We start from the raw sequence: 54,211 nt of genomic DNA, 5'->3' as shown, positions 1-54,211 counted from the left end.
GCTTGCATCTTTAATTTAAATTTATGTTTGCAACTTTCAAATAATTGAACACAATCACAAGGCATGGTCTGAATGTCCAAGCTGCGTTGCTAGGAGACAGCAAAGTTTACTTCCTGTCAGCTACTGAAACATGGCAACAGGACATAAGTTAGGACCCATTTCATTTTTAAAATATATGTCATACAAAAAGTGCTCTGTTTGGTGTGTTGTGATACAACTGACAATGTGGTATTTAAAATAATTCATGGTAATAAAATAAAGTTTCCCATGTGAAATAAAGCATCAAATAAACTTGACTCACACTGACTTTGAGAACTTCTTCATTTATTAAAGGTAGGGCGGTGCTGCTCTCAAAGAATAAAAAATCTTTTGGTCATGTTTTAAAACATTAAAAAAAAAAAAAAAAAAAGAAGATACTGATTATCTGAAAATAAAAGTCATCACATAAACCACCAAATTGACAAGGACTGTACATTTGTACATAGAAGGTAGCCAAACAGGCGTCCCTATGAAAAACGGCTAGTTACTGAATGACTAATCCAAAACTGAGAATTTCAGCTGGCTTCAGTAAAACAACTTAAGGTTTACACAAGAGGTTTGGTGACATATATCAACATTTATAGAGTGCCAAATAGAAAACATTGACCAGGGACCACCTACTCATCATTATGTCCTCACATATCCATCCCAAACTGGTGTTCAGAATCAATCAATATTCATGGCAGGAGTGTCAGAAATAAATGCAATGACATGAGAACATTATAACTGATTTATATAGAAACGACTGGAATGTAATATTTTAATGGCACAGCTGATTTTACAACACATCACGGGCACTAATCTATTGCACCAAAAATTTAGTTTAAAATAAAAGAGTATTCATTTCACAAGCTTCTCACACATAAATACTCACTCAATTCATAAACCCCACTTTGACATCCAGGATAAATGTAGGCCACCCATTGTTTGCATTTTGATTTGTAATCAGAGTCTTTATTGCCACAGGCTGATGTAGAGTTTGTTGGTTTAGTGTAATTAACACTGTAATTTCAGCAGTTGGTCTGGTGGTCAAACAGGAAGTAAGTAGATCAGCTTTGTGCTGGTTAAAGCCGTCAGACAGACAGTCAGGGGAATTAATATTTTAATTCCAGACACTTTCAGAGCAGGACACCTGGTATTAACATGCAATCTGTTACTGAATATCTCAGCTAGATAAGGGTAAATGCAGGTTGTAATAGGAGCTCTATCAAACTAGCCAGTTCAGATCTGGAGTTGTTCCAGCTTGCATTGTGATTGGACCTCAGCCACATGGACCAGTGTGTAAGATTTAGGGGGATCTATTGTGGATTCTGTGGCAACGTTCAGTTGAAATCCAGAATGTAATGTGTTGTTCATAGAGGTGTAAAGTCAAGCTGGAATTATGCTTCTCCAAAGATGTCTCTGATGTGAACACTTTCCATGTCCACAACACATCATATTATAAAACAATAAGCCATGAAAACGTCTCCAAGTGACTCTCTAGAGAGGAATAATTCCAGTTTAAGGCTGTGGAGGTTGAAAAGTTGAATGGTTATCTGGGTTCATATCTTGTTTTTACTTGCAGTAAACCATCTTCTTTCCTTAACCTTAACCACATGGTTTTAGTTTCCTTACAAGGGATCTCTTAATGGCCAGTATGAACAGGAGGAATGATTACAGCAAGCAAAACCTGTTTCAATGTAAACTGACATTTGTGAACTTATCCTCTTTACCATAGCTGAAACCCATTTTGTGTAGATAACAAAATGTCTTTTTTTGGCACCATCTAGTGGTGACATAAAAAAAGACACTGTTGCAATGTATTCATTTTACTACAAAGAAAAACCCTCAGAATATTTCAAAAGATGTTATAATCACATGAATCACAAGAGGAGGTGTTCTGCTGTATGTAAATAATGAAGGAGGTGGAGGTGAAGAGTAACATGATATGAAGTGGAGCATCAGGGCTGTCTGTAAACACCTAAGCATCATTTCAAGCCAATTATTTACCAATTTTGATACAAATTGTGAATTAGAGTAACTTTTAAACCGTATGTCTTGTCAGCTGCTACACAAAGAAGCTGACTTACATTTTTGTTGTTGAGTGACGTACCTTCAGTTTGCATCAGTAATATGTGGACTCAAAGATTTGTGGTTGTAAAATATATTCTGTCTAGATTTTCTGACTGGAACACAGCTGATCTAATGGCTAATCAATGCTGATACTTTGTGCATCTTCAAGTCTTTTCTGTGTTTGATGTTTGCTCACTGGGTGTTAGGAGAGAAGAGGAGTATGAACACGAGCCAGGAACACGGAGATCATGGCGCTGACGCTCAGCAGAAGAACCACAGGTGTAAGGCTGCAGCTCGAGCTCACAGCTGGGAAAAGAGGAAATAATTACTGAGGATGCTGTTTTTCTTGTGTTACAAAATGTAATACTACTTAGCTTGTAGGCTGCAACTAAGGATTTTTTAAACTATCAATCAATCTGCCGATTATTTTCTTGATTAATTGTTTGGTCTAAAAAATATTGGGGAATAGTGAAAAGTGATCGTTATAATTCCCCAGAGTCAAAGTTGACTTCTTCAAATGTCTTGTCCAACCAACAATCTAAAACCCAAAGATATTCAGTTTACTATCATGTATGACAAAGAAAAGCATTAATTCATCCCATCTGAGAAGCTGAAACCAGTAATTATTTGGCACTTCTGCTTCAAAAAATGACTAAAACGCTTATTCAGTTATCAAAATAGCTGCCAATCAATTCTCTGACCATTGACGACATATTAGCATCTTTACTGGATACTGAGAACTGTGCAGAACTTTGGAGAAAACGCTGTGTGTTCGGTCTGGACAGTTGTAACACTAGTTAAACCCGATGTGCTACATACAGACCCTTAAAATCCCTTGTCTGTACACCTGTGTGTGTTATATGTGTATGCGTGAACTCACTCCGGCAGCTTTTCCTGTCTCGTTGCAACATCCCAGTCACACAGCTGCAGACTGGACCAGTCCCCTTACTGGTGCAGATCTGCTCACAGCCTCCATTGTCCTCCGCACACCAGTCCGCTTCTGAGGACACATCAGAGTGGCGAGTCATGAAAATGAATAGCTTTGAAGGGTGCGGGAAAAAGATTTTGGATTTAATAATTTCTATGAAGTTTACAGTGAACATGGACAGCATCGTATCTGTCTTCCAAATGTCGGTCTCTTTCTGGGATGAATCAGCTGGGGGGAGATTATTTTTTACACATTTCTAATGAGAATGAGTTGTAATATGAGAAATTAAATTATGACTTTCTGATATGATATAATATATGTGCTGCAGATGTCAAAGGAAAACCCCTATGTGGTTTGTTTCCTCTAGTTGCTTATTGCATCAGTGAGCAACAAATCACTGGGATTTTATGCGTCATTTTAAACGAACCAGAGCTGACTGTTCAAAACATTGGGTGTAGTAAACCTTTTTGGAAATGCGAGAACAAGTGCCACATACAAATCTACCTCTGAACAGTAATTTGACTGTTTTTTTGTCTAAACCAATCACACAAAGAGTCAGAATTTAATGTTAAATCCATATAACACTGCAACTTCTTTTTAGGTGATTTGGATGTTTTAACACAAGCCGACAGATTTCCGTCATTTCCGAGTTCAGCTAAGGAAACCTTTCAAACCCAAACTGGATGATGTCAAGAATTCATTCATCCATTGATCATAAATTAACAAATGTTTGTGTCATGTTTTGACTGACAACTATTGATACATGTACAATGTAAAACACTGAGTAAGGCAAAGCCAAAGAACGCTACAATGTAAAACAGTATTTTTACACTTTCACAACTTGCCACTTACAGTATTACAGACTAAAAAAGAAGCTGTTGTTGAATTATTATTAGTTTTATCGTTTAGTTTTTTGTGATTGGTTTAACTAAGGCTTGGGTCTCAGTCAGTGACTGGTAATGTTACACAAAGCATATTTTACTGTAGTTTTTACTGTTAATATCACTTGACTGCAACTTTCAGGTGTCCTTATATACAATTTTAATGCCTGAAAATTTGAAACGAGTATTTTCTATGGTGATGGAAAAATTTCAGATTTGCCTGTCACATGTGTTTACTAGAAACAATGAGCCACTAAAACTCACTTCTCTATCTAAAGCTAAAACCTGAGAGAAGAGCAAAAAACTATTTGGTCAGCTCGTTAAAGCAGAACCTGATTCGTTAAGTGAGACCATACTTACCTCTCCTTCTGATGGGTCCCACACTCAATATGTGCTCTTTATGGTCACTGTCCCCAGAATACATTCTTCTCTTGTGTGGACAGTTCTGGATGTACAACACACATGCATTACACAGCAGACATGTTTCATCACCACTTTGATTTATGACACAGGTTTTTTTTTTAAATTTCTCACCACTTTGCAGGCGTTTGTCTCTGAGTCACACAGGGAAACGTCACAGTGGAGGTGGACCTCATCATAATCCCCAATGAACTTGAAGACGGTCACATGGAAGCGACAGGTGAGTGATACACCATTCTCTGCCATACCGATGGTGTTGTCCTTAATGTTTGGACAACTGGAGAGATTCAAATATTAAAGAAAAAGAACGTTTTTTAAGGTAAACTGTCCTGTTGAGTGTAGGACTTTATCAGCGACCGCTTTCACCTCCTATTGCAAAAAATAATCCCTGCAACTTCCAGCTGTGTTGTTAAAGATACAGCTGCAAAACATTCTCATTTTTTTTTAACTTTTTGTCAATGTCATTGGACTGTTTTAATCACCACAAACATAACTAGACTGTTAACAAAGAGCACTGGAGCCAAACATGACAAACAGAAGTTTATTGTCTATATTCTCATCACTTGATGAAGAGAAGCTAAAAATAACTTTGTGTTTTCTTTTAACCTGTAGCTGTTCTGCTCTGTTTTCACTCTCTTTATTTACATTTACATGTCTTACCTTGGTATGCTGTATATTGTTATTTTCAGAATAAGTTACACTACTCAGAAATGCCATGATGTGGCATGTGAGTGGTACTATACATGCTGCAGGACTGTTTATATATACAAAAAAGAAGTTTTAAGCAATTTTATTTATTTTTTTGCCTGTACTGTATGTCCATAAAGAGAGTGTCAGTGTTCCAGGGATATAATAGTATAGTGTTTATTAGACATTCTGAGCCTTAGCTTTGTTTATTGAGTTATTGATAGTGTAAAATGAAAAGATGCATTTAATAGATGTAAATTACAGTTGTGTGACACTGCACCTATGGCAAAAAATAATGATGATTAAGTGGTCGAAATCCAAATTCACCACTCTACCTGTACCCTTCTTGCTGCATATATTAACCAACAAGTGAATCCCAAAGATGTTTTATTTTCACTAGAAAATAGCAATAATTATAGAAAAGTCTGAAAAATAAACCTTTTGTGTAGTACAATATGTTTTATATAATTGCAAGTCAAATAGGGCTGCAACTAACAAGTATTCTCATTATCGATTAATCTTTGGATTATTTTCTTGATTAATAATCGATTAGTGGTTTGGTTGATAAAATGTCAGAAAATGGTGGAAAACATCAATCACTGTTTCTCAAAACCCAAGGTGACGTCCTGAAATGTCTTTTTTTGTCCGAAACAATAGTCCACAACCCAAAGATATTCAATTTACTGTCATAGAAGATTAAATAAACTAGAAAATATTCACATTTGAGAAGTTGAAATCAAAGAATTTTGACACTTTTTTATTAAAAAAAGACTAATCGATTATCAAAATAGTTGGCAATTAATTTTATAGTTGGCAACTACTCGATTAATTGACTAATTAGCTCTAAAGTCAAATATCTTTGGCTTTTGGATTGTTGGTTAAGACAAAACAAGCAATCTGAAGACGTCAACTTGGGCTCTGCAGTTTTTACTATTTTCTATAGATTTTATAGGCTTAACAATTAGGTTTAAAAAAAAACCCCAGACATATTAATCAATCATTTAAATGATTGTTAGTTGCAGCAGGAGAAAAGTCTGCATGTGTGATGGGTGTTGATGTGTGTGTGTTGGTCCAAGACAGAAAAATCCTCCAGCCTACCCTCTTTCTATGATGATATAGCGGAGTCGGTCACTGCTGTGACGGGACGGCGTGGCCCAGCACATGTTCACTATGAGGATGAGCTGGTTTTCATCTGCCCCTTCCACAAAGACACCCACAAAGAGAATGTCCCGCGTACTGAGCACCACCTCCCCCTCCCTGTACGGATGCCGGTATGAGGAGTTCTTATATAGAGCCATCTTGGTGATGAAGTTTCCTTCCTGGGTTGGTAGGGTGAGGTTAATCACACTAGAGGATGGTAGAAAAATTAGGGCAACATGAAAAGGAGGATTAGAAAAGTAGCCAGTTGTTGTGTTGAGCCATAGCATTTTGATTTATTTAAAGGTAACATACTACAGTTAATCTTTTTTTTTTCTCTGAGTAATAAAACAGAGGTGGATGTCTGACCTGAGCATGGGTTTGAGGACAGTCTCCAGTGAGATCTTCAGGTCCAGTTCATAGGCGCAGGAAAACTCCACATTGATGGTTCTGTCTCTGGTGATGACGTTACCAGTGTTGTTCACACTCTCTATCCACACAGTGTTTTTGTACATAATGTGTGTGCCATTCGACTGTCACAGAGATAAAGGGATATTCAGAGCATTGACCAACAGCAAACAAAGACGCAAAGATGCTGGAAAACAATTATAATTTGATAGTACACTTAAAGTTAAATACATTTATTTACTTTCTTTCTGAGAGTTAGATGAGAAGATTGATATCAGTGTCATGTCTCTGCGTTAAGTTCAGAGCTGGAGTCAGGAAGTGGTTAGCCTAGCTTAGCATAAATATTGTAAGCATGGGTAAACAGTTAGGCTGGGTCTGTCTAAAGTTAAAAAAATGCCCACGAAAACCTCTGAAGCTCACTGATTAAAACGTATCTTGTTTGTTTATTCTGTACACAAACAGATATATAGACATGGCAATTTGGGGTTTTAGGAGTAACTAAACAGGCAGGAACTATTTCTTGGCAAACAGTAGTTAATCAGTCCACTCAGTACTTCTGTGAAGCGTCTGTGGCTATAGTGTAGGCTGCTATATACAGTCGGTGAGCATAGGTTTTGGTAAACTTCCCTCACGGGCGAGGCCAGCAGGAGAAACATGACTGCGTGTATTCAGTGGGCCACATACCCCTGGAAGTAAACCTGGACACTAGAAACATTTTTGGCGTATACACCAGGCAAGCAATTCTTATTGGACTGAATAGGTGCCATTTTTGGTCTGGTATCCAGCTCTTACAATACATCCACAGTCCCTGTACAGGGTCAGGGGTTAGGATGTTTTCAAACCTGCCTGCCTGAGAATTTGTCACAGTCACTGTGTCCATCATTGTTTGCCATTGTATATTTATGGCATGTAACGTACCATTAAATTTTGTGTATGGATTAAACCAATGAGATACAAAGTGTTGAGTGTGCTTTAGAGGTGCTGGTAGCTATATTTTGTCACTACAGACAGAACCAGACTAGCAGTTTCCCCCTGTTTTTAGCCCTATGCTAAGCTAGGCTAATTACACCCCAATACAGACATGAGATATCAATCTCACTCTAAAAAAAAAAGCAAAAAGTTGAACTATTTCTTTAGAGTTTGATTTAAATTGCGCCCTGAACAGAGATTGGTCTAGGACATATTTAACCTAGCTTAGCATAATTTAGCATAAGGATTGAAAGCACAAACTTCTAGCCTTGAAAAACAATGCAAAGTAAATTTTTCCTTATTTGTACTTTAAAGGCCAAATTCAACAAAGTGGCACACTATGTAAAATGCCATGTGGAGATGATAAAAGAGACCATTTTATTAGCAATGGTTACTTTAAGGACAAGAATATACATACTGTAGCACCTTTTAAAAATGCAAGAATGTCTGAAGTTAAACAAGACCTTCGAGTGAGATTATTATGGATGAAAGTTTGGTAGCCCGTCATCTAAACTGGTAAGCGGTTGAGAAACCAAATGGGGCAAAGAAACAACGTGAAAAAGGGGATCCAGCTAGAGAGCAATCAGCACAGTCAACACTAATATAGCAATGACGACCATGAATCAATATGTTAGTTCACTGACCTGTACGATGGAGCCGCAGTGTCCTTTGGTGTTGTTGATGTGGAAGGAGATGAAATCCTCTCCCTCGATGCCATTGCAGTGCTCGTCGTTGATCCTGACGTCTTCCCGTTCAAAGCCCAGCTGGAAAAGCTTACACTTGGAGATAGAAACTTCCATCTGAGCATGTTTACATGTCACCTCCGCCTGGATGATGTCATCATCACCTGCCAGAAACAGACAGACATCGACACTGAATACATGTTTTTGGATATTTATTTATATCAAAATGGTTAAACTCATTATTATACATATTTAGCCTTTACTTGATGACATTTAACTGCTGAATAATTTGTAGAAGTATGGTGGGATTTTATTTTTAAAAACTGGGAGAGTTTAAACAATATGTGTGCAAATTACAACAGCAGTGTGATTTTAATATGAAATATTATGGAAAAGCATCATTTTGCAAATTTTAACATGTACAAACAAGTTCACAAGCATGGATTCAGTAAAAACAAGTGACGCAGTGTTAATGGGTTTTAGACTTAGAGGTAACTGATCAATTACCAAAACCTATAGAAGATCATTTGAGACAGATGACTCTAAATTTTAGATCATTTGAGATTTTTAGAAGCTTATAATGTTTAATATGGTTATTTCTGAGAATAATTTAAAGGGAAATGAAAAAAGAATTGATCAGCTATCATCAATAGTCTGGCTGAATTGCCATTTTGTCTCACTGAATACATTCAGCCTGAAATCATCTTCATGTTAGCCAAATTTTTTAGGAGGTTGGGTATTTTGTTTTCACTTTTGCCCCCAGTATCAGTATTGAGTGATGTATCCATCCTGCAGATGTGATAGCAGTTGCTAGGAGACGTTATACTTAACATTCTTCATGATGATGGAAGTTCAAGAGTTACTTCCATAAGTCGACTTACAACAACTTGCACAGCTGCTATTTTATTTTTTGCAACAAAGGTACAGGGTTGGAATTGAACTGCGGTCACTGTGAATATGTGGCACACGTCCCAACCAGCAGGCTACCAGGATGCACCGTCTGTCTGCATTTTTAATAGACCTGGTCTGGAGCCAGGCTACATATGAAAAACAAAGCCCAGGAAAATGCAACAGATGCTAGGTAAGGTAGTGCTTAAAATATTCAATATTACCTTCTACTCATTTCCATTAAAATCAGGCCAACAGGTATGCCAACAATAATATATTTCAGAGTTTGTTAATGTCAAAGTATCATTTACAGCGTACTCAAACAGACAGGATTAAAGCTGGGGGTGGATGATATGACGTTGGTGCAATACGAAGCACTCACCTCCAGTGCTGGTGGGTAACTCAGGACAGCCACAGAGGTCGCCTCCGTTCTCCAGCTCACAGGTGAAGTTTGTGCAGATCTCTCCTGCACAGGGGTCATAGATCCATTCTGCTAAAGACAGGTCCACACACAATGTTAGCTGTCACACACAAGGCTTCATTAAACATACAGTACATAGGGTACGCTAAATAACCAGTCAAACTGCGGCTGATGCAAAAACATTGTTTAAAATTGCAGTTAACTTTTGTGGAAGTGGTGCGTATTGTTAGAAAGAAAAAAATGTTAAAAGAAAGTGGAGTAGTTTGTCTGTTATTTGAAGTAAAAAATGAGAGTTTGTCCAAAATCACAATAGGCCTAACCCTTACTTTAAATCTTATGCCAAGACTAAAAAATAACATAACCAAGTGTTTGGAGAATTTGTTGAGGAAGCACAATCTGGTGGCCACAGTAGAGGCCAACATGGCACCCTTAAAAACTCAACACAGTCTTAATCTTTATAGATTAATTATTAATTAACTTTAATAAGATCCAATATTTTCACCTCTAGTAAATCAGTTCAATTCTGTCTTTAGATAATACGGAATATAATATAATACAACAATAAAAGGGAAAGTGGTAGCATTAATAGAGTGGAATATTCATATGTTACCTGCAGCTAAATTAGCCTGCTGCTAGGAAGCTAGCAAACAAAGCTAAAGACCTACAGACTGTTCAGGTTAACTTCAGCTAAGCTGAGAGTTTAGGGCTAAAAACAAGACTGAGTCAGTTACCTAAATTGCACAAATTTTGTGAAATTTGTGATGTCACTGCAAAAATAAAAATATATGTATTCCTCTCTTGGTCTTATTGTTTGGTTGTATTGCATTACAAGCACATGAAAGAATGAATGAAGTGTTAACTACATTACACACATTGCAGTGAGGGCATTGAAATCAGTCACCTTTTCAGTTGTAGCTTTAAAAATGTGATTTACTGTAGGGGAGAACGAGGTAAATAGAGCCAGTGGGTAAAATGAGCCACCCCCTTTATCTAGGTAACCATGAGCAAAAGTAATCATGTGATCACAAATTAAGAAAGTATAGTTCACATCACTCAATCCATCTTGGACTCAAGCACATGGAGAGAGTGATCAGCCAATGGTCATGCCAAGTGAATTCATCATGTTACTAAAGTTATCAGTCTTGTATCTTAATTAAAATAGATACGTTTTGGACATTATTACATGTTAATTTAAGACAATGTAAGCAACAAAACAAGGTCATAAACTTAGCATAACTGTGGATTTGAGCCACAGTTTTGTCAAAATGGAGGTTGTGGGGTAAAACGTGCCAGTGATGTTGGGGCAAGATGAGTCAATGGCTGAATTTACCCCCCAGAATTATTTTCTGATATTCTAGAGACTAGAGACCCTGTTCATGTTAATGTTTGATCACGGTTACAAGTTGCAGAGGTGGGCGTGGTCGGTGTTTAGCTGCAGGAGAGAGAGGTGTGGAGATGGCTCAGGAGAGCAGTGCCAGGTGAGTTGATTAGCACAGCTGATGCTGGTTAACTAATTTTACTCTCCTTTTCAAATGCAGTAGCCTGCTGGAGCTCAGATGGCTGCACACACACGAGACAGACAGGCCGGCTGTCAGGATTTGGTTGGCGAAAGCTGGAACTATTATTTGGGGAGCCTGAGGGACTCCAGGGACCAAACCGCATGTGCCAGAAGAAGCCAGGTTACCACAGGCCCATGGTGGCTATTGTTTATGTGGAAACGTGTGCAAACAGCCGAAAATAAAAGGAGTTCTCTGTGACCCACTTGTCGTATTGTTGTTCTATGCCGAGGGAACACACGGTAGCAGCGATACGTGCTACACAAGTATTACAATGTTGATGAATAAATACCTAATTGTTGACTGATGTTAAGTTTAAGCCACATGCAAACATGCTGTACATACAGACGGGTGGCAAATTAAAGGAAAAGCCGACATAAAGTGTCTTAGTAAGGTCAATACACCTTGGCATTGATTCTACAAGTCTCTAAACTCTACTGGGGGGATGAACACCATTCATCCAAAAGATATTCCCTCATTTGGTGTTTTGATACCAACACTGAACTTCATTCAATATCTCTTCAGAATAGCAAACTGGGAGATCTGGACTTGCAAATATGTATTCTGGATATTGCAATAAAACTCTGAAAGACAACTTTCTCTCTGTGAATTCATCTTAAATTTCCACTACAGTCATCCTGGAAGAAAAAACTCCCATCAAGGTAGAAATGTTTGATCACAGGATAACGCTGATCACTCAGAACAACTTTGTATTGATTAGCAGTGACTCTTCCCTCTAAGGGGACAAGTGGACCCAAACCATGCCAGCAAAATGCCCCCCAAAGCATTACAGAGCCACCAGATCCCCTAACTGTAGGGGTCAAGCATTCAGACCTGGACCAGGTTTTCCTTTAATTTGTCACCTGTCTGTTTACACAAAAGCACATTTACACACACATTCTTTCTGTGGCTAACACACAAAGATCAGTTTAATTTTACTGAAAAGTATGAGTTTTTGCCTTTGTTAAATTGATGGCATTAATAAAGTTCAAAATTATCTCAAATTTGTTTGATTTTGTGTAATTTTTATATCAGTATTTAATGGTAACACTATTTACCCATAGAGCGCTAAATTTACCCCATCCCCATGCTCATTTTACCCCAACCTTGGGGTAAGTTGTGCCATAGGACCAACTTTTTTTGATGGGTCATTGTTCTAAAACCATAATAATTAGATAACTTGTTTTAATTTCCATGGGCACACAACAACCTGAGGTATATATAGTAACTATTATTTGAAACAAATACACTTTCATTTTGCAGTAAAATCATCAAATGTAAAAAGTGGCTCATGTTACCCCGTTCTCCCCTACAGAGACTTGAAGTGCCATGTGTGTATGTATGCCATGTGTCTGAGAGGCTGGTGCCTCGCGGTGCCCTTACAGCAGTTCTCCTGGGTGATCCACTTGGTGGTGAGGGTGCCCATAGAGCGGCAGGCCTCGGCGTAGGCTGCCAGCGAGCCACAGACCTGAGCCTTACGGTGATTATAGCAGCCGTCCAGGTAGCAGGACTGGTAGAAGGGTCGGGGATCCAGAAGGCCGTGGCACGGCTGGAAGAAGCCCTTCAGCTGAGTTAACTTCTGGCAGGCGTCTTCACCCTGCAGCGCCAGCACTGCTGTGTTGTCACAGGACTGGGCCAGAGCCACATACTGGGTCTCATCACAACTAGAGAAGAAAGACATCCCACCATCAAAGTTAATATTTCATTTATTATCTGTTATTATTTTCTGCAAATACTTGCTGAATGAAGGCACAGAATACACGGATTCAACCGATTCAAAAGTATCCAGTGGCAGAAATGAGGAGAACTAATTATCCAGATGTGGCTTTTATGTTTTATGTTTATAAAAAGATGAAACAATATACTCAAAATCATATGTTGGCTACCAAAATTTGGATCACAGATTTAAAAAACTATGAGAAGAATATTCCAATAACATCTTTTACTAAACAATAATCACATGTTGCATTTCAAAACCGTCTACAAATTTCATTATCACAAATGTCTGTGCCAAGCCTCACCCACCTGTTCTGCATACCGTTGGTCTTCCAGCTCTGGGCCAGCTCTAGGGCGCTGACAGCCGGCTTGCCCCTGGAGGTTATGTAGTCATCACTGGGGTCTCCGTTGAAATTGCCACAGAGGCCACACACCTTGTTCTGAAGCCGCTGACCCATTGTGATGCTGAGGGTGTTGAAACTGTTATATCGAACCTGGATGTCCTGGGGCGTGTCGATGACAATAAAGCCTTCGGATGTGGACAGACGTGTCATCAGCCCTGTCAGAAACGGTACTGATACTGGTGTACCATTGACCTGTGAAGACAGAGGAAACAGATATTTTTAGGTACTTTTAAGATAGGAGACACACACTCACAAATTACTATTATTTCATTCATTGCAGTAAATAGCATAACATGTCATTACATGCTAAATTCAGACAATTCTCTACTCTCACCTAAGGTTGGTCCAGTGATAGTCTGAGTTCTGTTTGCAGATTTGATTGACATAAAAATCAGCAACTAGTTTGAAAATCAATTAATCATCATGAGTCATTTTTCAAGAAAAAAATGTCCAAATTGTCTGATTCCAGCTTCTTAAATGTAAATATTTTCTGGTTTATCAAGTCTTCTATGACAGTTTGGGTTTTGGACTGTTGGTTGGGACAAAAGAAGATTTTTGAGGCAGTCACTTTGGGCTTTGGGAAACAGTGATCAATATTTTTCACAATTTTTGGACATTTTATAGACCAAACAACTAATCTATTAATCAAGTTGCAGTCCAGTACAGTTGAGTACAGTACAAAAACTCTCACAAGCAACAACTTAAAACTATATTTGGCTCTGTTATATATTGTATTCAATATATATTACAAATCTATTAGGGAGTCAGTGAAGTGAGGATGGAAATAGTGTCATATACTCAAATGTCTTTTTTGTGTTTTGTGTTTCTTTTGTTCTGTTGTTAAGAATTGTAAGTCTGAGAACAAGACATTACAGTAATTTAATATAAAGTACATCAATGCAAGAATAATGGTTATGACATGCGGCAGTGTTTAAAAAAGGCAAACACTGTAGAGAGGGAAAAACTTTACAGTATGTTTGTTAAAAGTGAGGAAGGAATCAAATATGTCACCTGAATTTCTGCAAGCTATTGCAATTACCAGGGTGACATGGGTGTTTTTTGGACAATATAGAGATATACTGTATGTTTCAACTTCTGGCTGAGATGTAACAACAAAGGAAAGGTCTTCTGTCATCTGCATGAACTGATTTCATATTCTCAAAAGATATAGCTGAGCAGTGTACTGTATAACAGAAAACAAAGACAGTGGCGAGAAGCAAAGACTGTGACAATCTGAGATGGTGCTGTAATTACTCTGTGTTCTGGTAATTACAGCGTGAACTACTTCAATGCATTCTCATTGATGCCAACATAATTTGGTCTTCTTCAGGCAATTTAGAGAAATGCGGTCAGTGACTCTCACAGATTGAGCAGGATTAAGATTCATTGGGAACCACAGTTAGAGGCAATCAGCAGGTCATTAACTACCTCTGTGAGTGCACTTTCAGTGGAATTATATTGTCTAAAGCCAGAACTGGAGGAGCTCTAAAAGACTATCAGTGCCAAGGTAATTGGTAAATTGGACTGTAAGAACTCTTTCAAGTATTTGTGGAAAGAAAAGAGAGATTTGAAATGGATCTGTTTGTTTAGTTTTTTGAGAAGAGGTTGGATAATGGTGTCTTTGACGGCAGATGGCACACAGCCAGAAGAAAGTGAGGAGATTATCAAGTAAACAAAAACATCTCCTAATAGAGATAACAGGTCAATTAAAGTGGGACTATGTGGCATTTGAAAGAAGACATAAAACATACCCTTACAAACGAAAATTTACCTCAATTGACCAGTAGCTTATAATGTTAGCTAACTTTACTTCTTTACTCATGGTATTCTTAAACTGTGTTTTAGCCTTTACTATTTACTGTTGTCCTATAATTGTCACCACAGTGGTTGCTGTTAAATTACAAAATTAAGCAGAAGTGCTTTAAAGCTAGTCTGGCCTTTTAAAGTTGATATGGCTGACATGCTAGAAAACCATTGTCTGGTTATACATCCAGCAGACACAGAGCAACATTAGCATTAAGTTGGAGTCATGTTTTGGTCAAGTGATGAACTTAAATCTATTATTCATTCTTGTTCTAGCTTTGTTTTTGTCTCCACCAACTCCTGAGAAAAATATCTATGTCTCTGGCTGCTAAATGCTCCACCAGGTTTACCAGCTAGTCACTTTGTCTGCCATTTGGTGGTACTGGACAGTGTAGTGTACAGTTGGTTAATCTGAGATTTTGGCTAGAAATATCCACCTGCTGTGGCTGAAAATGAGGTTGATGAGAGACTGAGCCAAACAGTAAAGTTGCGAGCCATGAAACCAAAACACTGAGGGAACTGTAGCTGTGGGGAAGTTCTCTGTGGCTTTGTCGCTACGTGCAACATCTTTCATATTACTCTGAGGAATTTGATCCATTGGTAAAATGAAAAAAATGATTAGCACAGCTTTAAAAGTTTGGCAAGAGGTCTGACAGGTAAATTAGCTTTAGAGCAACAAAGTTCACATACGAATTTAAATAAGAAGTCAGGTGAAGAGTGTGGTTAGCTGTTTCCTGTAACATCTACTGTAGTATTGATCTAATTTTAGAATAAATGCTATATAGTCAAACTCTTTAGTAAAAGTTATAGCAAGGTCAGTCTGTCATTTCCAATATCTGTGTGATATACTGTCAAACTCAAATGGTCCAGTGCTTCTCTCACCTTGACAGTGCTGCCAGAGATGAGTATATTCTCCTCATTGATGTAAAGGTAAACATGAGAGATGGTGGTGAGGTTTGGCGTGCTCCATTTATCAAAGTTAGCGATGAGCTGGAAGGAGAGGTCGGGCAGCTTGTGACAGTTTGTGGACAAGACGAAGGAGCAGGAGGCTGGGAGCCGCAGCGATGCCCCATCGAAAGTCCTGAAGACTCCACCGCCAGATGCCACACAGTGTTGGGAGCGCCGTGCAAAGCAACCCCGCACTCCATACCGCAGGGTGCACTCTTCTTCTGCCTTGCAGCGCCTTGGGTCGCACTGGATCAGGTTTCGTCCGATGCACTGGCAGCGTTTGGTACAGTCGCTGTTCCAAAACAGCTGTTTGGGCTAAAATAAAGAGAGATTTCTTCGATTAAAATCTAAATATCTATATCTTGATACTAAAATTCTGGTGCAACCTTGCAACAAAACTGATTTAACAATCCAGGCATGATATATTCATGCAAAATGTCTCCCAACTGACATTTAACAAAACTTTTCAGTTCAGCGTTTTATTGCAGATTTGTAATGCCAGCCTGAGTTAGCATTTACAAAATGTTGGTATCACCATCATCATAAAAGACCTTTTAATAAAAAGCCTGTTTTGGCTGCATATATTTAATAGTTAGATATAGTTTATTCCATGTAGTGCTAGATGTCAGACTGACCTCATAGTACTTGCCATCAGTGTAGCAGCCACAATTTTGAGGCAGGATGCAGCTCTTGCCATTGAGCACATAGCCCTGATCACACTGGCAGCCTTCCACACAGTCCTGGCTGCAGTCCCTCTGGCCACGGGCTGGGGCGCACTGGGGCGGGCAAACCGACATGCAACTGGAGTAATGGCTGTTAGGTGGACAGCTCTGGACTGGGAGTAGGCAGGTTGGCAAAGAAATTAGCTAAGGATTGTACAGACTACATTGTACACACAGGAAATTTTCTGGTGTTAACAGAGTGTTGATTTTTCAGGGGTAATTATTTGTGGACAAGTGTTGACTGGAGAGTTTGTCCATTTTTAGCGCTTATGTGGCTTTATAGCAGCTGTTTCAAGGAATAGTTCAACATTTTGGGTTATATGCTTATTCGCTTTTTTCCCTGAGAGTATAAACTAAGAAAAGTATAGAAAATCACCAGCCACATCCTTTAAAACAGTGGAGTTGAATAGAATTGTTTGTAGTGCTCCTTGCACTGAAAAATGACATCAAGTAATGTGTCATAGGCACTATTTCTTTGATAGAAAGTTGTTCTAGTGAAAATTGTTGACAGTGTGGTTTGTGGCTCAATCACAGTAACAGGGACATTGTTTCTCAAAAGACATGATGCTAATGATTTTTAATGTAATTTGAGCACCACAAATGAGATTCCATTCACTTCCATTGTGTTGGGATGGATACGGGAATCTCAGAGATAGATATCTTAAAACTTGCCCAAATAAAGGATTATCTGCATGGGTAGATACTATTAGAGTTAAGTGAGAAAATATGTTTTTTATTGTACAAGAGGAGACCATTGGACCACCAAAATTCAGGTCAGCCCAGACTTGTACTCACCACATGGTGTATCACTCCTCCAGCCAGTAACAGGCACTCCTTGGGTCTGACAGGTGCTGGCATAGATCTGCAGCCAGTTACAGATTGTATCCTGAGCTCCCTGGTCCAAACAGGTGTCCTGCAGGCAGCTTTGATAAAAGAATGCTGGCGCCACCTTGCTGTGACAGCGTGCAAACAAACCTCCTCGATCCACAATCAGCCCACACAGCCTCACAGCCTCAGCATCCACAAACACATACAGTCCATCTCCAATGTGGAAACGTATGCCCGTGTTGACTTCGTTCGCCCCATCATCAGTGCCTACGTTCATGTTGGCATCAGCCACCATGACAGGGGCATCGTTTAGCGCACTTTTCTCTCCCAGGCCACAGCGTGGGCAGGAGTCTCCGCAGCCCACCTGGCAGAAGATGTCCCTCTCTGCCCAGGCCATACCCCAGTCAGTGGTGGTGAGGGTGGGTGGGGATAAGGGCATGCCCTGGCAGAGGCCGCAGGAGGTGTTGTAGAAGTCACGGGGTAAGGTCAACACAAGGAGAGTGTTCCAGTCAAATGCCACCTTCAGGCCGAAGTCTGTCTCCAGGATGAGCTGCAAGCCCAAAGTGAAGATGTTGACCTTTCCTGGTCCCAGCTTCAGAGGAAGGTACAAACGCTCCTTATTCACCTGCATGAAGAGAGATTCAATAAAAGTGTGTCTAGTTGGAACAGGTTTAATTAACTCTAGGATCTCTCAGTTGACACACTCACATAAATCTACAGAAGCATTTTAACACCAATTTATATTTCTAATCCAGCTAACCTTCCTGTTTTCAAAGTATGTGGGGAAATCCAGATGACCACTGGATAACGTTAAGACTCAGTGAAAGAGTGTTTCTCATATAATCTAATTGTATAAGAGAGAAAGAAACAGAGAGCGACACAGAAAATGAGAGAAAACGTGTGTGTGTGTGTGTGTATGTGTGTGTGTGTGTGTGTGTGTGTGTGTGTGTTTGGTTATGTGTGTAAGTGTGTGTCATTTCTGTTTCTCAGATCTTTGAGTCGGTTTGTGAACCCAGTCCAAATGTCGCTCAGGGTCAGGGTTTTGTCTGAGCCAAATCCAGCCTGATAAAAGATGCCCATTGAAATTAGATCCACCTTAAGCCAGTCAAAGAGGAATTCACTCTCTGCCTGGTTATTCTATCGGCTTGATTAGAAATAACATTTCCTCACAAATACAACAACTGCGACCTTCATGGGTCATGCAAAAAAAAATTGGTCTTAAGATATGAATATTCATAGTATGAACCAGGCCTTATAGCAAGTTATTCTCTTACATGAACACAATATACATACATAATTATAGCTCTTGATTCATTTACTGTTATCTCTGTTCATGCACTCACCGTGACAGTGTTTTTGTAGCTTCGAGACACTTCAATCTCGTATTCATAGACCTCCAGTACAAAGCCCCTCACCCAAATTGCCTGACCTGTGTCCCTTTCCTCATTACGAGCTGCCAATTTAAATTGAGGAAAGGTTCCACTGATGGTTGGCGGGTCCCTGCTGTCTCTTCCACAGCTGGTGGTGGCCATCCTAAGAGTACAAGAGCTCTGCAGCTCAAATGGAACGCCACCAAATGGCAGAAAATGTCCATAACCAGCCACCACACACAAGGCCTCAGTGCGTGGCTGGCAGAAATATAGGCCATCAGTCTCCTGGCAGTACTCCTCAGGGTGGCAGGGTGCGAGCTGACAGTATACGCTGTTGTCAGAGCCATTGCAGTAGCAGCGTTCCTGGCACTCCCAGTCAGTCCAGAAAGTCTGATTAGTGGCCAGCTGGCGCCCATGGCTCATGCAGCCACAGTCGCTACGTGCCACACACAGGCCATCCCGCAGCGCAAAGCCATCCTCACACTGACATCCTTCCTGGCATGGCAGAGGGCACGGTTCCTCAGGTTCATCCAAGTTGGAGCAGGTCAGAGGGCAAGCGCTGGTGCACTCATCAAAATGACTATTCTCCGGACAGGGAAGAGCTGAGACAGAGGAGAAAGCCACAGAGAGGCCATGATCAATATTAAAAGAATAGTCTACGAAAAAGCTTAATTTTTTTGTATCAAACACTCATCCCCCTGTAGGATTGGTGGCTTTTGTTTTTATCTCCAGTCAGCTTGGACTCCCCACAGTTACAATGGATTCCAATATTGAGGTAGTAAATGGCACAAAAATAGTAAAAATATCCATCCATGGCATAATTCACTACTCCACTGTCTATAGGCTCCATAGGCTCAGTATGTCCCCATATTTGTCAATATGAAAACATGCTATATACAAAGTTTTTGTTTGTCGCTAGCGTGATTAGTTAGATAATTTGATTGCTAAGGACAAACATGAGCTTACTAAACTAGCTGCTAAATGCTGTGTATTTAGCAAAAATCTGTTTTTGGGGAGCCTACTTACTTACTAACAATCAGCAGAGAAGTGGATTATGCTGACGGGGTCGTTTGAGAAGTTTCTACTGACATTTTGAAACTGGGTTGCTATCGGAATCTGAGTATGAATCCGAGCTGACTATGGCTGCTGTTTGTCAAGGAGCAAGCTTTCAGAGCCACCTTCCAAGTCTACAATGAGTGAGCAGTGTTATATTCCTTTTAAAGAAGAGGTAAATATTAGTTCATCACTATAGAGCGGTGTTGGAGTAACAGCAGACTTTTTAACTTGTCAAACACAGGTGTAACTAATAAGACAAACTTCTATACTGCATTGTAATAATTGCTAAAACAGAGCCATCATTGACCTGTTACACCTGTGATTATCTTGCTATGACAACTCAAAATTTCTGCCGTGAAAAAGGTCTATGAATCTGATTCATTTGAGAACAATAAGGAGTGCTTGGAGACTATCAAGATTTATTATGAAAGGAAATGGACAGTGTTTTGTCAGGGATGAAAATATATATATTTTTGGCTTCCAGAGAAGATATGAAAGTAATAGTTTGGGGACTGCTTCTGTAGAGGAATTTTAAAAAATGTAAAAAAAAATCATCTTTTCTCATGTATCACAGCCACAAATTGCTAGCCAAGTTTTGTTGAAAAGATATGCCTACTAAAAACTCTAAAGCAGTCTTGGTTCATGTCACAGTGAGAGAGTAGCTTGATTGCTAACAAGACACAACATGTAAGTAAGACAGATTTGAATTTGCTGAAGGCATATCTTTTTGTTTTTGGCATAGCTAGGCTTGCTGTTTATTTCTGTTCTGGACATACAGAGTTTATCTTTTATCTCACATACCAAACAACCAAAATGTCACTTCACAGCCAAATAAAGTAAAGCTATATCTACTCACGGCAGTTGGTGGCGCTCCTCCAGGAAGCAAGGCCTACTTGAGCATCCTGACAGGCAGTGGCATAAGCATGCAGTGAAGAACACAAGGCTGAACGGTTCCCTTCCTTTACACACATGTTATACAAGCAGTTCCTGAAGAATGGTGATGGGTTGACCACTGCATGACATGCCAGAAAGGAACTATTCCCCGGATCGTTGATGTTGCCACACATCCACGGACTCTGGTAGAGACGCAAGTCTGTGCACATTCGATACAGGTCATCACAGTCACCATTACAAGTAAGGTCATCAGCAATGGCCCGCCAGCTCTCTGTGAACTGTTCAGTGGACTCCGCCAGGCGTCCATTAGGGAGGCGAAAGTCATCAGTGGCATTGCTGTTGAAGACACCACATAGACCACAAGTAATATTGTAGAAGAGGGTAGAGAGGGAGATGTTGAGGAATCCCTGGCGTGTGTAGTGGACACGAAGAAGACCGTGGGACTCCACCACTGTAGCATTGCCTGGCGCTCTGTAGATCATCATTGTCTCCATTGGATGTACATATGGGAGTGCCACTGGCTCACCATTCACCTGCAGCACAAAAGGGTATCAGCCAAATGTTCAACAGTAAAAAAAAGTTTTTGCTCTGTAAAGAATGTACTAACCTTCACTGTTTCAAGATCTATCCCTCCTATCTGAGCCTCAACATTAGCCACAGTAACTACCACAGGTCTTTTCCAAGCAGGGCCTTTATTCACCAGCCGTCTACCCATCTTCACTTCCACCAATGAACCATTTGCTGGCACAGCAGCACACAGCTTCAGCAGGTAGTAGGAGCTGTCATCTGGGAACAGCAGTAAGGCGCCATCAAAGGAGGATGTCACAGAGTTCTGGGTGATTGAACACACTCCCTCCCTCCGAGGGTAGCAACCCAGCAAGCCCACCTCCGCCACACACACCTCACCCTCCTTACAAGACTCGTTGAAGCAGGAGACTTCCCCTGCAGCCCCGCAGGTGCAGCGGAGGGTACATTCACCTTCTTCGCCGCTGGGGCCGGCCCAGAAAGTGTCATTACGGGGGTAATACAGGCCGTTATGCTCACAGCCACAGTCTTCACGCCGTACGCAGCGGCTGCCACTGAGAACATAACCTGTGTCACACTGGCAGCCCTCAGTGCAAGGGTGAGCACAATATAGGGGAGCGGTGAGGTCTGAGCAGGAAGCTGGGCAGGCGCTTGTGCACACCTGGTAATGGCTGAACTCAGGACATGACAAAGCTGAGAGCCAGTAGGAGAGAAGAAATTAGGTGAGATGACATATGAAAACTAAGTGAATTAATGTAAGTTGAAGAATCTGTGTAAACTGAATCTCACCGCAGAAGGTTCGAGATCTCCATGGTCGCACTGTGACACCCAGGGCCTGACAGGCCAGAGCGTAGGCCTGGATGGCCTGGCAGAGTGTGGTGATGTTATCCCTGTTGCTGCACATGTCATATACGCAGCTGTACACAAAGGCTGTAGGGTCCACTACAGCTCTGCAGTCCCTAAAAGGTCCATCGGTTTTGTTGATGAGCCCACAGTAGTCTGAGCGGAAGTAAAAGGCTTCTGTTTGTGGGTCACACACACTGCAGTTCTGGGCGCAGCCATCTGTACACCTCCAGTCTGGGTCCTCCGCTCGCCAGCTGCCCCCTAACTCCACCACGCTTTCTGCCAGGGAGCCATCAGGAAGCACAGGGTCATCAGCGGGGTCATCGTTATAGTTACCACAAAGGCCACAAGTGTTGTTGAAGTAGGAGCTCGGTAAGGAGATGGATGCATAGTGTTGGCCGTCATAGGTTACCAAGAGTCCAAAGTCTGTTTCTAAAGCAACGGCAACGCCAGACTGGTACACCCTGATAGCACCAAGCTGGAGTTGGACTGGTAAAGTCTTCATCAAGCCATCCACCTAGAGAGAGGAACAGAAGACAATTCTGAATGGGAACAATGGATGATGGAAAGATAAATTATTGCCAATAAGCGCCAGTTTTGAATGCTACTCTTGCTATTTATTAAGACTAAATTCTCAAAACACATGTCCTAGATCTTCATCTTGTACTTGCATCCAAGAGATAATTAGTGATCTGTTTACTGCCCAAACCACTGTTCCAAAAGTTCCCAACCAAAAAGCAAACACAGGGTAAATTTTCTGGTGACTCCTGATACAAAGGGGTCAACAGATTCTCACCTGGACTGTTCCAAAACTGCCTTTGGGTAACATGACTCGGTGATCATACACCTCCACTGTGACATCTCTAAGCCAGGAAACTGAGGCGACCCCCCGGTTCTCATTTTTGGCCTCCACGCTGAAGAAGGGCAGCCCCGCCACCTCCCAGCAGGGCCGAGCAAGCAGGTAGGAACAGGTTCCCTGGAAGTGGTAGAGGAAGCCATCGAAGGTGTGGTAATGGGGGTCGCCAAATACCACACAAGTGCTGGTGCGGATAGGCTGACAGTAAAAGGCCCCTTCCTGCTGTTCGCAGGTCTCCAATTGCCCACATGGAGCCTCTTGGCACTGCACCTCGTTGTCAATATCAAGGCAGCGGCATCTCTGTGAACATTGGTCAGACAGCCAGAAGATTTCCCCTCGTCTGTAATAACGCCCTGTAGAGGATGTGGGAAACAGACAGATGTATTTTAAAAAATACAGTTCTGCAAGCCACTGAAGCATGTCATTCAGAAATTTCATTAACTGCTCTTAGCATTTACTGAAAATAAGAAAAACAGAAACTTGTATGGACATTACACAAATATTTGAACTTGCCATTGTAGCTGCAGCCATTGGCAGGATCTATAAGTTCAGTGTCTATGCGGAAGAACCAGCGCCCAGGAATATTTACATTGGTTGTCTGTTCAATGTTCACTACATCATTTGACCGTGATCCTGGCAAGTTGAAGAAGTGACCGATGTCTCCACCATTAAAACCTGACTGAAAAGGGGAAAGGTGTGAGGGATGTGAGGTGAAATGTTTTTCGTGATTTTTTTTTTATATAACAAAAAAAGATTATCCTTTGTTTGAAGCTATCTTGTGGCCATTGTGAAAATACCTGAGCTGTCGTCCCACCCAGTCCTGTTAAAGGATCTCCACCACTGGCTGTGCCTGTGCTCCATGTGATTTCTCCATAGTTGAACATACTGAAGAACGCCACGCCATCTGTGATTAGTACACTTTGGAATGTGTTCACCTATTAATCAAACAAGAGGAATAAAATAGTTTTACAAAGACAAAAAACAGACATACTGTATACATAAAACATAACAAACAAAAATGAATAATATAATGGAGAAAAATACTTTCAACATTCAACAAATGTCCCACTCACAGACAAAACATATCAATTTAAATGGATTGAACTCAATAATTCTTCTTCTCAATTCTCCGTTATTTGCTTAAGTAGTGGGGAAACTGGGGACAAAAGTCTAACATTTTGGGAATTATGGTTTTCTATCAAACCCTGTCAAATGATGTAGTGTCCCCACTAAGTGTGGATTTGGTGATTTGAGGATCAAAAGATGTAGATTACAACTCTATATACAGTCACTTAGATGTCTAAAAAAAACTTTTTTAATTATGTATCCCAGTTTTGAGCTTGACAACTCACTGTCTTTTGATAAGCAAATCACCAAATAAATTTGTTAATGTAGTTTATAATTTTGATACAAATTAAATTTGTTTATGACATACATAGATAATAACTGTTATCACCTTAGATGATGACATAAGTGTAGAATGGAAATATGATATAAAACATTAAAGTACACAATCTGGACAAGGCAGAAATAAGACAACTTTAGAAACGTTGGAAGACATCTACAGCATGTTTTATTTCTCCTTTTTGATCGAGCTAGGCTAGCAGTTTCCCCCGCTTAGACTTTGTGCTCCGCTAGGCTAAATATGCTGAAACTGTCTCTATACTGGATGCACAGAGATTAAAATGGTTTTGATCTACTCATCTGACGCTGGGTAAAATAGAAACAATAAACTGTTCCTTCAGGAGTGAGGAGTCACTACCTTTTGCAACTGTTGCTGACCTGCAAAATTAAGTTATACCTACAAGTTTTAACACAGACAACCTTTTTTATGTTCCAATTCCTCTCTACTTACTGTAACTATGTAGAAATGTGATAATTTTATGTGCCAAAGCAGGGTTTGGACTATACCGGGGTTGTCTGGCTTCCTCCATAGAAGGTGACTTGGTGCCATGTTGCAATAAAGGTCCAGGTGGCTGTGAAGGTGGGCATGTTTTTGAAGTACTTCCGAACATCTTGTGTTGCCCTCTCCAGTATTTCTGGTTCGGTGGACTCTCTGTAGTATACATCCCCACGGATGCCGTTGTGCACATCTGCCCAAAGTGGGGCAATGAATGATCTGCTGTCACTTAGGGGAAAAGCCTCTGGTGTGAACTGGCTAACCTGCACGTTGAAGGAAATCACACCATTGTTGTTGACCTGTGTGCAGAAAGTGCAGGGTTTTTTTTAGCATCATAAACTGTAATATATATATAGTACATTACAATTGCAACAGTTTAAGAGGATGATAGATTACAGCTTTCTGTTCAATAATAATTTAATTGATGGTGAAATGAGAGTTTTGTTTAAGGCTTACGTAGATGGAACGGTAGGGGACATTAAAGAAAATGAAGGGGATGAGTATAGTGATTTCCGGAGAGCTCCCGTCATCCATCTTGGGGGTCTCTAAATCGTTATGGCCTGGTCCATATGGATACAGGATGTCCTGAGCACTAGCTAAAACGAGAATAATGCGTAAGAGCTTGTTAAATGGTGCTGCTAACAACCCTTAAATATGAAGGAATTATTGTGAAAGATGGCTATTAACATGTTCAGGGTATTTGGGAATACCAGTATTTATGTGTCATACCACCTGTGTGTGCAAAGATGCTGAAGACGTGGAGCAGAATAACTGGACAGCTTGGCCTGACCATTCTGAAAAGGAAGCGAATGAGAAGAGAGATCACACTGAACTCTTGTTACTTTACCTGTCTTACATTTTCCTTAAAGGTCATGGAAATGTAGGTGGACATGAGTCATAAGGCAACTTCTCAAAAGTAAAGAGGAGGGAGAACCATCAAACCAACATCACGTTACTTCTTTAAGATCAGGCTCCCAGGTCTCCCCTGAGGAGCCCTGAAAAGGCCCTATTATACGTGCCAGAACAATGTGTCAGGATCACATTTGCCTTACAGTCCCATGTGAGCAGGAAACAGTGGACTTCGGGCCTCTCTTGCCTCGGTTCCCTGCAGCTGACCAAACTGGCCCGCACTGCTCCAGCGTCTCTGTGTCTGAAGCCGCGAGGCTGCTTAGGACCTCATTACCACTTCTGTTTGGGAGCCATCCATGCCTTGTTGGCTAAAGGGAAAGGAGCGTAAACACTGGGGCACTAATGGCTTTAAGTGAGTAGGTTTGAATTGCCAAGGTCATTGCAGTGGCCCTTTGGGGCTGTTCAGTGCCTGGCTTGGCAAGCTTCCCATTGGCAAAGTGTACAGCCAAGATTTTACAGTCACCATATTGCTATTTACTAATTGTTTAATGAAATAGATTGAAACTTCAAAAGCTATTGTCTGCATATTCTGTGAATTTACACATAAATCGACCTAAACAACACTGCCAACTTTCTCAACACAGCCATGAGTTAAAATCTGGATACCATAGACCTTGGTCGGACTTGGTGTAGATAAGTATCCCACCATGCATTTTCCATCAACCAGCAGTAATGGTTGAGGACAGACAGCTAAAACTATAACTGCCATTACCTTTATAAAACAACAGTTGGTTTGTCACCAAACTGTTTAGATTGGAAATACAGTATGTGTTCAGTTCGTCAAAACTATGCCTATTTGAAAACCCTTCTTGAAAATGTGTTCCGACATTTTGTAGATGTGTCATAGGTCATCTAGCTAGCAGGCCGGCTCCCGGCTAGTCAGTACACATGGTCATCCCTGTGAGAACTGTCCTGTCTCAGCAGTCCTTTGGTAATTTACTGCACAAGTAGAACTGATGTCTCTGTGGCATTTTAAACAGAAGATACAGTTCCTTTTGGAAGATAAACTTTGGTTTCACATGCAAAATCTAATATTTGTCATAGTCAAGTTGGTTTGGCCAAAGGTAAAGTTAAGGTTCATGTCTTTTATTGGGCAGTTAATGTTGTACAGTAGGGCTGCGTCTGAGTAGCTTTGGCTCCTTACATGTACAAATCATGATATACATCAATAAAAATGTGTAAGTATACAACATTTCACAGAAACAAAGAGAGGCAGTGTGGTGCATGATGTTAGATTTAATTTTTATTATACATAGACATTAAAGTGAGGATCTGAGGTGTAACTTTTAAGCTCATTTTATGGTCGATGCCATTGAAAGCTCAGAAAAAGCTAGTAAGTGGATCTTTGAGTTGAGATTATTTCACCCAACAGGTATCTTTTATTTATTTACTGCATACTTTTTTGGCAAAATTAATATTGATTTATTTATTTTTAATTAATTGTGTTCTTTAATTAATTAATGAATTTATTACTTGTGTCCCTATTGGGCCCCCATAATGCTGAAGTGAGATCGGGCCGAGTTGGTGATGTCAGCAAATATCATCAGTTTGGACTCCCAAATTCAACTCGCCAAGTTCCAACTTTGCGAACTTTGTATTGAAGGCCTATTAGAGTTAATTTAATGACTATAGTGATCCAGCCATCTTTGATTTAATAATTTACCAAGGAAATTCAGGTAACTTAATTCATTTCAATTCAATTCAATTCAATTTTATTTATATAGCGCCAAATCACAACAAAAGTCATCTCAGGGCACTTTTCACATAGAGCAGGTCAAGACCATACTCTCTAAATCAAGACCGTACTCTTTAAAACAAAATCAAAGGTGGTAAATACCCACAACCTAAACCTTTACTATCCTAAGGACAAGACAATACTGTTAATGTGTAACTGTTGATATAAGAGTTATGTGAGATCAATTGAATATTTCTCTCAAATCTCTGTCATCTCTGTAATGTGTGAATACTATTCAGCTTGGTGCTAAATTATGTTCAGGTGTGCCAAATTTAGTGGGCACTGCTGAGAGAGGTCTGGTGTAATGTCATCAGCCTCTCATCATACATTGCCAAGAGAAAGATTACCACAATTGCTCTTTTGACTCTTGTTGCTCACCATCTTATCTAACTGACACTGACTCTGAGCCTTTTAGCGGGGCAATTAAGATAAAGCCCCTGAGACTTAAAAGATGGACAAGATGGGGTTATGTTAAAAGAGAGACAACTCTTACAACTGTATTTTTCTAAACCGAATGGTTCCTCACAAATTCATTCACTCACTGAAGCACAATTTATTTATTTATTTTGAGCATTTGAGGCTTAAGATGTGTGCTGTGGTGAAACAATTACAGTCACAATTATACAAGTTTAGAAATGACATACATCTAAATTGTCTATTTTTATAGTCTTGATACTAATACAAGTGGAAATTAACCTGCTGACAAGAGTAGAATTTATTAGACCAGTGGTTCCAAATCTGGAGTTTTGAACCCCACAAGTGGTCCTTAGATCATTAGAAGAGGTCACAAGATGATTAAAGGGGAATGAAGCGCATAAAGTTCTGTTTATATTTATGATTTTTCTTCTTTTTTTCTGCAAAATACTGGATACTTTAAACTGTTTAGGTCCCCCTCATGTCCAAACCATGAGTAATGATGATGTGATGAGGGGTCACGAGTAGACTTGACTTCATTTTAAGGAGTTTATGACCCCTTTAAATAATGCTGACAAGGGAGGAGGGAACCACTGTATTAGACATAATAAAGCAATAATGATATCGCCAACAGTAGCCTATACCACAGAAAAAAGTTATGAAAAATGCTATCTTTGACATATCACAAAGTGATATGTCAAATGAGGAGAGTTCAGGTTCCTTTGCCCTCACACAGTCCGGTCATAATTAAGTAAAACAATTGATGAAATGGAGTAGAGGAGGAAATGATGCACTCACCTGCCTTCAAAAGATGGACATCTAGCACCTCACTAGTCTAACCTGGCAACCTCCACACAGCAGAGTCCCATCCAGCAGAGGACCATCCACAGAGGGGTGGTGGTGGTGATGGAGGGAGTAAAACGAGGCAGTGGATGTGATACTTGCTGAAGAGGGAGTACAGTTAAGCTGGATGTCCTGATAGAAAAGTACTTCTTGTCCAATTCCAACACCAAAGAATTATCGGCAGAAGCAACAATAGTCCAAAAAAGTGTAAAGGGGAAGTTTAAATTGGTGATGTTCTTACAGGAGATTGAAAAAAGAAACGCCTCTGTGAAAGCTGTGGAGGAAACTTTGCCTAAAGAAGCAGGTGCAAACTTTACCTGGGATAGTGTTCAACTTAATCTGAGTGTTTGGGGAAGGGGTGAGGGGGGGTGGGGGAGGAGAGGGAAGTTGAGGGGAGGGACAGCACAGGAATCTGAGGAAGAGAGGGAGTGGAAACAGAGCAATATGTAAGAAGGAGAAAAGGGAAGGTCAGAGATCAGGAAATGATGGAGAGAAGTGGAAAAACCAAACAGAATTACTGCTTGCTCACATTATTAAATGTGAGAGGAAAGGAATGTTTTGTACAAAGAGAGGCTCTGATACAGGAAGCCTTTCTTGGGTAGGATCTGTCATTGACACCTGCAAAGGGCCAAATGATAAAATATGTCTATGGTGGAAACACTGTAGCTTTTATCTTTTTGGGGCAATGACAGTTGAATACCGAGGTCTTATTATTGAACCTTTCACTCACATATGAGTGATAGTATTATTTGTCCTCATTATTTGTCCTTATGTCCTCGGCAGGTGAAAAATATGGTTGACTTTGGACTCTGCCTTTGGAGTAGGCCTCAATTGCGGTATAGACGTTTCCAGAGTTCACTCGGTACAGTTAAAACTCAGGGTACCTGAGCACACAAACTAACCAAAGTAGTACAGTCTCACTCTGGGGCATTTATGGACAAAAAACAGAAACACACACACAGTCTGAAACCTTGCTTTTCAAGCTCTGTGGTAGGTAGAGTTACAGCATTAACATGAGTCACTTTGAATACTCTGTGTAACCCCTTTTTTAATTAGGAACAGCCTCATTTACAAGGTTATACAAGACACTTCATTTCCATAGATGTTGGAGAGATAGCGAGGGGAAATCTCAGGTGGATCCACACTGATAGGGTCTGGGAAGGAGAGGGCAGTCAGTTGGGTCTTTGTTGCAGGAGGACAGTGGAAGTAATTGGAGAGGTAGGGAGCAAGATGTGTGAAAGGCTCCAGGACTGAGGGCAGGCCCCGGACTCCCATTAAGCAGCACCGAGACTCTCTGCGGAGGCTTCTTTTATACCTCCCAAGTCCTGTTGTGTAAATGGACACATACTCTTAACCAACCTGTGAAAGAGAGCATCGCACAAAGAGGAACAAAAAAAATCAGCAGTTACAGATGACCCATTGGGCCGGGGGAGCTTCATGATAGGGTTTGTGTTTTGGGAAATGGCTGGTAAAGGGTGGTAAAGTGGGAAAGATCGAGATACTGATACACCTGATATCTCGCACTTGCACTCTTCCTTTCCCGTTCACTGGTATGAAAAACAATTCATTAGGAACAAAACATGATAGGAAATGATAACCCTCATTTTTTCCTCTCTATACTTGGGTGTTCGATTTAAAGCTCAACTAATCAATATTTTTATAGTACCATGTGAAAAGGCTGCTTGTAGTGACAAACACACAGAGTATTAATACCAGACTCTGCAACTCTACTGTTTTAGTGTCGTTCAGCTCACTGTTTTGGTTTCTACAGCCCAAAAACTCTGTGCGCTACGTGCCCAGCACCAGACAGCAGACAGACAAAGTTAGCGACTAGCTGGTGAATATAACAGCTTAAGAGACAGATATTTTCCCTCAGGAGTTGGTGGATACCAAAACAGAGCTAAAAGGGGAAGAAATGTTGGATTTGGATTTGTCAGGTGGCGAGATATATGAGGCCATGTGAATGCAAATGTTGAATGATTCTGTTGGATGTGTAAAAAAGCAATTATTTACAACTTTTTGAGGCGATAATATATCAATGTTGTGTGTTTGTTGCAGTGCCCCCAATTGGCCAAAATATCTATTTATGTAGCTTTGAAGTCATATTTCAGCATTAAAACCATCAACATTTGGCATTAAAATCTGTGGATGCAGAAAGTTGCTGTGTCCCACATTATATACTAATACATTACATACTATAGTAATTTTAATAGTATACTGTTTTGACAGTTAATATACAAGATGGTGTTGTACTGTTTGTATTAAAAGGACAGTTCTTCTTATAATAAATGTTGTGCACCAATAGATATCAGTCAAACCAGGAATTTGGAAAGCTACAGCCAATTCTGAATTTGGAAACTTAACAATGAAAAAGCAAAATGTTTGATAGATTTGATACTTTTGTTTTCCAAGATGTTTCTAGAGCTCTTACAATAGTACTCTCCTCCCTGTCCCTTGCGCTATATATTGTAGGGCAACAGTGACCATCAACAGAACATTCAATTCAATCTGCATCCTGATATTTTTGATTTGTCCTGAATTGACTTCATCTTCTCACTTCTTCTCACAGCTACTTCCACACCTTTTAATGTGTACAACTAAGTGCAACTTCATGAATGCCTTCAAGTGGTGATCTTCCAAAAAATGCTTCAAAGAGATACAAAAGACAAAAACATTTCTTGGAGAGAGTTCAGGGAAGCAAAAAGTTGCAGCCAGACACCATCTGAGCAGAACATCAGCTCCCTCGCAAGGTAGACATGGCAGAGGATGTACTTCCTGCGGCAGCTGAAGAAGTTCAACTCACCAAAGCCAATAATGGTACACCTCTACACCACCATCACTGAGTCCATCCTCACCTCCTCCATCACCATCTGGTATGCTGCTGCTACTGCCAAAGACAAGGGCAGACTGCAGCATCTCATTCGCTCTGCTGAGAGGATGTTTGTCTGCAACCTGCCATCCCTCCAGGACCTGCATGCCTCCAGGTCACTGAGGCAAGCAGGAAAGATTATGGCTGATCCCTACCACCCTGTACATAAACTTTTTGAACACTCCCCTCTGGCAAGAGGCTGAGGTCCATCTTGAACAAAACCTCATCCCAAAGGAACAGTTTCTTCCCACAGGCAGCTCGCCTCATCAACAAGGCCTGGGACCCCTTCACATAGAACATATTTTTACTTATTCTTTATCGGAAAAAAATATTTATATATTTGTACCACCTGTCTTCTGTGGTATTTGTATTTTCTCACTTTGTATAGATACTTGTTTTTTCCTTTACCTTCTATTTTTGTTTGTTATGCACCACTACACCAAGACAAATTTCTTGTATGTAAGAACTTGGCAATAAATCTGATTCTGATTCTCTGCAGTACTGCTTAACCATAAGTTTCTTCATATCGATGACAGTCTGTGTTTTTTGTTTGGTATATGACAGGTTGTAAGATGGGATGATGGAGACTAAAAGCTCTTAACGACAGGTATTAATGTCATCTTTGATACTGAAAGATTGTCCAAAGCAGAGATAAGGGCATTAACTCTTTTAGCACTGCAATGTCTGAGCACAGAGTTCAACATCAAGAAGCTCCACTGAATAGAGATGCAGAGGAATGTCAGTGATGCTGCAATAGTTCAAGAAATCAACTACAAATAAAGTTACCCCAAGGGCTTTGATCCCTGGAGAAGAAGTAACAGCAGGAGCAGTCATAGCCAAAGACAAGAAACATGTCTATGTACTGTAGAGTGTTGCAGCTCTGATTTTAATGGGACTGTACTTGATCGTTAGAATGGGTGTAGATGGTAGATTTTCTAAAAAACGCCTTTAAAATTGTTTGAAAAGATTTGTTTGACAGAAATCGCATCAATGATTTTTAAGCAGCAGGAGGGTACTGTGTGGGAACAGGGTCAAAGTATCCAGCATCACAAGTTCTGGAGAATCCATCAAGCCTGACCTTCACAAAGAAGGTCCTGGACTGGATACCCGCTGAGCTCTGTTCGGCAGTCACCTAATCCGTGGAGTGGGCCACTCTAATTCAACCCCTATGCCCAGCAGTTGGCTCTGCCCTGCCCTGCCCTCCTCTCCTTCCTTCCTATTCACAATGGTGAACCCCCTTCCAGTAACCCAAACCTTCTTACCCCAAAGACTCCTTCACCTCAGTGCACAATAGGCCCTGTTCACCCCCCTGCCCTCAATCCCACTTCATAATGCAATGGGGCAGATCAGGGGCAGATCAGAATACCAGCTGCACAGCCAGGTCCTGTTTATGCAACAAGGTGCTAGGTGTGATCGATACAGTGCAACCACATCCATCTTCAAACCCCAGTCTCATCTTGTATTAGTGAACATCTCCAAGCTCAACCGCACCAGATGGTTACGGCCACATTCTTGGATTGATGCATTATTAGTGAAACTGCAGTGACCTTTGAGAAATTCTCCTTTATGCTTCAACAGTCAAGAAACCAACATGTTAAGACTAATGCAGCATATTTGGTAACAATGGTGTTAATTCGATCTAGGAACTCAATATCCATTTTGGTCTATTTCCATGTGGAACTAGAGCTCAGCATCCTGACCTTGGCCATGTTTTCACCTAAGGTTTGGGCTTTGGTTGGAGTATTTTCAAATGTGATTTGAGAAAGGCCATTACATCATGGAAACATTAAGACCATGTTGTGAGAACAGATAAAAACCTCCAACCATCCTCCAAAATTCGTACTCTTAAAGAGCATTGCAATCGCCTGTACAAAGTTCTGTTCTAGATCAAAACTGTTTGGACTGTTGTCAAGTTGAACTGGAAAAAGTGTTTTGGGTTTACAAGCCATGTAGCTGATCGTCGGAAAAGGCAAACCAGTAAGACAGATAATTTATTATTTTGATATGTTATCCTGTTATATGCTGGTAGTTAACCGCAATGTATTTGTTGCCACTAAACCTATGGCTAGTAGAAGGTCTGAATGGCTTAGTGGCTCCTTAGTTCCCAAACTCTTAGAGGGGGGTCCTGTCGGTGACGGGGTGTTGAGGGGTGGGTGGCATAGATATCCCAAACAGGATTAGAGCCATGTAGTTGGAAGAAGAGGAGGGGGAAAATAGAGGGAATGCCCCAGAAACACAACACCACCTGACACGTATGGAATGGACTGTTGCTGCTCGGCTAAAACATGCCTGCCAGAAAGAGAGAAGATCTGCAGAATCCTATCTTCTCCACAGCCAAGCATTCAGCCTGTGAAACAGAGCTGTGCATGCTGATCACGTGTACATTCTGCTTGTGACATGAGTGATTTTGTCAAGAGTTGGCCCACTCCATAGCTTGTCTTTCAATCAGGACTTTGAAATGGAATACAGTAGTTAATTTGTAAGCAAGCCAATTCATTTATACAATGTGTTTTACGCTTGTACTGATTTAGTCGGAATCATTTTCATCCACACCAGCAGTTAGCATGGCTACATACTTCTGCATTGCTTTAGCCTCAAGCCGTGGTAGCTGCTGCTCGATACCATGAGGCTGATATTAGTGAATTTGAGTGAAATGTGATAACTTTGGCAATCCTTTTAGTTCTAATTAGTAAATGTTAGCATGCTAACACCCTACACTAAGATGCGAACATGGTAAACATTATACCTGCACAACATCAGCATGAGCATTGTCATTGTAAGCATGTTAGCATGCTGACATTGGCATTAATGCTGCGTTCATATCATATCGGAGTTACCGTTATTATAAATTTATGACTTACAAATATCCTCCAAGTTGCATTTACAACTGGGAAACTCAGATTTTTCTGAAAGCCCTGATATAGTCAACTTGGCACTTAATAATACAGAAATACCTGAAAACCAAACAAAAATGGATGCCTCACATCAGCTAAAGTCCTTCATTCAATGTAATTAAACTTAAATTTAATAATGTAATTTTGCCAATGCATAGTATTGTAAACCCTCATATGACAAACTCCATTATCATACAACCTTCCTGAGTTGTGAGATGATGCTTGTAAGTCCTTAACATGGGAAACTTCCCAATCCTTCCCATCCATCTGATACAGCGTGAACGTGGCATTAGCTCAGCACTGTTGTGCTCAAGTACAGCCAAGAGACTAACAAGTTTTTTTAGTAAAAATGTAGGCTATATTTCACCAATTGCCGTAGTGGGTATGGCAAACCACAAGAGTGGGCGGGAAAGACATATCGCAAAGGGTGAGCTTGATACACAGTATGTTGGAGTAGAGCACATCATGTGAGTTGTATGTTTGAACAAGCTGAAAGCTTTGCTTCATTTAAAAACATTTTAAAAACACCGCACTAAGATGGAATAATTATAATTTATTTCTTTAATATAAGTGAAAGCACCACTATACAGTACAGGTATGGAAATGGCATTATGATTTCAAGAAAGAAAACTAGAATATACCATTAAAAATATTAAGATACACATAAACTACAGAAAGCAAACATGATATAAATTAAATACCATATTCTTAACAGCGCAAGGCAAAGTGTATTACAGATTAGCAGTTATCTTCTTGATGTTTACATCTGTAAATAATCTCTGCATTTGGTATTACTGGAAGATAGAGGTGAGGAGGACAGGAGCACAAGTGATATTTTAAAATGTCAAAATTACAAATGCCCATAAATGACACAGTTTCCCTGAAATGACACATCTCATACACACTGACATTTTAAATTAAACATATCAAGAAAAATTCAGAATAAGCAAACCAAAACCTTACGGCAATCCACTTCACGATCATCCCATTACTTCCCAAGTAAGCACTCAATCATAACATAGTATAATGCAAGTGATCAAGACAGAAAAAAACCCCCAAAAGAGATCTCCAGTTATCTACTACACAAAGCAAGTCTGTGTAAGAGGAGCGATCCAGACCGCACTGTAAGGCTCCTGCAGGACGACGGCACCTCAACACATTTTCACACACTTTCGGTAACAAAAAGCTAAACTTCACTGGAAGGTATAACTGGTAAAGACGTGTTTGAGAGTAACATTTTACACAGGCAGCTCTAATTACTGACTATATCATACATCTTTGACACAAGCACTTCACCTAGCATGCCTCCGAACATAAACTCTTTTGTATTTAAGGTCTCACAGCATTCAAATGTCTAAAAGACCTTCCTGATTTTTATTTTTTGTTTTATGATAAAACGCAGTTGATATTGACCTATTTACTGTACACTGTATACAGCTGCAACATGTGTCCACATGTTTGAGCTCTTTAGAGTCAGGGGTGCTGGAATTTATCCCAGCATACATTGAGCAACAGGCAGGAAAAGATCCAAACAAACACATTCAAGGTTAATTTGGAGTCTCCAATCAACCTGACTTGCCTGTCTTTGGATAAGGGGAGGAAACCAGAGTGATTCTTTATATGACGCTATATATTTCTCTTGAAAAGGCTCAGGTTTGGCTTAGAATTTGCCATCAAACATGAAACCTCTCCTTGCTAAAGATGGGAATTTACCTGTATAAATACATTGAGCAATATACTCCAGCTCCTTCACCTCGGCTTCAGTTCGGATCTAGTGATCACAACAAATTGCACACAACAATCCCATGTTTGTGGTGAGTGCAGCCTACAGCAAAGTGATCCTGTGTGGTGTTTCCAAGGTCTCCCCATGTCAATAAAAAAGTGTGTAAAATTCCAGTAGGTGGGGAAGTGTTTTTCTCTCAATATTGTATCTTTGATTTGGAAAATCAATGCCAATGAGAGCCAATGGAAAAGTTCACGACCCCCCCCATACCGTGAAACAGCAGACACTAGGAAGTGTCGGGTTTGTGAGACGGATGTGAAGGAGAGATTGAGGTGAATAGGTGAGGGGCGAGAGCCTGTTGGGTAAACCCATTCTAACCTAAATGCAGCGGAAGTGTCCATGACACAGCAGCTGGTGTGTGGTTACCATACAGACTGGGCCTCAACGTTTCTCAACTGCCTCTGCAGGGAGAGAGAGCTGCTCCATTCATGGGCTGGACAGCTAGAAGACCTGCAGTAACTTGAGCATCAACACTCGTTCTTTTCTCTGTCACAGACCCGAGCTCACCTAAGACTTGTCTCGTCTTTCTGCCAGGGCATCTTGACTGAACTGCAGCCACGTATTCTGTTATCCTTGTGATTTCAGCTCAAGGGTTATCCCAGGATATTTCACTGCTATCAGGAGTCATGTGAAAAGAGAGGGATTTGAGTGACGGGGAGAAACAGGAAAAGACGTGTGTTCTTGGAAAACATCAGCAAATCTACTCTGGTCAAATAATGGTTCGGAAAATAGGGCCTTTTTGAGCCTGTCACAATCATAAAAATGTAAATAAAATGCAAATTATTCATTATTTTTCCTACATGAAGAGTTGTTTTTATGCAAGGCAAACACTTGGCAGTACCAACACCCATAAAATATAACCCGAATTGCATAGTCTCGGGCAGAGAACACTATTCACACAGCTTGCTATTATCTGGTCTCAGAGAACATATAAGAGCTGCTGCTGCTGCTGCTGCAGAAAAGCCAGCAAAGTCATTACAAAAATGCAATTAACAATGAATCTACAGAACGTAAACACAGCTGCTCATATTTTTCCAAATCCAATTTTCATCTGATGGTGTGTATTTTCTTTCACCCAATTTCAATAACTTTCACTTCTGAATATAAATACTAATACATTTCTAGATTCTTTATGCATGGTGCAGCAGTGTCACCAGCAAGTCAGACAAGGGAATATTTTTAATCCTAAAATCTCAGATCTAATCAAATACTCTAATTATAAAGTGGTTTTAGTTTTAAAAATCGATGTGCAATTTTTGCTTTCAACTGGTAACAATGGCAGCTGTTTTTTCTCTTTCGAGGGACGATTCGCACCGTGTTTGTGTTTTATATAAAACTTATCATAAATGAGATGTAAACTGAAGTCTTAGCTCAAGCAACTCAATCAAAAATGTGCGACTTGCACACTTAAGATAAAATCTTATCTGTGAATGTGGAACACCTATGTGCAAATATACTATTGTATAAATTTGTTCAATATGGTGGACAGCAAACACCTTTACATTCAAGGCTGCAAAATACCTTTTTTACTCAAAAAAAAAAAAAAAAAGGCTCAAGTCAAAGCTTAATATCCAGTCAGTGTTCATTATCTAAAATTCCTGAAGTCCCATCAATCAAAAAACCAGAGAGCCTCTTGACTCAAAGATCTGAGGAGCTGCAGCGGCTTTTGACTTTGGGCACTACTAATATCTCATCCCCATCCCGAATCCTGTAGGAGTGGAGGGCTCGGCAGCCGCACTTCAACTCCTCTGGTCCCACGACTGAACACATCTCCCGGTTAATGTAGAAGAGCCTGATCCCGTTGGTTGGCAGTTGCAGCAGAGCTTTAAGGTGTTTCTTCAGGTCTCCCACCGTCTGCTCCAGGCGCAGGCTGACTGCCTCAACCCTCTCGCCCCAGCGAACATTGACCATGGTGGAGCGGGGGCTCAGGTCCACCTCTGCCAGCGGGGCCAGCTGACCATACTTGGATACAAGGATGTGGTACCTGGGAGAATGTAGGGCTCACGTCAGATCACTGAAGGGTTTTGCTGTTTTTTTGCTGTAAAGACTAGTGAGTGACATGTAGGTGAGAAGATCTCTGTGAAGATGTGAAAAATTCTTAACATATCTGTTCATTTGAGGGAAGAGTATGTGCTTTGCTTTCTCCCCATGAGTGAGATGAAACATCAATATCAGTCTCATGTCTGCATGTTCAAAGCTCAAAAATAAAAGTCATAAAATATATGAACCAACACCTCTAAAGCTTACAGATGAAAACGCTGCACACCGTTAATTTAATCTGTATAGAAGCTCAACTGTAAAAATGACAATCTTGGCTTTAGCGTGATTTACAGCGTAATTATTCCTTAGCAAGCAACAGCCAGACGCAGTGACTTTCTAGAGTCAGTGATAGCAGCTTGTGTCTGCATAGAGACCTCTAGTAAAAACTGTGATCACCAACTGTGTCTGGCAGTCATGCTATAGCCAGAGATGCTGCACAGAAGATCAACGTCAAGAAGTTATTCCATTGTGTAACTCATAAAACCACAAATTGTCATTTTTACATACAGCAAATCAGTATTATTTCCCAAAATGTTCAACTATTCTTTTTCATAATGGCATTTGCCTAATGCTTCCCACCTAAGATTACATTTGTGTGTGTGTGTTTTTTATATTAATTTTTTTATCCATCCTGCTGTAATGGTAATACAAAGGATGGTTACATGCAACAAGGGACCCTATCTGGACTCAAACCTGGGACATTGAGGTTTACGTACACCCCTGACATCCCCCCTCCATTCATTCTATATTTTTCATCTTTCTGGTGGAGTGGAGGCCTTAAACTGTGAGTGGAGGCATTACGTGTTTTGTCTACCCAAGAAGAAGCAGAAACCATATAAAGGTATTTTTGAAAAATCCATTTCCAATTTTCCCTTTTTCAACATGCTGACCTCTCAGCCTCAGTCAAAAGAGGGTTTTTTTTGTATCTCAGCTTTTTCCTTGAATTACTTCTGTTTCCACTCAGGTTATTTTATTCGCAAATTAAAAATGAGCATTAAAACGGGTACATTTCAACGTACCTTATGTGTGTTTCAGAGGCAGAGAAACACTGATTTCTCTGCCTCTCGCTTGCCGTGAGAAAGCTCTCAACCACCTCCGGGGAATGCGTGTTCGAGATAAGGACCCAGGAACGATTAAATAAAATCCAGGAGAAAAAGACCTGCGCTTTCAAAGCTACTGTAACAGCTGGGCCAATCAAAGCAATTTCCCTTGCCTTTCCAAAACTTCCTCACAAAGCCAATCCCCTGGCCTGGGGTTTCTGGCCAAAACTTGTGGTTCGCCCTGGGAATTCTCCTCTTAGGCCGCAGTGCACAAAGTGCCATTCTGAGAGAAGCCATTTAAGCTAAAAGGCTTCATTTAAGGTGGTAAGCACGGTATAATGGGACAAATAGTGCTGCAGGTGATAACAAGCCAGCATTCCAATTGTCTTTTCCAGCATTCTCCAATAATGGACAGTAAAGTAGCGACAGAAATAAAAGCTTTTGGAACTAATACAGATACTATCTAGCCCAGTTCTTAGTTGCCTTCTCATTTGGCGTTTTATCCTACCTGATTTTCTCATTTCTACAGACCTCTTGTTGAAAGATGACCTGCTTCAAAAGTTAAAATGTTGATTTCCCCACTTTCCCTCCCCGACTGACCCTCAATATCCTCTGTTCCGGGTCCAGTCTCCTTTAAGTTGCCTTTCATTCCCTCTCTACTTATTCTACTGGATACTCTCAGATTTCTCTCTTTCCTTGCAACTAATCCTTCCTCTCCAGCCAACACATTTCTTTCTTTTTATGTCTGTTTTTTAATCGAAACATGTGGACCTAGTCCCACGAGATTTTTAGCACTGCTGAACCTTTACTGCATTCCCAGATTATCCTTTTTTTTAAAAAGAATTTGTTTAGGTATATCATTCTCTATCAGTCGGATTTATGGTTTGAGGCTGCGTTTATGGTTACTCAAAGCCAGACCATGTCAGATCCGTTCACCTGAGAGGCTGTGACCCACCCTACAGGCTCTGATCTCTGGGGGTAGCAAGGCCACAGCCTCATCTGAAAGGAAAGGGGATAGCTTTGCGTTTGCATGCTTACTCAGTGTGTCCGACAACCCCATAACACCCACATGCAGTCACGGTGATCCCCAACCTCAAAGCCTACACTGAGAACCTGGATTTGAACCAAGACTACGACTATGTCGCTCATTGACAGGAGGGAAAGAAATGGAAACAAGGATTTGATGAAGTTTAGTAAAATGTCTGTAGGCCTTTTGATGGTTGCAGTGATGTATGATGGACATGATGGCACCAGTGAGCTTCAAAGGCTCATAGCATAATCACGAAATGCATCTTGGATCTCGCAAGCTCCAGTGACATCAGAGAACAAATCAATCTCCTGACTTAAGGTTTGAGGTTGACAGAGAAGGTGTATATATTTAAAAAAAAAAAAAAAATCAACCTGCTACCTTGTGTATCAGTTTTCCAATCAGAGAATTTGCAGCACAAAGGACTCATTGAACAGGGAGAGACTGGTGGCATTGTCTTCCAAAGGTTAGTTTCCCCCAGTCAGGGACTACACCTTCCTTCAACAAATCCCTCCCCAACATTCTGCTGAGGTTAAGTGGAATGCAGTCAGTGAGGAGCGTGGGCAATTATTTGACCGCTGTCGGTCCCTGAGGAGGGCTTTCCCAAAAAATCATATCACATACTGTAAATATATTGAACACAAAGAGTGGGTTGTTGCTATTGTTACAACTTTGCAGGTGTTCGGGTAAGAATCCTCCACGTGGGAGAACGTTTCCACACTTGGTGCTTAACATTTTAGCTTTTCGCTGATGTGGGTTATTAAAGACTGACTGAAATATTTATGGATTTGAGATGCTGGAATCTAAATCTCCCCATCAAACCCTTTGATAGAAGGGATTATGATGAATCAAAATGTATCATGGCGTTAAATACCTGCATGTCTCGGGGTCGATCAAGTCTATTCTACGTCTGTTGAGATGTCAAAAATGGAGGATAAATTGTAAATGATTGTATGGATATTGACATTCCTAACAAAAACATATCAAATACTTCATTAACTTTCCTGTATATTTTACAAAATGAATATTAGGGGCATTCCTGAGCTATTGTATCATTTATAACAAGCCAGGTTTAACAGTCAGCTGTCTGAGCTAAATGCTGTCTGATCCAACCTTCATAAAGGTTATACTGTTCAGTTTTTCATCATTTTAGAGGCTGTAGTTTGTGATGCTGCTGAATTATATTGTGTTATACAATATATTTAGTCTCCTCATTAATATAAAAGCAGATTTTTTTTGCCATAAAAAGTCTTGGCTACACGGTAAAATAATTAATTTAATATGCAATATAAAGATTCTCTATTTTACCATGCACGAGTTGAATGTTAACTGTTTGTTTTATACTTGAATTCGACATGCAACATCAGCTGCTTCTTGTGGCATTATGACGAAGAGCTTCAACGATTTAGTCGATTCATTGATTTGAGTCGTTTTTAAGAAGAAAAAAAAGTCCAAATTCTCTGATTCTCACTTCTCAAATGTGAATATTTTCTGGTTTCTTAACTCTTTCTATGATAATAAACTTAATATCTTTGGGTTGTGGACTGTTGGTCAGGACAAAAGGAAGACATCTTAAGCTTTGGGAAATAGTGATCAACATTTTTCACCATTTTCTAACATTTTATGGACCAAACAACTAATTAATTAATCGATAATCAACAGATTAATTGATAATGAAAACAGTCGTTAGTCGCAGCGCTACTGGGGATATCAATAATAAAAAAGCAAGGTTTTTAACAAATCTTCAGTCCTTATAAATTTGGAAACCAGTTCGATATTTAGCCCTAGGTGATTGGTATTGGTTCTAAAAATTCAAGAAACATCCCTACTGTGTATTATTCTTCTACTTCTGGAGGTATTAAAGCACCACACCGCCCTTTTTTCTGTGAACAAGTATCATCCAAGAGTGTAAAAGTCATAAAATAACAGCCCACCCATCACTAAAGACGCCCACCTTGAAATGAAGTGAAAAGTGATAAATATGTATGTGTATAATACATGCTTATGTTTGAGTACCTCTCAGGAAGCTCCTGTTCTGGGCAGTCCTGGTAGTACCTGATGAAGAACCTCTCAGCATCCTCTCTCTCTCCACCAGACACTGCACCCCCATTCAACACCACGACAGATGGCAGCCTGCAGGCAACAGCAGTGCAAGAATATGATATAAGTTCATTTGTAAGTATGAAGTTCAATCAAAGGTCAATAAAGATTTAAGGTGTATGTGTTTGTAAGTTCAGACATACTGTGCTAAAAGGAGGCTACGTCTCTCGTGGGTGGTGTAAGGCTGCAATAAAGGAATTCCCTTTGCTTTGACTTCTTCCAGCTTAGGGAAAAAATTCAGCCTTTCAATGTCCTCCCACTTACTAAGCCCTTGAACGACAGAACATCATAGAGTTTTAGGGTCACAGTGAATACTTGTTTACACCATACACTGACAGATGAAAATGTGCACAGCCTTCATTATCTCTCTCAAGACCTGAGTTGTTGAGGTTGATGCTTCGCAGGTTGGGGAAGAGGCGCTTCAATGTTTCCTGAGTGTCACCCACACAGGCCACGCTGTTATTGGCCAGGACCAGTGTGCTCAGACTGGGGTACATCTGCCCAAACTTCCTCACTTCTGCCCATTCCTGCAGCTGGTTGTCTGTGATCTGCAGCAGGCGTAGCGACGGACAAGACGTCTTGGATTCTGACACAGTGTTGTAGCCATTCAGGCACAGGAAAAGCTCCTCCAGCCTGGATGAACAGGAACAGTAAATTGCTAAAGTTTGAGAAACATGCAATAGGTATAATATAAAACATTTTTCATTGAATATGTTTTCTGGACAATTCTGAGCATCTCCTGGCTCTTTGTGGTTGGCTAAATAATATCCAAGAACAGCTGGGCACTGTAGTTTTATGCAAACACTACTTAAGGAGCAGATGCAGTTGTTGGGGACTATTTTTAGCTGCAGATGATTAATGCGCATTTTGTACTCTGATGAGTATTCACAGTGGCAGGACAACGGTGTATGTGGGTTTAAAATGTAATTAAGGAAAATGTCACCTAGTGAAACCGTGTGACTAACTGATGTGTTTTTAATAGCTTTTGGATTACAACGACAGAGCTCAGAGATAGATCAGGCTTTGGATACACACTGGTTTTGGTCTTCCATGGGATTTGTTAACAGTGACAAATAACAGTAATGCCAGCCTTACTCTGGAAAAAAAGGCCGGGTTATGCTGTGTATACTGGTCTACCCTTGCTTCATTGTTCAGTGATTCCATCGACATCACAATTACGGACAACATTTACATGTTTCGTCACTTACTCTGGTGTGTTTTGTGTGAGCGTGTGCACGGTGTCCCAGCTGACTTGTGTATTATTGAGGACAAGTCGTCGGACTCGGGAGAAAACCTCAGCCATGCTGGGCTCCAGCTCTACGCTACTCAGAGGGTTCATGCTCAGGTTCAGGAAGTCCAGGTGGGGGATGTTGGAAATGATGGTGCAGATCTAAGAAACACAAGTGTTAATATAAAAAAAAAGAAAAAAAAAAAAAAAGAAATCTTAGAAATTTTTTGAAATAATTAAACCAAATCAAAAACTAATACACAACTCTTAACAGCATTTGGATTTTTGGAAGATGTTTTAAAATTGCGTCATCAACAGCAGTCCAAATTAATTAATTGCATGTGCCTTTACTCCTTTACGAAAAACTGTTTTTTCATCATCATGGCGACCAGCAGGCTTTGATGAGGCGTCTTCTTCTCAAGTGTTAGACAATGCCATAGATATATAAACATTAAGCTAATACAGACCTGCCTCACTGCGTGTATTTTGACCTGTCTGCAAGAAAAGCACAGGTGTAACCAATAACATTAATAATACCTACGTTCCATTTAGATGTGCCAGTATGAGCAATACCAGGGGACTGGAAGACCCCCAGTAACGTAGTCATTGTTAGTGTTATTAGTAACACTTGTGTTCTACAAGACAAAACATAGTGAATTGATTAAGCTTTATTTATAGGGACATTAGTAAAAAAAAGAAAGATATTTCAGTATAACCTCACAGGGCATTTTTAAATTTTGGGTCAAACATGCACACTTTTTTAAAGAGGTCATATTATGCCCCTTTTTCAGTTTCATATTCTCATTTTTGTGGTCTGTTTACAAACATTTGCATGTTTTTATGGTCAAAAAGCACCTAGTTACAGCTGTACAAGCCGTAGATGCAGCCCCTCTGTCTCACTCAGCCTGAAACGGTGTCTGCTCAGTGCCCTTCACTTCTGATTGGCTGACTGTTTTGAAACACGCCCAGGGCCAACCACAGATAACACACCGTAGCACGCGGAGAGCAGAAGAGAGGAGAGATACTAGCACGACCATAACTGACAGCCTAACGCAGTAGAGACTCTTACACTGAGCTGACATGAAACGAGTGCACATAAATTAGGTAAATAACATAAATAAAAATATTTTGCTTCTTTCAGGAGGGGCGGGCTGCCGCTTCAAGGCAATGGTAGGGGAAATGCTGAGCATATAGTTGTGCCATCATAATCTTACAGAAGTCCTTTAAAGGAGCTTATAGATGCTCATTTAAAGGTACAGTTCCTAAGCATTTTGATACTTTCACAATATTTATATAGCAGCTAGACCTGCTTTATGATCAAAAGAAAGAGAGAAATGGAAATCTCCCTTTCTACAATATGTCCCCTTTAAATGCTTCTTATACTGTGCTATTTTTTTTACTTCCATTTTAGTCCTGAAAAGTAAGAGAAATGTTTATTTGTTTCATTCGATTTAAGTATTATCTGGTTTAGTTTTGGATTTAGTGATTAAAGGCTATAGTTTTGCTTTTATTTGATTAACAACTGCAAAAGCCACCAAATGGAAATATCCAACCACAGATCAATTAACCTGAGTGGGAACAAGTGGCACAGCGGGAGGGAACTCAGTCCCTCTCAGCCTCCAGCCAGCTCTCACCACAAAGCTGTTACATGTACTGTTTAATAGCATAATGGTATAATTCATGTAGGATGACAAGGGCCTGCTCCAATGTGGATGTTTTTTTTTTTTGAAAGGATTATCTGTTTACATTCAAATGATATATCTGTATTTGTGTAAACCTGTGTCAACAACATGCAGGCATAGAAGAAAACACAGATACAAAAGACCTTTTTTCACTTTAGACGAGTCACAGTAGGAAAGCCAAGGTGTAAATAATAATGCTTCAATTTCAGGGTCTTGATATTGTGCATACTGGCTCACTGTGACACTGTCATGGCTTACTGGGACACTCGAATTGAATAGAGCCATCGTTATTAGAAACACCTGTAGTCAAACTGAATTTTCCATTATAATTTATTCCAAACCTTTGAAGCACAAAAATGAATCTTGGCAGCACTGTTTCTTAATTTTCCAGTGCAGCTACAGATACCAGCCACTGAAGAATTCATTATGGTAAAACTAACATGCCTCCATGCACATGTTTATTCCCTGTCCCATTTTTGGGGATAGACAAATAAGTCACACAGGCTTATTTGTCTCGACATTTGCAGAGGGGAGTCACCAGACACGAACTGCCTCCCCTGCAGCTAATATGAAGAACGACAACTGAATGACTCATAATCATCTAGTTTTAAATTCCACAGTTAATAACTCATAGTACAAAATCAAATAAAAGCTGGTATTCAAATAATGTTATCCACCACAAACAAATAAACGAGATCAATGAGTCTGTCTCTGATGTGACACCCACCTCTCCCCAGTCATTCAGTTGATTGTAGGACAGGTCCAGTTCTATCACATGGGCACAGAAAGCTGCAATGTCCGACCTGTCACCGGCTTTAGTGATTCCACAGTCATTCAGAACCAGTATGCTGGGCAAGAACAGGCGATCTGCAAACAGAAAACACATGCAGGAGGTGTGCGCTACTTTCAGGGATTTTGTCGAGGACAGAAAAAAAATGTGATGATGTAGGGTTGTACTTTTGACTAGTCATGGCAGTGCTCACTTAGCATGATCAATTAATTGAATTACATCTTTAAATCTGGGCTGGGTTGTACCAGCTAACTGTAATCTTGATTTACAAAATCAGGTTGCACCGTTAAAGCTTAAAGAGAACCTATTATGCTAATTTCCGGCTCTATATTTTTATTCTGGGACACCACTAGAGTAGCTTTGCATGATTCACAGTTAAAAAAAACTCCTTATTTATCTCATACCGGCCCTTTAAGCAGCCCCTCGGTTCAGCCTCTGTCTCTTAACAGGCAGTCTCAGCTCCTGTCTCTTTAAGGCCCCCCTCCTGGTGAGCCCACTCTGTTCTGATTGGCCAGCCGAAGGGCAACCATATCAGGAGTCATGTTAAATTACCACTGATGAAAACCCAACATTTCCTGCTTTACTGCTTCATATTAAAAGCTTTTAAACGACTTAATAACGAGGGACTTTTATTGTGAAGAATGTACAGGTGATGAAACGTGTTCCTCAAAAAATGCGCGGAGCTTCGTTAGCGGCACTAAAAACTGGTCAACACAACAACATATGGAGATATTTGAAGCTCTTTGTTCATATGTTTATTTCATTATTTGACACTTTGGCCACATTTAATATGAACATCCAGCATTGCAACATTATATTTATTACTGAAAATAAGGAAGAGCATAATAGGTCCTCTTTAAGAAAAGCCTTAGCTAGTACACACTTAGGGGCCAAAAAATAAAATAAAACTAACTACAAATCCTTTGTATATAGGCAAATATAGGCACAACTTTTTTTTTAATCTATCTGTATAACTGGAGAAATATGCATGTTTGAGAATTAGTAGCATCGTAGGAAGATGGAAATATCTGATTATGCTAAACTAACAAACTTATTTGGTCATTTAGTTTAGCTAGTTATTCTAGTTGTTGGCATAAAGTTTTGTAATTTGAAGTTAAGGGACATATTCTCTTGGAAGCGCAATGACCAGTGCAAGCAGCGCTCCGAATGTTTGGTATTTTCCTGACCTTGAAACTCACTTTGCGCACCTGTGTGATATTTTGCGGACCAGTGCAGAGCGCACGGTGCACAGGTGGAAGGAGAGGCGCAGACAGGTGTGAGATTCATTCAAATGAAGCAGCTCAAAGATATTTGTTGTATTTTGGTTGAAATTTGGACCCACATGTTGCCCTGAACACAGATGTTTCAGAACCACGTCTATTTGTGGCGCAACGTCAATCCACTGCTGCTTTGGTGAATTTATCAACAGGATTAATGCTTAAAATATGAACAATTTATTTCAATTAAACACCAAAATTCGCACAGAAAATAATGTTTAATGTGGTTAAAGCAGGAAAGTTTTTTACTCTTACAGTATCTGCTGTCCAGAGCTATTTTATAAAAAAGCTTCTCCTTCAGTTCATTAAATCCCTGCAGCATCTGAAGGCAGCAGGACTGATATGTTGATACATCCAAGAAGTCTAAGAAGTGCCAGGCCAGGGCAGAGTGCTGGTATGCACGGCCGTTCCCTGTATTTACCTTCATTAAATCACCTGAAAACAACACCGGGCTGCGACAGTATAACCACACACACCTCTGCACACATCAAACTGGTCGGTTATAACTCGATATTCTGCTTTTTTATGAAGGAGACGTCGGGTTAGCAGGGCTCATCAGCCTTTTCCCAACTTTCTTTTGAACAAAAGTAGCATCTCATGTTTTATCCTTGAAACACACTGCACACTGTTGTGTGACAATAATTACTAAACTATGTGACCGTGTGTCAGGTGAGATACATTAGAATTACTGCTGAAATAGCAGTCTGATATAATCATATAAGTGGCTTCACAAGATGCCACACGCAGTCCATTTGCCTAAGATCTACCGCCTTGCACTTGTTGTTGCACTTGCACAGTTAAATAGGGCCCTTAGTGTGTTTTTTATGTGAAACATGTCAACCATATTCCATTTTACCTCTTTTACTCAGTAACAGTTCCACCTGGCAGGTAGAAGGTGGAAATATTTAGCAACAACTAATCTCTACGTAATTGGTGTGGTGCAACTGGTTTTAATTTAGTGATGTGTAAATCTCCATTTAGTAAACACTTAAGTTATAATTAGGCTAAGTTTGAACTTCTGAACAGCTGGTGCGAGCGGCTCCTGGAGTCTGCCTGGTTATAACCCTGACATCATCCCCCAGCATCATCTCTCACCTTTGACTGGGGATCCTGGAGGGCTGGGCAGAACCACCACTCCCTGGCCGTAGGGGAAATTCTCCGGGTTGTACTTCTCACTGAGGACTCGGACGAAGGTGTGCACCTCCTCTTCATCAGAGGACTCCATTGTACCAGTCCTGAGCAGGAATCCCAGGGAGAGACAAAGAAACAGAGGGAGCAAACAACAGTTAGTTTTTTCTTTTTTTTTTTTTAGCCCTGCAGGGTTTGCCAAAAAAACTACTTATTTACTAACTGTGGGTTTATTACAACAAATATATCTAATATATCAGTTCAGTAAGGTTCTGTTTCACTATTTGATGGATATGCAGCAAATAAATAGTGAATTTATTAGGGACTATTTTCAGCTGTGGTGCTCTAGTGAGTATTTATGGCACAAAGATTAACTAAAAATAAACTACAGTTTGCGTGTTCATGGTAATGAAGGAACACGTGACCCAGTACAACAGTGTGAATAAGCTTTATCACAACCTACAAGCTGGAACAAGAGAATTTTAGTATTTTTGACTCAAAATAGTTGGAAATTAATTTTCTGTCAATTAACTGATCATTGCAGCTCTACTTTAAGTGAAAAGAAAATAATTTTTTTTTTTTTTGGAGCTATTGATTTACATGTAAAGCTGCAATAAAAGGTGACAGTAGCAGTAAATTTAATGTGCTCACTGTAACATTGTGATGATTAACAGTGACAGTCTTAATGATTAATATCCACACAGCTGCATCTATTTAGGAGACTTGTATCAGTCAAACATGGGAGCAACTCTTCTGTTTGTTAGCATGTTTTGTGTTTTCTCCTTCAGGAGACCTTCAGTCTCGTTCTGCCTGCCGATCTCCTACGAGGTAAAGGGTCACACACACACTTACAGTACACCCTGTTGCTCAAAGGAAACTCAGACCCGCCTCTGCTAACGGCTGCTCGTGTTCCTGCTAAAAATGACTTTAGCATTTTGGGAGATTTATGCACAGCTCAGAGTGGCCCACCATAAACATATTGATCAGTTCATTTGCATTAAGAAAAATCTAAAGACTTATTAAACTGCACTGAATAAAGTTGCACAGAGAGTATGAACTGACATCTACTTTGGAAAATGTTAAGTGATACACATTTGTAGTTAAAAAGCCCAAACATGCAAAAAAAACAACCTTGCATGATCATATAAAGTAACACAGTGACAGTGGAAGCAGTGTAACCAGTTTAACCAGTATAACTCTGGTTCACTGAAGCATTTTAGGGGTTAAATGCACATCTTAGGTAATAGTAAAGTCTTTTTTTTCTTTCAATTTTACCTGCATTTCCAAGCGCTTTTTAATCAAATAATAAATAAAAACTGGAGTTCTTTTTTGAGTGTGTGCTCCAAAAAAATTATAATAACATAAAGTCACACCATCCACCCTTGTTTTCCCAGCCAGACAAGGGATTTAAACTGGCTGAGAAGGATTATCACTGCTGCTAATACCGGTTAGACGTAGATTTAATAGCACGAATACTACAATACCAAAATAGTAGTAGTAGTAGTAATAATAGTAGTGTTTGTTTGATTAACTGGCAAAAACGAGCTGTTTAGATAACCACAATGTCAATGTATATTAATCTGCACTGTCCCTTTTTAAATAACCCAATAAAAAATATAAGAATAATGTAGTAGAAACAGCAGTAGTGGTGGTGGTAGCTGCAGTAAGAGCAACTGTATTCATTTACCTGATAATTTAACAGGGACAAGACAGATGTTATAGAGGAGAAAAGCCCTCTCTGGCAAGGCCTTTGACAGCTAAACAAATAAATGGATATGAAACTCATTCAAACTATGAAGAAGAGGTATCTATGCGTGTATATACTGTGCAGGTCTTGACATGGCTGCCACGAGCAGCCAGATTTAGATCACTGTCAAGCACTTCAAATCTTCTCACTTAAAAATCACTTCACTCGGTCTGGATTCTCAACATTTTTCTTCTGTGTTCTGTGTTGTGCTGGTGTATATGTGCCGGATAAAAAAAAGCTCTAAAAATAACCCCATCAACATCGCAGAATAACTGACAAGACAAGAGACGCAGAAACGTGAGAGCCGCAGCAGCACTGACAAGAGCAGGTGCAGAGCTGACACCAGTATACTTCTTAACGAAGCTGGGACACCTGTTCTTACTGACATCCGTTTTCTGGAGTTCTGAAATAAATGATTAGTTGACTAAACAATAGTCAATCAACACTTGGTCTGCAATCAATTATTATTTTTATTATCAATTAATCTGCAGATTTTTTTTTTCCCGATTAATTGTTTGGTCTATAAAATGTCAGAAAATAATGAAAAATGATGATACAATTTCACAGAGCATTACAGCATTAAATCTTCACTTTTAAGAAGTTGAAAACACTTTTTTTTTTTTTAATTTTTGCTTAAAAACAAAAACGATTATTTGATTATCTTGCCGATACATATTCTGTTGATCTACTTATCGATTAATTGACCGATCCTTTAAGCTCTAATCAACACAAAATTAATCACAAACAATTTTGATACATGATCTATCTTTTAAGCTAAAATGCCACGAGTGAGCTTCTCAAATGTGTGGATTTTCTGCTTTTTTTCTATTTTATGGAATTGTAACACAAATATCTTTGGGATTTTTTTTTACATTTACACATGCATTTTATAGACTAAACAATTCATTAACAATTAATTGTTTAGTCACATAAACAGCTGCAGCCCACAAATGTACGCTTGACACACACAAACAGAGAAAACCAGACTACAATTTGTGTAGTACAACGTGTTTTAACTATTCTTTTTGTCATTTTCCATTAACGACATACTAACTGTGGAATAAAAAAAACAACAACACTAACAACTATTATCATTGCAGCTATAAATAATTAAAATACACAGACCATTCAGTCAACTTTGGCAGCTAACAGCTGATGGCTTGTTTCCAACTTGGCAACCAAATCTAAAGCGTACTAAAGCCCTGCAGTAGAAACAGCAGCAGTGGAAGAAACAGTAGAAATGAAGGTGGTGGTAACAAAAGTATCATTATTACTGTACGCAGTTTAAGTTCAGTATGTTTTGCTGCTTCTCAGGCCAAAAAACAAACTATTTTTTCCTGCTTTTATGCATGTTGCATTAATCAATTAGTATATGACGATGACTATTATAACTGCAGTAGTATCGTTATGTGATGACATCATTCTTATCGGGACATAGCTATAGCCTCAACCGTGTCTGTCTGCACACAGCATCCAGGTGCCGGGACTCACAGTCTCTCTTCAGCCCTGATCAGCCCTATCAGTTTCAGACAAACGGGGTCTGATCATCTTAAACTCAGCCCACCTGAGGTGGTGTGTTTGCCAAATGACTTATCGTTGCGTCCGGACTCCGTCTGATGTTTCTATCATAGTTTCTAATTTCATAGATCCTTTTGATTCTTACCTCTGATGTAGCAGAGACCAAAGGAAAGCTTGTTTTCAACGACACATCAGATCACATGCTTTCTTCCCCCTGCGAGAGAAAATGTTGATGAGAACTTTGATGAAACAAGAAGAGGAGACTCGGGAAAAAAAAAATCAGTGGAAACTCATTTATATGCATGCAAATATAAAATGTCCAAGACAGCTTTATGGTATATGAAGGGGAAAAACTACCATGAAATACTGCCTTTGTTCATTATAAGGCTGACAAAAGAAAAGTGGAGTGACAGCTGGGTTTCAGGCAGAGTCAACGTAGACATCTTTCTAGTCTTTTAAAATGGTCTGGTGAACATATGTCAGACTTCTGGAGAGAAAACCACCCATTAAAAACCAGTCCATATAATGTTACAATTTTTGTGAAATATCTTTTTCATAAATTGGCTGTTTGAATAGTTTTTTTTTTTCCAGCCTTTTAAATTCACCAAACACATCAAGCAGTAAGTTATTTTTCTTTAAAAGTTTAACTTCTGTTCTCTTGGCTCTTTAATGACTGTTTTTAGTTGTATTTTGGTGTCCTTTTGTGGTGTGTTCCTTTTGCCTTTTGTCTCGATGCTTTTAACGTTTTATGTAATGCACTTTGAATTGCCTCGTTGTTGAAAGGTGCTATATAAATAAACTTGCCTTGCCTGCTAAAACTCTGCTCGCTACTGCCCTCCGCGGTGTGTCTAGTTAAAGCATCAATGCCAAACTGATCAGATAGAGAGATCCAGTTCTACAGAAAATAACAAATGGTGTCAATCGATATTTTGATGCCGAATTGAATAGCGATCCACATTGATTCATAAAAGGTCAAAGGTCTTACTGTACATGTTATCTACACTTGGTTAATAAGCATGGACACATTTAACTAAACGATTTTTCAACCGGGTTCAACGACAGTCTTCAGAGAGCACGGCACGCTGCGAAAGACCGAGGCCTGCTTGCGCAATATCGGTTGTGCAAAAACCAACATACTAAATAACAAACTGAAAGTCGACATTTTGACAGTAGCGGAGGATAAACTGATTAATTTCACGGCCATACAAACCTACGACAGCACTGTCAACCTGGGTTAAAGTGTGTGCAACATGTTTGAAGTAGGACCAGGTCGTGCAGCGCTGTTGCTAACTTTACCTTCATAGATAAAGGAAAAAGGTGATGAGATTTCGGAGGCTGATAGTCTCGAGACAATGTCAGGACCTCCCGAGCAAACAACCGCATGTAATCATACTGTGTTTTGTAACTGATACGGTATAGTTTAAGACCGTTGCACTCACCGTCCCCGGAACCCCCTCGGTGTTTGTTTTTGTTGTTCTTCGGTTAGTTGACAGTTTAAGACACGCCTACTTCGCCGGAAGTGACGTTGTTTAAATGTCTTAGAGTGTTTTTTTTCGTCTTCTTTCTTCTTTATTGTGTATATTATCTTCGGTCTTATAATATAATATAATATAATATAATATAATATAATATAATATAATATAATATAATATAATATAATATAATATAATATATATACAGTGCTGCTTGAAAGTTTGTGAACCCTTTAGAATTAGCTCTATTTCTGCATAAATATGACCTAAAACGTGATCTATCTATCTATCTATCTATCTATTTATCTATCTATCAATAGGTAGATAGGCACAAAAGTAACTTCTGTTCTTGATAATGTAATTTCAATAAAATAACATTCAGCTTGACTTATCTTGGTACTATTCATTTCTCCAGTATTATAAATAGTTGGGAGAGGACAGGATGGGTAGTAGGATTTTATGTTTCAAAGGAGGGTATGACATAATGACAATGCCTGACAATGCAGCATAACAAGATAACTTTAACATTTGCAGATGTACGGTAGACATTAGTGCACTTTCATCCAACACAAGAAAGTCAGCAAACTGTATCATTGTTTATGGTTGCATTGAAAATACATTTCTGCTTAAAACACAAATTCAAACAAACAGGCCAAATCCAGTCACTGAAAGTAGCAATAAATAAATAAATAAATAATTCCAAATAGCATAAATCTGAATTTTATTTATTTGATTTTGCATGAAGTACAAAGGGGACCTGTAAATGGAAGCTATAAGGCTT

The 54,211-nt window shown here is 39.9% G+C and overlaps 1 protein-coding gene across 1 annotated transcript; it reads right to left on the bottom strand.

The window, feature by feature from the left end:
- Positions 1 to 250: 250 nt before the first annotated feature.
- tecta (tectorin alpha) lies at positions 251 to 53,482 on the bottom strand. The gene is made up of 33 exons (XM_067609169.1): positions 53,398 to 53,482; positions 52,104 to 52,172; positions 48,661 to 48,800; positions 46,226 to 46,365; positions 43,797 to 43,978; positions 42,965 to 43,221; positions 42,732 to 42,858; positions 42,505 to 42,621; positions 38,023 to 38,365; positions 25,987 to 26,151; positions 25,725 to 25,728; positions 25,391 to 25,530; positions 24,946 to 25,233; positions 23,832 to 23,969; positions 23,548 to 23,713; positions 22,975 to 23,387; positions 22,125 to 22,695; positions 21,418 to 22,028; positions 20,773 to 21,343; positions 18,834 to 19,462; positions 17,458 to 18,115; positions 16,576 to 16,775; positions 15,875 to 16,255; positions 13,095 to 13,381; positions 12,453 to 12,733; positions 9,475 to 9,585; positions 8,166 to 8,368; positions 6,514 to 6,677; positions 6,106 to 6,354; positions 4,435 to 4,597; positions 4,261 to 4,345; positions 2,972 to 3,091; positions 251 to 2,397 (listed from the first exon to the last, which is right to left on the bottom strand). Exons 3-33 carry the CDS (start codon positions 48,788 to 48,790, stop codon positions 2,294 to 2,296), a joined length of 7,998 nt encoding a protein of 2,665 aa, XP_067465270.1. The 5' UTR covers positions 48,791 to 48,800; positions 52,104 to 52,172; positions 53,398 to 53,482; the 3' UTR covers positions 251 to 2,293.
- Positions 53,483 to 54,211: the final 729 nt, after the last annotated feature.

This window comes from Thunnus thynnus, chromosome 13, assembly GCF_963924715.1.
Source record: "Thunnus thynnus chromosome 13, fThuThy2.1, whole genome shotgun sequence".
NCBI lineage: Eukaryota > Metazoa > Chordata > Actinopteri > Scombriformes > Scombridae > Thunnus > Thunnus thynnus.
The sequence above is the reverse complement of the archived record's forward strand: the minus strand, read 5'-3'. Positions and strand labels throughout refer to the sequence as shown.

Coding starts and splice junctions, on each gene's coding strand:
- tecta (XM_067609169.1), bottom strand. CDS start 48,790: ATGGAGTCCTCTGATGAAGAGGAGGTGCACACCTTCGTCCGAGTCCTC. Junction 23,714..23,831: donor TGGGTGGGACGACAGCTCAG/GTATTTTCACAA, acceptor TCCCCTTTTCAG/TCAGGTTTTAATGGTGGAGA. Junction 23,388..23,547: donor CAATGGCTGCAGCTACAATG/GCAAGTTCAAAT, acceptor CATCCTCTACAG/GGCGTTATTACAGACGAGGG.